Below are 72,089 nucleotides of genomic sequence, written 5' to 3'. Positions count from 1 at the left end.
CTACTAGCCATGATGGCTGTGCTGTGCCACCCTAGTCAGAGGCAGCATGCTTCTGAAAACCAGTTGCTGGAAGCTTCAGGAGGGGAGAGTGTTCTTGCACTCGGGTCCTGCTTGTGGGCTTCCCCCAGGCACCTGGTTGGCCACTGTGAGAACAGGATGCTGGACTAGATGGGCCACTGGCCTGATCCAGCAGGCTCTTATGTTCTTATGCCTACTCTGAAGTAAATTCTATTCAATTCACTAGGACTTACTCCTAGGTAAGAAGGGTTAGGAATCCAGCAGGGGTGTAGTGACGGGGGGGGGGAATGAGAGCATTGCCTAGGAAATGATAATTCTGCCCCTCCCAAGTGAATTTTTCCTTCAGTCCCCAAATTTCTAGTACTGCAGTAACTTAAGACTTCAGTTTGCTATTAGAAATAAAGTTTAGGTATCCAAAGAGAGGGGCAGGGCAAAGTTACCAAGGGAATGCAAACACAGTAAATAGAAGAGTTAAATGTGTGAATGAAGTGAACACAAGTCTTGATGCATGTGGGAGGGACAGTGCCGTAACTAGGAAGGTACAACAGGTGCACAGGCCCAGGGCCCAGGACGAAGGGCCCCCTGAAATGGAACTGACAAAAAAATTGTCAAATATAATAATATTTTCAAATTTTAAATTTCGCTGCCGTGCTCTGCTGTGCAGTTCAGATGTCGGTGAACTGAGTGCGTTGAGTGGGCCCAGGCAGCCCATTGCGTTGTTTAGCGGTTTAGCGATTGGTCATTGCGTCGCTTAGTCCCTGGACGCCCTCGACGCACTCTGCTCACCAACATCTGAATGACTGAATTGCAGGACTGATCGACGCGCCACGTGTGCGACGGGAGCGAATGTTTATGTTTATGTCGTGGTTTATGCCGCTTTTTACCCAACGACCACAGCTGAAAATATTGTTGACGCTCTTTGTTAACTAGTCTTACTTCGACTTGTGATTTGATAACGAACGAATTACTTTGTTTTCGCGTTTATATGTTATTGTGAAAACAGGTAGGTAAGCTTTATTAAATAATAAAAATCTCAAAAATACGTTCGTATATTTTAAGGTTAAGGTGGTGAACCATCTATTTGAATTTAGCGATGTAGTTTTTTGAAGTTTTCTTCAATAATAATTATAATTAGTATATTACATTATTTTGCTACAATTCTATACCGGGGTAGATACTTTAATTTATTAAATTTATATTGTACTTAAATTAAATTAAATTAAAAATTAAATACGTATGTGATTGTGAAATGTAATTTATAAGGCACACAAAAACTTAGCTCATATTTATCAGTAAAGATAACGTTGAATGCAAATAATTATAAATATAGGAACATATTTATATAAAAGATTGTCATTGTAATACTTAAGCTCTTAAATTTTCAGAAGATTTGATGATTTTAACTTTTTTGAGATTTTTTATCGATTTAATTTTTTTAATATTTTTACCAATACTCATGCAGTGTGAAAAATAGTATTTTTGGTTTTTTTTTCTAGTCCAAAAATGTCCAAGCAACTGTCGGGTGCACAAAAGAGAAAAATAAACAAGTGAAAATTAGAAGAATGCGAATCAGTGTCGCAGCAATTTGTTAAATGGCTGAGAAAAGAAACACCAGAAGGTGAAGGGCCTGCGCAAATCTAGTACGGCTTCACAAGATGATAATACCGTACTACAATTGCACTCTACTATTTCAAAGGACGATGATACACCGGAAGGCAAGCCTGTGCAAGAGGACAAATCTACTGCTTCACAAGATACAAGATCAGGAAACACACTCGATTATTTAGTTAATTCACTTAAGGAAAAAATGATATGGCGTGAAATATTGAAAATAATAGTAGATGCTATTCTATTCTGCACCAAAAATAATATTGCTCTTAGAGGTTCAAATGAAATAATGGGAGATCCAAATTGCGGAATTTTTTAAAATTTAATTGAATTTGCTAGCCATTATAATACTACTTTAAAATAACATATTGAAAAACATACGTTTCACCCATTATTCAAAATGAAATAATAAAATTGATTGGTGATAAAACTAGAAATGAAATCATAAGCAGAATTAAGAAAGCAAACTACTACGCAGTTTTATTCGACTGCACTCCTGATGTCTCAAGGAAAGAACAAATGAGTCAAATGATAAGATACGTCCATGTTGACTCTAATGGTAAGGTGATGATTGAAGAAAGCTTCGACTTCATTCAATCACATGAAAAAACAGGAGAAGGTTTAACGACGGAAATTTTAAATAAACTAGAAGCTGATAAATTAGATATTCATGATGCCAGAGGACAAGGATATGACAACGATGCCAATATGACTGGCAGATACAAGGGAGTAAGAGCACGTATTTTGGAAATTAATAATTTGGCTCTATTTGTACCTTGCGCAGCTCATAATCTAAATTTAGCTGGTGTCCACGCTGCATCTACAACGTCAGAAATGATCACTTTTTTTGGTACTGTGCAGAGATTATTTAATTTTTTCTCGTCAACAACACGATGGGAAATTTTAATGAAGTCTTTAAAATTGTCAGTTAAAAGTTTATCTGATACAAGGTGGTCATCAAATGCCAATGCAATAAAGTTGCTATGTTTACAATTATCCAAAATAAAGAAAGGATTGGAAACAATTGCAAATGATTTATCAAATCCGGAAGCTGTATCAAATGCAAAAAGTTTGCTGTTACAAATTAATTATAGATTTATCTGTACTCTTTCTGTGTGGCATAAAATTCTACAATGCATTGAACGAACAAATAAAGCACTACAATGAAAAGATGTATCGATAGACCATGCAACAAAATTAATTGATGGACTACGTGGTACTTTACAAGGACTATGAGAAACAGGTTTCGAACAAAATTTCCTGGAAGCAAAAAATTTGGCTGAAACAATGGATATAGAGATTGGATTTCCTAATAAACGGAAGAGAAGAGTTAAGAAAATGGAAATAGATGAAACACCGGATGAAGGAAGTAGTATGACACCCAAAGAATTATTTAAAATGCAAATTTACAGCGTTTTTGATACTCTGTTGTCTCAAATAGATCGGCGTTATGAACAACTGAGAACTATCTGTGACGATTTTTGCTTTCTCTATGGTTCATCTTTAGAATCGATGAGCGTTGCTGATTTACAAAAATCGGCTGCAGATCTCGCTATTAAGTATAGCAAAGATTTAAATATGTACGAGCTCACATGTGAAATTCAAAGCTTTAAGTTTGAAGCCTCGACACTAATACAAAACATTAAAACTGCAACTCTGCTTGATATTCTACAGGCTCTTCATGACTTTGGATTGAGTCATATCCAAATATCAATGTTGCTCTCCGAATATTTCTCACTCTTCCATTTCTACTGCTTCGTGTGAGAGAAGTTTTAGCAAGTTAAAATTAATTAAGAATGATTTAAGATCGACTATCGGACAAGAACGATTATCCAATCTTTCCATAATTTTGATTGAATATAATATCGTTAAAGATATTAATTATGATGATGTAATCAATGAATTTGCTGAAATGAAAGCCAGAAAAGTGCAATTAAAATAATTATTTTCATTTATAAATACATGTAAACGATCTTGTATATTTCTTGTGTACACAAATTATTTATAAACAATTGTTATATCGTATTTGTTTTATTATTTTTCAAAAAAAAATTAAGGGGCCCAAAAATAAGACCTTGCACAGGGCACATGAAAAGCTAGTTATGGCACTGGGGAGGGAATTGGCAAATCTAGGGGTTTGTGATTGGAGGAGGAAAAGGTGGGAAGGACAGCATTGTGATGCACTGCAGACCATCTCCCTCTCTTCCTTAGTTTGTTTAAAAAGTTGAAAAATAACACACCTTATTTAACATTTCTCATGCAAACTTATTTACTACCAAAACAGGGTGTGTGAGATTTCCTGGTAGAGCCATCAGAAGAAGTGTTAGCTGGCCCAGAGCCTTTTTGTACAACAGACTGTGTGCTTGTACAGTTGAGAGAGCTTCGGCTATGGGGCAGTATACAAATGCAATAAATAAATAAATAATTCTAGCACCTGTAGTTCAGAGAGACGTATGGTTTCTGTGTGACATGCTGTCAAACACTTCCTTATGAAAAGTGATGCTCATAGGTATTAATTTAATTTTTAAGTGAAACTTCTCTTAATTGCTTTTCTGGCATGGCAAAGGGGACCAGGGTACTTACTTCTAGGAAGCAGCTGCCTCAGCAGAACTGAATTCACAGTTCACGAGCTTACTACAATATTGTACCTGTACAAGCAAGCCTTTCCATGCATGCACACTTTGTATGCTGTAGGACTTACCTTTGGTGCATCTACAGCTGTGTGTGAAAATTCATTCTCAACTTTGACATGTGTTGACACCATACACACATTCAGTTGTTCATCAGAGAAATCACCAGAATCAGAATAGTAGAGTTGAAAGGGGCATATAAGACCATGGAGTCCAACCCCCTACTCAATGCAAGAATCCAAATTAAAGCATACCCATAGGTGGCTGTCCAGCTGCTGTCGAGAATAATTAAGGTTGAGCTAAAATGGTTCAGCCAGAGATAATTATAGGGAATATTCTGCATAGGTTCCTGGGATGCTCTGTGCTGAGAGAAATTAGGGTGTCTCTGTCAGGACCCTTCCTGTCAGGATCCCACCTCAGGCGCCACCTGCTAGGACCCCGCCTGTGGTCACTGCCTTGTCACGGTCCCACCTCAGGGTCCTGGTCTTTTAAACAGTTCTCTCACCGGCTCTAGCAAAGATCTCTCAAGATCCCACTGCTAGGCAGCACCACCAGTCACTCCCTGTAATTCAATATTGCCTTGAGACTGTGCCTTAGTCTCCTCCTGGCCTATTGATACTTCGTGTCTGGGTGCACTTGCAGGCCACAACCCCCCTGTATCTTTGTGCCTATAAAGAATACAGCCCTGGGTTGCTCTGGATACCTGATGATGTTACACTATCACTTCACCGCTGCTACCATTGATACTGTTTCCCAACTTTGGTATAAGCCCCGCCCACCCTTCTGGTCTGTAAACCCAGCCAAGGATCAGGCATTAGGTAAACCAAGAAATATTTATTTATATACACAGGAATAACAAGATTACTTAAATGTATAGTCAACAAGTGCATGGTTTCATCATATGCTTTTCTCTTTATGTTTCTAGTCAATAACCTGCCTCACTACCAGCCTAATCCAATCCAACCCACAAAACCAACTCCAACCTCCCTCAGAACTCCCACCAACAGAACTCCCTCTCAACTGTCATCCTCTCATTTATACCTTCAGACACTCAAACACTCAGCCAATCATAATACAACATTCTCCAGCATTCCAGCCCATGTACTCCCCCCTCTCACTCAGTCTACTTACCATATATACTCTAATAAACCCACACTTACCATATTTACAGTATTATAAATACAGGGGCATCACAGTCTCCTACCAGCTAGCTGCAGATTGATATTCTAAAGGGAGGCAGCTGAACCTTATCTATCAGCCTGGTACCAAGGTCAGGGGGCCTGAGTTGTCATAAATTAGTAGTCCTGCCCTTGCTATGAACTTTCTTGGTGATTCCATCATCAAGAGGTGTGAGGATTGGATAACTGGTTCTCTTGCTGTTGCCAGGCAAAACCCCATAAAAAAGGGTGATTCTTCAGTTAGTTGTTCTTGTTTTATGCCATCTTGACTCGCCTATGGGATGTTTTGTGGTATATGGAGTCAAAGGGAACCAGGCTCTTATACTTTCTGAAGTGAGTATTAGCTTCGGTTACTAAGCTTTGTTGTGTTTTGTCTGTTTGAATCTCTCACTGTGTTTTAGGTAAGTGTTGACTATGCCTACCCCTGCTAAGGGTGTTTGGGCTTAAGGGAATTTGCTCTTTTTATATGCACTTTTATATATTTAATAAACTACCTCATATTACTTGGTGTGTGTTACTTTGGACCTGTGGCTCTGAATCCAGTTCCTTGACCACAACACTACTGACTACTGATTATTATTTTAGGTTTGGCTAAAGGCTCCAGGGCAAAGAGTGTATCAATAGCTCTTGCTCTTGGGAATATCTGTCATTCAAATTGGTGCTCTGGGTTCCCCTTACTCAGAGTGGAAAGCCAGGTTAAGGGGTGGTGGCAGTCTACCTACCTTACAGGATTGGTGTTGGTTGGCCTGTAGGGGCAGCCTTTGACTCAGTGCTTCCATTATGTCTGTAGAATCATACCATCATAGAATAGTAGAGATGGAAGGAACCTATAAGGCCATTGAGTCCAACCCCCTACTCAATGCAGGAATCCAAGTTAAAGCATATCCAACAGGTGGCTGTCCAGCTGCCTCTTGAATGCCTCCAGTGTTGGAGAGCCAACCACCTCCCTAAGCAATTGGTTCCATTGTCATACTGCTCTAACAGGAAGTTTTTCCTGATGTTAAGTTGAAATCCGGCTTCCTGTAACTTGAGCTATTTTTCCATGTCCAGCACTTTGGGACGATTGAGAGGAGATCCTGGCTATCCTCTGTGTGACAACCTTTCAAGGACTTAAAGAGTGCTATCATATCTCCCCTCAGTCTTCTCAAGGCTAAACCTGCCCAGTTCTTTTAGTCTCTCCTCATACGACCTTTTTCCCAGTCCCCTGATCATCCTAGTTGCCCTCCTCTGAACATGTTCCAGTTTGTCTGCATCTTTCTTAAAGTGTGGTATCCAGAACTGGACACAGTACTCAAGATGAGGCCTAACCAGTGCTGAATAGAGGGGAACTAGTACTTCATGCAATTTGGAAACTATACGTCCATTAATGCAGGATAAAATAGTATTTGCCTTTTTTGCAGCCACATTACACTGTTGGCTCACTTTTATGTTGTGATCAACAATTCCAAGATCCTTCTTGCATGTAGTATTGCTGAGCCAAGTATCCCCCATCTTATGACTGTGCATTTGGTTTCTTTTTCCTAGGTGTAGAACTTTGTGCTTATCCCTGTTAAATTTCATTCTGTTGTTTTCAGCCCAATGCTCCAGCCTATCAAGATCCCTTTGAATTTTGTTTCTGTTCTCCAGGGTATTAGCTATTCCTCCCAATTTTGTATCATTTGCAGATTTGATAAGTGTTCCCTCTACCTCCTCATCCAAGTCTTTAATAAAAATGTTGAACAGTACTGGGTCCAGAACTGAGTCCTGCAGTACTCGTTACCTCCCCCTACTTTGAGAAGAAACCATTGGTAAGCACTCTTTGAGTACGATTCTGTAGCCAGTTGCAGATCTACCTGATAGTTGTTCCATCCAGCCCACATTTAGCTGGCTTGCTAATCAAGAATGTCATGGGGCACTTTGTCAAAAGGTTTGCTGAAGTAGAAAGAGATGTCCGCAGTATTCCCACAGTCTACCAGGGAGGTTACCCAATCAAAATGAGACAAGATTAGTCTGGCAGGGTTTGTTCTTGACAAATCCATGTTGGTTTCTAGTAATCACTGCATTGTTTCAAGATGCTTACAGATTGACAGCTTTATAATCTGCTCCAGATGTTTCCCAGGGATTGATGTCAGGCTGACTGGTCTGTAGTTCCCAGGTTCCTCCTTTTTGCCCGTTTTGAAGATAGGCACAACATTATTCCTCCTCCAGTCATCTGGCCCTTCACCCATTCTCCATGATTTTGCAAAGATAAACAACAGTGGTCCCAAGAGTTTTTCAGCCAGTTCCTTCATTACTCCAGGATGCAGTTTATTGGGCCCTTGAGATTTGAACTCATTTAAAGTAATTAGGTATTCCTTGACCATTGGTCTGTTAACCTGAAATCCTGCCCCTTCAACTTGTACTTCACATTTGCCAGGAGGGTTGTAGACCCTCTTTTGGGAGAACACTGAATCAAAGTAGGAACTCAGCACTTCTGCCTTTTCTATATCTTCTGTTATTATTTTGCCATCCTGAGCCACCATTATATTTCTCTGTCTTTTACTATGGATGTACCTGAAGAAAGCATTTTTGTTGCTTTTAGCATCCCTCGCTAACCTCAGCTCATTCTCAGCTTTAGCCTACCTGACACCATCTCTGCAATGCTGTGCTACCTGTTTATAGTCTTCCTTTGTGTCCGTTTCTTGCGGCGGTGGGAGCGAGGTGACGGGGGCGTGTCTCCAACAGCTCATCGGAAGACACGTGCTCCTGAGTAACGGATTCTAGGTCAGGGGGCTGCGTCATGCTGGTGGCATCCTGGGAACTGCTTGGTAAGGGAGGAGTTGGCACTTTTGCTGGAGCTTCCCCCAACAGGTCCTCAGCAGCAACTGGGGGCGGCGAGCTCTCCTCCTCGGAGATCCTGCCTTCCGTGGGAACTGGCTGGAATTCAGGCTCGCTTCCCCCCCCCAAGGTCTCGCTCAGACTCAGCAACTCCAGAGTCTTCTGTATCTTCTGGCAGCGGAGGCGCCTGAAACTCATGCCTCCCCCCTTCCTGCCCCTTCTGGGGGAGCTGAGGCTCAACATCGTGTCCTTTTTGTTTTCAAGTCATCTCTATAAACTCTTTGTGGAGCCACATAGGCTTCTTCTGCTGTCTTCACCCTTTTTTCCTTGTTGAAATTGTGCCTTTAGAATTTCCTTTTTTAGAAACTCCCACCTGTCTTGGACTCCTTTTCTCATTAGGGTTGCTTGCCATGGAACCTTATTTATCATTGTTTTCCTTAAGTCCAGGATACGTGTAGAGCTATACTCAGCTTTTGCTTCCTTTAAAATCAAGAACTCTGAAACATGGTCACTTTCCCCCAGAGTTCCCATAACTGCCACTTCATCTGCTAAGTCATCTCTATTGGTTAAAATCAAGTCAAGGATAGCTGATCCTCTAGTTCCTTCTTCCACTTTATGTAGGAGAAAGTTGTCTCCAACACCAGTCAGGAATTGCTTGGAGGGGCCTTGTTTGGCAGAATTTGTCCTCCACCAGATATCAGGGTAATCAAAGTCCCCCATACTACTACATCATGCCTCTTTGAAACATTGGCAATTTGCTTTGCAAAAGTTTTATCCTCCTTGATTGGGTGGTTGGTAGTAGACTCCAACCACCATGTTCCGTTTATTCCTTGCCCCTTTATTTTAATCTAAATACTCCCGGTAGGGCTACCAATCTTATCCTCCTGTATTCCTGTGCAGGGATATATATATATTTACCAGTCATGGGAGTTATCCCACCAAGTTTCAGTTATACCTGTCAAGTTGTATTCCTGTATTAAGAGTTCAAGTTTGTCTTGTTTGTTTCTCATACTTTGGGCATTAGTAAACAGATATTGAAGACAATGTGATTTATGGTCTGGCTTCCTTCCTACATGTTCATGAAGACTAATTGGGTCCCAATAGAGCTCAGCTCCCATTAATGTGCATAAGCCTTCGTCAATTGTTGCTTCCAAGTGTATGTCTCCCTACCACTTAGGATTCAGTTTAAAGCCCTCCTGATGAAGTTTTCCATGCTGTGGCCAAACACATTCTTCCTGGTCCTTGTAAGGTGCAACCCATCACTTGTCAGCAGTCCATCTTATAGGAAGTGTAGCCATTGGTCCCAGAATCCAAATCTCTTTGGCACCACCTTCATAGCCAGTCATTCAGCTGGTGTACTTTTCTTTCCCTTTCTATTCTTCTTCTAATTAGGGAGGATGGATGAGAAAACTATCTGGGCCCCAAAGCCATTGAGTTTCCTTCTGAGAGCTTTAAAGTCTGGCATGATTTCTTTGTAGCTCTGCTTGGCAGTAATATGTTCCCACATGGATGAGAAGAAAGGGAAACGTGTCAGTGGACTTTGAGTGTTGGCAACACTTCCAACACATCTTTAATCTGTCCTCCAGGGAGACAGCATATCTGGTGAGTCCATGGGCCTTCTCGACATACTAGGGTTTCACTCCCACTCAGTAGGGTGTCTTCCACTACTACTACTACTACTTGTAGTAGTAGTAGTAGTTATAGGGCGTGCTTTCATTGCCTCTGCTTGACTCAGCTTCAACCTCTTGTTCATTGTCTCATGAGGTCTCTTGTAATACTTCCTGTACAGATTGCCCTCCAGTCTCACCCTCAAATACCTGAAACTTATTCCATAGTTCCACCGTACAGAGTGTCTCATAGCTCTTCTGCTCCTGTTATATTTTTTCACAGAGTTTCCTTCACTTTGCTGTTTCTCTCCTCAACACTCTCTTCTTCTGCTTCAACTTGCTGTTGTTCTTTCACTTACTGTACTCCTTTTTGCTGCTGCTGTTCCAGAATTCTGTCTAAGAACTCTTTTTCCTCTCTTATATTCTTGAGTGTGGCCACCCGCTGCTCCAGGCCTCCCACTTTTTCTTCCAACAGTGCAACCAGCTTGCACTTGTTGAACATGTACACCATGTTGTTCTCAGGCAAGAACACAAACATTACACACCTCTTGCAGGTCATCACCACTGGAGTGTCCTTTTCTTCCATAGTCTTTTACCTTTTGATTCTTATTTTTCTCATTGTATTGGAATGGCATGTGCTTTGTCCTATCCTCCGTGAAGGTTAACAGGAGACTCCCACGGGTATATGATGTGGGCTACAAGACAATTTTTTGTTAGGGATCTCTCCCATTAACCTCTGCTGCCAAACTCCTGTGAGATGGCTCGCTTGTATATCCACTAGACCAGCTGAGGCAGCTTCCTCTGCTCCATTAGAAGCCAGGAAACAGAATAAACCTCCCAGCACACACAGATGCTGATAGTTGCACTCAGCAACTCTTTAAGGGTTACAAGTGGATCTGGTGGTTCCCAAAAAGGAAGTGTGCCTGAGTTTTTTTTTTAAACTATTGGAAGAGATTCTAGCTGCTGCCCAAACTCTTAGGAAAGGGCAAGCAACCACTTTCAGAGCCTCAGAACAAAAAGGGGGAAGGAGCAGTGATTGACTCTTTACTCCCTGGAGCTATATCAATGAGATATTGGTGTAGGAATTCCCAGGTGCAGGTGATGAAGGCAGAGGGAGGAGAATTCTGATGACCAACCTCTGCCCAGAGCTTGGAAGTAACTCGTTAGAAATAATGAGTTACTTGTAATTCATTACTTTTTTGCATAATGAGGGGGTAACTTCGTTACATTTTGCTTGTAACAGAACATGTGGTAATTTCATTACTTTTCAGCTGTAACTGTAACTTTTCCTCCATTACATTTGGATGTTACGGGGGGGGGAGCAGGGGAAGTCTGCTGCTGTGATTGGTGGACGAAAGACATGTGCCTTATACTGGGCTTCTGTGCAGAGCTGCTCTTCCCTCGTGCTCTGTGTTAGAGGCACAAGGGAGGAAGTGGAGAGAAAGAGAAAAAATGCTTTAAGAATGGATGGTTGTGGAGAAGAAAGGACCGGAGGGAGAAAGCCTGAGGGCAAGGACAGAGGAGGCAGCAGCAGAATGGAGGTGAGGAGCTCTCTGTGTGTGAGGGTTACAGTAACGTCCCTACCCCCACTCTCTTGCCTGTGCTCGCTCAGCCATCCCCTCTTGCACACTCCATCACTCATCCTAACACCCCCACCCTGATTCTCTTGCCTGCGGTCGCTCAGCCATCCCCTCTTGCACACTCCCTCACTTGTCCTAACGTCCCTACCCCCATTCTCTTGCCTACGCTTGCTCAGCCATCCCCTCTTGCACACTCCATCACTCGTCCTAACACCCTGTGACGATCCCACCAGCTGGCTCTGCCTGTGATTTGATACTGTTTCCCTCCAGCCTTGGTAATTACCCTGCCCTCCCTTCTGGTCTGTGAATCTCCAGCCAAGGATCAGGCTTTTGGTAAACCAATAAAAGTATTTATTTGATAACACCAGGTAATAACAAGGTTACTTTAGGAATGTTCAACAAGCGTATGGTTTCATATAGTCTCACTCTTCATGTTTCCAGTCTTATATATTCTGCCTAAATACCAGCCAAATATAATCCAACCCTCCCTCAGAACTCTGCCAACCAACTCATCCAAATAACTCTCCACTCATGACTCTCACAACTCCCCCCGACTCAACTGTCATCCTCTCATTTATACTTTCAGCCATTCAAACACTCAGCCAATCATCATCCAACATTCTCCAGCATTCTAGCCCATGAACTCCTTCCTCTCACTCAGTCACTTACCATATATTGCTTAATAAACCCGCACTTACCATATTTACAGATATTAAAATACAGGGACATCACACACCCCTACCCCATTCTCTTGCCCGTGCTCGCTCAGCCATCCCCTCTCGCACACTCCCTCACTTGTCCTAAAGTCCCTACCCCCATTCTCTTGCCCGTGCTTGCTCAGCCACCCCCTCTTGCACACTCTGTCACTCGTCCTAACGTTTACCCCCATTCTCTTGCCCACTCTCACTCAGCCACCCCCTCTTGCACACTCTGTCACTCATCCTAACACCCCACCCCCACTCTCTTGCCCCCCTCACCCCCCTTGCTAACTCCCTCACTCGCTCTACCACCCCCCACTCCCCCCGCTCGCTCACTTTATATATATATTTTTTTAAAAATGTGGTCTTTTGTTGTGGTTGCATTGCAAGAGTGCTTAGAGGGCTGCTGTTGCAAACTCAGGGAAGTAATTTTCATATCTATCTCACCCTTTTTAGTGTGTTGCATAGATCATCAAATGTATGTCAACATTTATTTGGCTGCCATAGAGATGGGGTGGCTGGAAATGGAACGAGACGAACAGTACCCTTTATGGTACTAATTTGAAGGGTCAGATCTCTTTGAGAGACTGTAATTACAAAGAGCTTTGTTTGATCTTGCATCAGAAGCGAAGCTGACCACTTAACAAAGTGAGAGAACTGTAGCCAGAGCTGGTCAGTTTTAGATTTAGTTGGCTTGATCTTATACGCAGAGCTGGCTTCTTTTGCTTTAATTTCCACTTCTTCTCTAATCATTTCTTTCCCTTCTTGGAAAGTGTTGATGCTCCTGTGTTTTCTGCACATTTTTGTTTAACTTAAAAAAGAACATTGTTTGTTTTGTTCTACAAGGATGTAATGATGCTGTATAAGCTCCCTTTAAGAAGGAAAGATTTTTTTTGTGTGTAGAATAACTGGGCAGTTATCAGTCTTGTTGTAGAGGAATGAAAGATAGCATCATACCCCAAATCATAATTTGTCCTTGGCAGCAAACTCTTGAATTACAGAAATTTTATTTCTTTATTATTTGATTTTTATCCTGCCCTTCCTCCCAGCAGGAGCCCAAATGGCAGAGACAGGTTTTTTTTCTCTCTGTTTTTATATCATGGTGGCATAAACCTCCCTGGCAAAACATTCATGGATTGTAGGCCTTGAAATGACTTTTTCTGGCTTTTTTATGACTTCATATAACATGAAAAACAATAACTCCTGAAAGACTGCATGTGTATTTCCTTTTGTCCTCCTTTATATCCATCCCTCTTCAGAGACCTGTGGTGAATGCTTTTATAATTATGTTAAATGGACAAAAATAACTGATGATGTACTAATTTCAAGTTTTTGGAAACACAGTTCAGTTTAAACAGGATTACTTTTATCTAACATTAATTTAAAGTGTTTTCTCATCTGAAATATTTAACATGAAATTATTAAATTTTGTTCATATAGCTTATTAGTTTATCATTAGATGGGAATAAGGCTACTTCACATAGCTAGGCTATCACTAAATAGCAACTGTCATAGGCAGAGCGTGAACAGATGTACTCATCAATGAAACTTTTCAAGGTTTAAACTGGCAGCATGGGCCTGTAGGTAGTAAAACAGATCCAGATCTTCAGGGGATGCTGCCTTATGATAAGTCAGGTTATTAGTCAACTATCATATGACATTGACTATCAGTGTATCTCCAGGATCTTAGGCAGGGGTCTTTCTCAATCCTACCTGGAGATGCTAGGTATTGAACCTAGGACCTTTCATATGCAAAACATGTGCTTGACTACTGAGCTATAGCCTAGACAGTGCTCTTGTTAGAGAGCTTCAGAAGTCATTACCCAAGATTTAACAGACAAAGTAGTTCCTAAGTACAAAGAACATATTCTCTCTGTGTCACATTTGAATTGTACAGTAGGGCCCCGCTTATACGATAGGTTAGGGACCAGACCCCCACCATAAAGCGAAAATCGCTGGAAAGTGGAACATCGATCAGCGGTAGTGCGGAGAGCTTCCCCCCAACAGCTGATCGATGTTCTGCTTTTCTCCGCTGCCTCCCTTGCTTGCCTGTTTGCCGCCTGTTCGCTTAAGCGCTCGCTTGCCCTCCGACGCCTCTCTCTCTTCCCCCCTGCCCACTCACCCTCCCACCTGCCTGTTCGTGCGCTCGATCGCTTGCCCTCTGACGCCTCCCTTGCTTGCTTGTTCGCCGCCTGCCCTCTGATGCCTCTCTCGCTTTCCCCCCTGCCCACTCACCCTCCCACCTGCCTGTTTGTGCGCTTGATCGCTTGCCCTCCGCCACCTCCCTCACTTGCCTGTTTGCCGCCTGCCCTCCGATGCCTCTCTCACTCCCTCCTGCCCACTCACCCTCCCGCCTGCCTGTTCGTGCGCTCGATTGCCAGAACACAGAGACGCTGAATGCACAAACACTGAATCAGACTGCACTGACAATAGAGTAGTACACTGTAAAATGGCGTCCAACACTCTTCTCGGACTCAGAGCTTGGAAACGTTACTTGCTTCAACTACAATTCCCATCAGCCCAACTGTAGGAGGAACGTTTCCAATTTTCAAGCTCTGACGATGCACTCAGAGCGACGGGCACCATCAATTGCATCATACTGCAAAATCGCCGCAAAGACAGAACAAGCGCCGCACATATGGGACAGGGACCTAATTCAAAACTGTCGCATTAGCAAAGCGCTATAAAGCGAATCGCCGTAAAGTGGGGCCCTACTGTATAGGTACATATAGTTCAACCACCTTTCTCTGGGCTGGTAGTGGTTGTGGTAATCAACATCTGCTACACCTCAAGAGGAGCAGCCTGTTTTTACTGGTAAGTCTGGCTAATTCACATTCTGCTGCCCTTCTCCAATCTCTCAGCTAGGCGCAAATTCATCCACAGCCAATGATCCATATGAGGTTCCCTCACTCTCATCACACCTTCAAGGAACAAATCAAAGGAGTGACGCTCTCCTCTGGTGTTTCCCTGGGCTGGGTCTGACCTGCTGGCTACTGCCAAATAGGCTTGCCCCTTGGAAACCAGCTATAGCTGTGGCAACAGGTTGCTGTTCTTGAGGTGCAGCAGAAAAAGGTTAGGGAGGTTACAGTTGGTGTCTACCTCCCAGCCAGCAGTAGTCCTATTGCTGTTTATGTTGTGGGTGACATTGTTAGGTCCTGCAACAGTGTTGCTAGATAAAACAGCACTGAGGTCAGAACTGGCATCTGGGTCTGCCAAAGGATCTGGTCCCTCCATTTGTGTATCTGTTATATGGCCTGTTGTTGCTGGTAAGTAGCTGTTTAAGGTTACAGGGCTGTTTCTAAGCAAGGACAGGTGTAGCACTCAGGGCCTGCGGGAGGGGTGTATTGTTGTCCAGAATAGGCTGTAAATAATTGATGATATGTAGAAGTGGTTTTATGGTCGTGCTGACTTCTAGCTGCCTGTAGTAAGAGGGGAACATTTTACTGTGAAGTGCTGAAGGGATCACATTCACTACTCTTCTAATTTTCTGACTGATGAGCTGTATATAAAAGCAATTATAATGAAAATAATGTTCTGAAAGTAAATATTTGTCTGTTGTTCTAGCTTGTGTTTAAAGAGGTTTGATCCTAACTAAGGTTGTGTGTGCCTCCACATTCTTTGTAACATTTTGAATTAATTGGAAGAGCACACTGAGCAATGCAAATTCATATGTGTATAGTATAGAGCTCTGAAGTTAGGTCAGGAATGGATTCCATAGCTGAGATTAATTGGCTATTTTTTGCTTAGCATCTTAGTTATTATCCCTGAACTACTGATAAGTTAATATAGGACACTGTCGTAATTAATAGGCTTTGTTCTGCATTTGGGCAGTAAAGACATAGTAGCTGCCTAAAAACTTTAAGAGTTTTTAGAGTCATCTTCTTCCTGAATATAACCTTTGCACAAGGTCATACAGTTCTGTTAGACTGTGACAAAGTTACCTTCATTAATTGTCAGCTTAAGCTTAGACTTGCCAGCACTAATACTTTGGGCCTGGTTTAGAATAAAATGGGAGCTGCAAATGTTCTAGGATACCATGAAATTGAGTTTTGAAGAATCTGTAGAAGTATTATTCTACTACCTTCTCTGTGTGTGTTTATTTTTAATGTTGTCTTAGGCTACTTAGATGTGCAGCAGCCAAGGCCAGCACCTTGCAGGCATTTTTTTTTAAAAAAGTAACTGAAATGTAACTGTAGTGATTACTTTTGAGAAAACGTGTAGTACTCAGTTACTTTGAGAGCAATTGTAATTGTAACAGTAATTACTACTTTTTTAGGCCATGCAACTGTAATTTATTACTTTTTAAAAGTAATCTTCCAAGCTCTGCCTCTGCCCTTGGTATACAAATTTGATTGCCCAGGCACGCAGGCAGACAGACAGACAGACAGACAGAAATTGTCCAGAGAAACCGGGACAATGAGTGAAATGTGCCCTGGTTCAGAGCAGGAGAAATGTCCTGAATTAGGCTCCCATGAGTTAGAAGGAATTTCCACTATCTTCCTTCCAGAGTTGATTGAGTGAGCAAGCTTCCCCATTTGCTTGTGAACCAGGAGAGGACCATCCACCTTCTCTCCAAAGGGCAGCCCACCTGTTCAAGAAAAAAAAATAGGGTTGGGGATGAGATTAAAATTGAGTTGGAAGCGGAGATGGAGCAAACCTAGCCCCCTCCCCAGTCCCATCCCATAGGAAAAGACACAGCAAAGCCTGCAGGGGGTGAAAAATTATTGCCTGTTTACCAGAAGTGTAAATGTTTATGAACAAAATAATTAAGCTTAAATTAGTCTTGAATGAAGCATGCTTGTCTTTTTAATTGTTTTGAACTGTTTCTCAAGTGAATAGGTATTCTGCTTTGTGTGAAATAAAATGGCTGTAAAACTGTGGCTGTAAAAATAGCAATGGAGAACCCTGCTGTTTGTCATGGAGAGATCATTGCCCTAATCCATTTGTTGCTCCCCTGCTTTTGCACTAGACCCTGGAAGCTATTTTGTTAAAATTTCAGTTTGTTAAAATTTCATGGTTCGTAATATCAGCAGTGGCAAAATGTCCCTGATATGCTGAGTTTACTTGGCTCCTGCAAATGTGGTTTTCCAAAGTTTAGTTTTTCAGTATGTTTTTAACTCTCATGCAGACCCAGAAAAAAAAATCACGCTGGGTGACTCTGGGATATGTCTTTGACACACAGACACACACAGACACACACAGACACACACAGACACACACAGACACACACAGACACACACAGACACACACAGACACACACAGACACACACAGACACACACAGACACACACAGACACACACAGACACACACAGACACACACAGACACACACAGACACACACAGACACACACAGACACACACAGACACATGCTTTTCCCTTCAAAACCAATTTTGCTTAAATTCAGATTTAATTGATTGATAAACTGAAACTCATACAATTAAAGGGCTACAGTTGCCATTCTATACTTACTGTTACGGAGCAAAACCAGCCTTGTGGAAGCTTCATCATACGATGAAGTGGACTCTAGTTCACAAAGGTTTATGCCTAGGGTTGGCAACATGGCCCACAGCCCTGTCCTTTGGTGTCCATCAAAGTGCTCCTGCCCATTCCATTTTTTTATTTTCGTGTGTGTGTGTGTGTGTGTATAGATATAGATATAAAAAATACCCCTCGCTGGATCGTCACCTTGCACTGGTGAGTGGGCTTGAGTGTTCCAATGAACCCTGTGAGTGATGCCGTCGGGAGTCATGTACTCCCAGCAGGGTCACCCATGGCGGTAAGGTCAAGGGAGAGGAACCAGACAAAGAACGATCCAAGAAAGTCCTCAATGGCAGAACAGGCAGAGGATAACAATGTGTATGGTACAACGGCTGTGAAGGTGGATGAAGGCTGCAGCAGATAAAAGACTTCCAATCATCATGGTATCCATGCCATTGGATCAAATCCTTTTTCTGTCAAGATTGTGTGTTGATCGTCATGCAACAATCCCCCGACATAAAACAAATTCACGCACAGGTGTCTTCCAAGCAAACCAAACCAAACCAAAAGTTCAATGGCGATTGGCAAATGGCAACTGGGACAGGACTGTGAAATCCGGAAGCCCCTAGTCATGGACTGGCACATGGGCAGTAGATACAGACTCAGTTGTCCTGGCTCAAGGACCAAGTCAGTTGAGTAGTTCAGCAGCTATATCCACGACTGAGCAGTCCTGTTCAGGATCCACTCTGCTCACCCCGTATGGGGAGGGGGCTAGAAAAGGTGCCCTAAACATAGTCTGCCTCATCTCTCTCCCTGACTGGATCACCACGTCCAGTGGGGTCACCACTTAGCGGTCGCAAAAGACAAATGAACTTTGGAACGTGGAATATATGGACATTGCTGGGCAATACAGATAGTCAACGTCCTGAATGCAGGACTGCCATCATTGCAAGGGAGTTGAAATGTTTTAATATTGACATAGCAGCACTCCAAGAAACTCAAAGAGCAGGAGAGGGACAATTGAAGGACGAAAAAGAAGGTTATACCTTCTTCTGGAAAGGACTGCCTGAACAAGAACAAGAAATACATGGAGTAGACTTTGGTATTAAAAATGATCCTGTGAAGCTCTTGTCAGAAGTTCCTAGGCATTAATGAACGACTCTCAACTCTCCAATTAAAACTTACCAAAAACCAGCAGGCAACTATTCTAAGTGCTTATGCATCAACATTAGATGCTGATGAAGACATCAAGGAATTTTTATACCCAGCTGGACACCATCTTATCAGAGATATCTAAGGAGGCCTGGGAGATTTCAATGCAAGAGTTGGGCGTGATTTTGATTTATGACCAGAAACCATTGGGAAAGAAGGAATTGGCAATAGCGACCTGAATGGCATTCTACTTCTGACTAAATGTGCAGACCATAATCTTGTTATTACAAACACACTCTTTCGCCAGAAAGATAAATTTAAGACATCATGGAAGCACCCTCAGTCGAAGCACTGGCATGTCCTGGATTACATAATTGTCTGTGCCAGAGATCGTTGTGATGTACTCCTCACCAGGGCCATGACGAGCGCTGTTGAGGAACACTGGATTAAACTGAAGACTTCCATTATTGCAGCATGTGAACAAACTATTGGATACCAAACTAAGAAACACCAGGACTGGTTTGATGAGAATGACAGTGAGATTGAACATATCATTGACAAGAAAAGGAAAGCTTTCCAGATATGGCAAAAAGACATTAACTGTGCTGCTAAGAAAAAAATCTATGCCAGTGCAAAGGCTGAGGTCCAAAGAAGAACTAGAGAACTTAAGAACGCCTGGTGGATAAAGAAAGCTCAAGAAATGCAGCATTTTGCAGATGCTCATGATGCACGGGGCTTTTTTAATGCCACAAAGGCCATCTACGGACCAACAAAGTATGTGTCCCATCCAGAGTCGATACCAGGAGACTGAGATGCTGGTGCAAGTAAATCTCGTTTTATTAGAGTAATGGATACATCAAAAGCAGTGCGCTTCATAGAAAACCCTACATTAACTCACTAGGAATCCCTAACTACACTGCTGACATGCTCTGCGACATAAGAAGAAAGTTGACTCAACACCCCCCTCAATACTCAGCAGACGTATATAGGGAAAGTTTTTCAGCGCAATCTCTCACTCCTTCGCACACCTGCCCTCTGCCTGGTACGCTTTTCCCACCGCCGAGAGCGAGGTGAGGGGGGGCGAGCATCCATGGGCTCATCAGACGAAACAGGGTCCTTATCAACAGTCCAAGAAGTAGAGGGCTGAGAAGCGTCAGGCGTCTCTAAGTTACTGCAGGACGAAGGGGGGGTTACTGCTAATTCACGGCTTGGTGAAGGAGGAGTTACTGCTCTTTCGGAATCCTCCCCTAACTGATCCGTTGGGATGGTTGAAGGCTGAGTGCTGTCCCCAACGGGGGCTGGGTCACCCGTGGGAATTGGTGGAGCATCTAACACATTTCTTTTCCTAATGTCTGGAGTAGACACAACAACAGCTGGATCTTCTGCACCTCCTGGCAGTTGAGGCATCTGCAACTCATGCCTTCCCCCTCCCTGCCCTTCCAGAGAGAGCTGGGGCTCGACAGTATGGTACAAATCCCTTACGTTCAATAGATGGTACCAAACTTCTAAAGGACAAAGAGCCTATTGCACTGCGTTGGGAAGAGCATTACTACAACCTCCTTAATCATAACTCTGTTGTGGCTGATGAGGTCTTCTCACAAATTCCACAACAACAAATTAGAGATGAGTTTGCACTATCCCCTAATTTGGATGAAGTCAGTAAAGCCATTAATCAAATGAAGAACAACAAAGCGAGTGGACCTGATGGGATTCCTGCTGAAGTCTTTAAAGAAGGTGGGCCTGAACTTACACAACAACTTCATAAGCTCATCAAAAAATTCTGGATGAGGGAGGAGATCCCAGAAGGCTTTAGGGATGCCATAATTATCACACTTTTCAAGAAGGGTGATAGAATAGATTGTGGGAACTACCGAGGCATCTCTCTTCTTGCTACCACAGGTAAAATCCTTGCAAGGATCCTCGCAAATCGCCTCCTACCTATCTCAGAAGACATCCTCCCTGAATCCCAATTTAGGGAATTGTAGTTGAAGCAAGTAACGTTTCCAAGCTCTGAGTCCGAGAAGAGTGTTGGACGCCATTTTACAGTGTACTACTCTATTGTCAGTGCAGTCTGATTCAGTGTTTGTGCATTCAGTGTCTCTGTGTTCTGGCAATCGAGCGCACGAACAGGCAGGCGGGAGGGTGAGTGGGCAGGGGGGGAGTGAGAGAGGCGTCGGAGGGTAGGCGGCAAACAGGCAAGTGAGGGAGGTGGCGGAGGGCAAGCGATCAAGCGCACAAACAGGCAGGGGGGAGGGTGAGTGGGCAGGGGGGAAAGCAAGAGAGGCATCGGAGGGCAGGCGGCGAACAAGCAAGCAAGGGAGGTGTCAGGGCAAGCGATCGAGCGCACAAACAGGCAGGTGGGAGGGTGAGTGGGCAGGGGGGAAGAGAGAGAGGCGTCGGAGGGCAAGCGAGGGCTTAAGCGAACAGGCGGCAAACAGGCAAGCAAGGGAGGCAGCGGAGAAAAGCAGAACATCAATCAGCTGTTGGGGGGAAGCTCTCCGCACTACCGCTGATCGATGTTCCGCTTTCCAGCGATTTTCGCTTTATGATGGGGGTCTGGTCCCTAACCTACCGTATAAGCGGGGCCCTACTGTACAATTCAAATGTGACACAGAGAGAATATGTTCTTTGTACTTAGGAACTACTTTGTCTGTTAAATCTTGGGTAATGACTTCTGAAGCTCTCTAACAAGAGCACTGTCTGGGCTATAACTCAGTGGTCAAGCACATGTTTTGCATATGAAAGGTCCTAGGTTCAATACCCAGCATCTCCAGGTAGGATTGAGAGAGACCCCTGCCTAAGATCCTGGAGATACACTGATAGTCAATGTCATATGATAGTTGGTCATATGATGGTTTGCAGATTCAAGATGGCTAACTAGACGGACGTTATGTTTGGAGCTCCGTAAACAACCTAATTAAAGACTGTCATTCTAAGGTCAAAATCTGGCATTCATCTCATTATACAACAACTGTATTTCTCTGTGGTGTTTGCTGAACTAATAGGCTGGATTACTCCTGTTTCTGTATGATACAGCTTCAAATTCTAGTGAACCTCAGAATTGACGGAGACGACGAATCTCAGCTGTATATTAATCTTCCAAGTGTAAGTAACTCAAGGACGGGATGCTAATCCACTGAATTCCACCATCCTATTTCATAAGGACTTTAAGTCAAACAAAAGATAAATAAAACCCTCTCCCAGAAGAACTTTAAGATATGCACAAATGGTTCTCACTAGAAGTGCTTGCAACAGGCTGGGAATTTCCCCTGCGCTTGAATCAACGATACCTTCATCCAGAAGGCCCCGTCTCAGGCATAGACAAACAGAAATTACCCAATACTATCAAGGAAAAGGAAAAGAAAGGGGGAAAGAAAGAGGGAAAAGTAATGAAGCAGCAACATTAGACTTACATTCCATCGCCCCACCGGAGCTAGAAAGTGATGTCTTTGATGTTTCTTTAAGCACCACAGAAATGCTGGCTCAGAAGTGGGAGGAATTCCATTGTCCAAATTTAGCTGAAGAATTAAAGCAAGCAGAGCAGAGTATTGCTCCCACTGGCCCTGCCGCTTCACACACAAAAGAACCAGCAGTTAATTTATCTATATCCAGCTCTATGCCTTCCTTAGAATCCTCCCACAGAGAGACAACATCGGAGCCATTGACCCCAAGAAGCACCGAAACCTTAATATCATCTCTGCCCCAGTCATTAAGAAGGAATATTTTGGAAGATGACGATCTTAGTATCTGCGATTTTAAAGACTTTATTGATGCCATATATAATGAGGAGCGAAAAGCAGACAATAACGAGTCACACAATTTGCCCGAAAGAAATACTATCTATATGACTCAGAGCAAAATGGGAGACATAGGATTAAACGCAGAATGGATTTCAACGTTACACAATACTTCTCACAAATTGCTGCATATGTTGCTGAATCAAATTCCTTATTAACAACACTAATAGAGCTTACGACAAAAATAGACTCACAAACCAACTTTCTCAAAGGCAAACCAACGCAAAGATCACAAGCTTCCCAAACTATGACTAAGGAACGGATTCCTGCCATAAAGAATAAACCTAGCTCGAAATCACAAGCACTGCAACAACCCAAAAAAAGCAAAAATATAAAAAAATCCCAAATTTTTCCGAAAGTCAAATATGAACTTTGGAAATTTATATGTTATTAGATCCCCCACGGTGTGCTACAAAAATAAAAAAAAAGGAAAAGGAGAGCTAAGGAAAAGAAGGAACTTAAGAACCCCCAAGAGATTGAATCTCCACACGATTATGACATTGACACACTGACACAACATATATCTCAAGGGACTATAGTTCAGGGGACAGAAAAGCGAAATTATACTATGTCAAATCAGATCCAATTGGAATGCAAAAACAATAATCAGATGACAGTAAACCAACCGAGGAGTCCACATTGGGAATTGATTTTAAACCAAAAGAAACTGGTAATTCTAAATTTTCCCAAACCTTAGGGCTGGCTTACATTTACTGATAGAAAACATCATCTATGGGAACTACTTGAGAGAATAACCCCAGGCCTCATCAACATAAACTCAATTACAGCGGTGCAATACCTTTTCTATAATTACACCTCGGCCAGAGCAGTTGTTACATTTCAAGATATCAGATCCACCAATTTGTTATATAAGAACAAAGACAAATTTTCGTACCATCAATTATGGGTAACAAGATATTTTGAAGATCATGCTTCGCCACAAAGTTTGTTGAACTCTCCACCATCAAATTTGAACCTACTTATGCAATTAAAATCAATAAAGAACACTAAAAGGGAAGTGAGGGATAACGAATCACCCATAATACTAGAAGAACAACAACTACTGATGGAAATTACCAATCCAGATTTGCCAAAAAGGCAGGATAAATCTAAGACACTGGATTTTTCACCTGAAGAATTGCTGCTTCTGGATTCATACCCCAACTTCAACTCCATAGAACAGCGGGAGACTATTAGCAGACTAAAAAATCTAATACAGACCTTGGAAAATGTAAGGAAGGTATCCAACTTACCAGATACGCACAAATCTCTAATTGCCCCTAATCCTTGGGACGATATAAATCCAATACAAGATTCCACTATGATACATTCAATATGCGCCAGCTGCCCAAACTCACCTTTAAAAGCTACTCCTTTTATTGTGTGTATGTATTGTGTGTATGTTTATTGCATTGTATTATTGATTAAGTGTGTGTATGTGTGTGAATTCTTTGTGTGTTTTGCTGTAAATGTGTATCATTTGGTGTGAATGTGATCAGGTGTGTGTGTGTATTGGTGTTTTTATCTCTTTTAATATGTGCCTGGGAGAGTGTATTATACATCAACCGGGGAGACCTTCGGGGGCCCCAATTAGCGTAGTGACGGGTAATGGGAGGTATGGTGTTGTGAGGAGAACATGCCAGGTAAGGGGAACCCGTCCCAGACAAGTAGTGTCTGTGACCCGTTCCGGTTCTCCTCACATCCCCAGGACTGCTGGTTGTCCTATCAGTCAGCCTTCGGATCTCCATATGCTGTTGTTAAACACCAGGTCGGTACAGCATAAGATCTCCCTTGTTCATGATTTAATTGTGGAGGAGGAGGCTGACCTGGCGTGCATAACCGAGACCTGGGTGGGTGATATGGGAGGAGTTGCTCTTACCCAGCTTTGCCCACCTGGGTATGCGGTTCAGCATCATGGTAGAGCCGAAGGTCGGGGAGGCAGGGTTGCCGTGGTCTATAGGAGTTCTTTCTCACTCACCGAGCACCCTGTACAGGTGATGACTGGTTTGGAGTGTCTCCACCTTGTGCTGGGCCAGAGAGACAGGCTGGGAATTTTGTTGGTGTACCACCCGCCCTGCTGCTCAACAAATTCCCTAACTGAGCTGACAGAGGTAGTCTCGGAGGTATTGTTGCAGTCCCCTAGACTGTTGGTACTGGGGGACTTCAACGTCCATGCCGAGACTGCTTTATCTGGGGCGGCTCAGGACTTTATGGCGTCCATGACAACCATGGGGCTGTCTCAGTTTGTTACTGGCCCGACGCATGTGTCGGGACATACCCTTGATTTGATCTTCACCACTGGACAGGGAGATGGTGATCTGGAGGTTGGGGTTTTTTCATCTACCCCATTGTCATGGACAGATCACCGCTTGCTGAGATTTAGGCTTACGGTGACCCTTTCCCTCTGCAAGGGTGGGGGACCTATTAAATTGGTCTGCCCTCGGAGATTAATGGATCCTGAGGGTTTCCAAAAGGCTCTGGGGAATTTTCTGACTGAGAAGACTGGCGCTCCTGTTGAAGCCCTGGTTGAACTGTGGAATACGGAGATGACCCGGGCGGTTGACACGATCGCTCCCATGCGCCCCCTCCTATGTAGAGCTCATACAACTCCATGGTATACCTCGGAGCTGAGAGCGATGAAGCAAGAGAGGAGGAGGCTTGAGTGCAGATGGAGGCAGACTCCCGACGAATGCAATTATGCCTTGGTAAGTGCCTGCTCTAAGTGATATATAGCAGCGGTGAGGGCAGCAAAAAAGAGATATTTTGCTGTCAGTATTAAGGCATCACTCTCCCGCCCAGCGGAGCTTTTTAAAACTGTACGAGGGCTTTTACATCTTGGCCCTCGGGATACTATAGATTCATCTGTAGCCCGCTGTGAAGAGTTCGCTGGACACTTCCAAGGTAAGATCGCTTGCATTCGTCGGAACTTAGACTCCAATATTATAGCAGTTGGATTCAATGAAGCATCCAGATCACGGTCTTGTCCACATTTATTGGATAAGTTTCAGTTGGTGCAGCTTGAGGATGTTGACAAGATCCTTGGACTGGTGCGGGCGACCACGTCTGTGCTGGATCCTTGCCCCTCTTGGCTGGTGAAAGCTGGCAGGACTGGAACCGCCGGCTGGGCCAAGGAGGTAATCAATGCCTCTTTAAGAGAGGGAGTGGTCCCTTACTGCCTAAAAGCGGCGGTAGTGATACCACTCCTGAAGAAACCCTCCTTGGACCCAGATAACTTGAACAACTATAGACCTGTGGCGAATGTTCCGTTCCTGGGCAAGGTTCTGGAACGGGTGGTGGCTGGGCAGCTCCAGGGGCTCTTGGATGACACTGATTATCTCGATCCGTTTCAATCCGGTTTTAGGCCTGGGTTTGGTACCGAAACAGCCTTGGTCGCCCTGTATGATGACCTTTGTAGGGAGAGGGACAGGGGGAGTGTGACCCTGTTGATTCTTCTTGATCTCTCAGCTGCTTTTGATACTATCGACCATGGTATCCTTCTGGGAAGGCTCACGGAGTTGGGAGTTGGGGGTAATGCTTGGCACTGGCTCCGCTCCTACTTGGTGGGTCGTCAACAGAAGATAGTGCTTGGGGAACACTGCTCGACACCCTGGACTCTCCATTGTGGAGTCCCACAGGGATCGGTACTGTCCCTCATGCTTTTTAACATCTATATGAAGCCGCTGGGTGCGGTCATCAGGAGTTTTGGAGTGCGTTGTCACCAGTACGCTGATGACACGCAACTTTATTTCTCCTTTTCATCTTCTTCAGGTGAGGCTGTTAACGTACTAAACCGTTGCCTGGCCGTGATAATGGATTGGATGGGAGCTAACAGACTGAAGCTTAATCCAGACAAGACCGAGACGTTAATGAGTGCCTTCTCTGCCCAGATGGTGGATGTTCACCCTGTTCTGGATGGGGTTACACTCCCCTTGAAAGAACAGGTTCGTAGCTTGGGAGTTCTTTTCGACCCTTCCCTGTCTCTTGAGGCTCAGGTAGCCTCAGTGGCACGGAATGCTTTCTACCATCTTCGATTGGTAGCCCAGCTACGTCCCTATCTGGACAGTGACGACCTCGCCTCAGTCGTTCATGCTCTGGTAACTTCTAGATTGGACTACTGCAATGCGCTCTACGTTGGGCTGCCCTTGAAGACAGTTCAGAAACTACAGTTTGTCCAGAATGCAGCGGCCAGATTGTTGATGTGGACCAGAAGGTCCGCTCATATAACACCTGTTCTGGCCCGTCTGCACTGGCTTCCTATTTGTTTCCGGGCTAAATTCAAAGTGCTGGTTTTGACCTATAAAGCCTTACATGGCATGGGACCGCAATACCTGGTGGAGCGCCTCTCCCAATATGAACCTACCCGTACACTGCGCTCAACATCTAAGGCCCTCCTCCGAGTACCATCCCATCGAGAAGCTCGGAGGGTGGTGACTAGAAATAGGGCCTTTTCGGTTGTGGCCCCCGAACTGTGGAATGGTCTTCCCGATGAGGTGCGCCTGGCGCCAACGCTGCTATCTTTTCGGTGCCAGGTGAAAACCTTTTTACATTCCCAGGCATTTTAACGTGTACTACTAATATTTATTGATGTATCTTGCTGCTGCTTTGATTATTTTTGTTTACGTCTGTTTGGTTTGATTCCATTGTATTATTGTATTTATATATTTTCTGATTGTTTTATTGTTATGTACACCGCCCAGAGTGCCCTTGGGCTTAGGGCGGTATATAAATAAAATAAATAAATAAATAAATAAATTCTTGCTGTCCTTACCTCAGATGATATGTTTGAAAGTCATCAATGTCACAGAACTACGGGAAGTGAACACAGAGAAATGGTTTTACAATGACACACAACTACGCATCACTCACCTAACTGACTAAACCCCAATCCAAAAATGAAAGAACTTAAAATACTATCATGGAATATAGCTGGATGGAATAGCAAATCTACGAATCAGGACATAAAAGATTTCCTGACCTCTTACGATATAATATCACTCCAAGAAACTTGGACTATAAACGAACCAACTCTTGACGGTTACATACCGTTCCATCTTCAAGCTATACCCAGTAAAAGGGGAGGTCGGGCTAAAGGTGGGGTATGCACCTTCATCTCAACTTCCTTGAAAGTTAAAATTGTACTTTCTGGAAATTTACAAGATTTGGCTATTGCTCTTACCCTGAATTTCAATCAATTTTCAATAATACTTATTAATGTATATTTACCACTGGCACGAAGCAATAAAATAGCCAATAAAAGAATTTCCCTCCTTGAGACTTTCATATCCAAGCTGACGACTGAAAACCCGGAGAAAAAATTGATCATGCATGGTGATTTTAATGCTAGGATTGGTGTTTCAGATACGGAATTATATTGAAAATACCACCAATTACCTCTAATCACATGGAGATTACAAATATACCTTCTTGATGCTCTAAAGATAGCGATACTAATTACGCTGGATTATCGCTAATGAAGAAGTGCACAGGGGCGAACCTAATCTTATTAAATGGTCGAGCTCCTGGTGACACCAAAGGCGATCTTACTTACCATTCATCTAATGGATCGTCGCTCATCGACCTAGTCTTTGTTTCAATTGAACTTTTTTCAATAAACAAATTTTATATTAAAAACCGCCCAGAAAGTGACCATCTGCCAGTTATTACAGAAATCAACTTCAACTCAGCGGATATTCACCTATCTCATAGGACATTTACCAACAACGAAATAGAAATATGTCCAACTAGAGTTAAATGGATTCCCAAACTTGATATTGAGATTTCTAATATACTGAGCTCTTCACCCATTACTAAAATCAAAGAGGAATTGTTAGAACCCACCCGTTACTAACCCGCTTTTTATTTTTCAAAAACTTATGACAAGCTTACAAGCAGTCATCATAAAAAATACACGCTTTTGTACTACTCCTTATCGTTTAAAATCTAAGACGTGGTTTGATAGCGAATGCGTTGAGATTAAAAGACAAATGATGGATGCTTACCAAAGAACTATTGCTTCGGGGTCTCGGGAAAACCTAAACCAATACTGTGAGGTAAAGAGAAAATACAAGGCTCTAATAAAGAACAAGAAACAACAAGAAAGAAACTCCACCTGGCAAAAATTACTTAACGCCGCCAAATTAAAAAATACCAATACCTTTTGGCGTCTTGTTACACACCACTGGCCAAAATCTCAATGCCAAAATGCTGCAAATGTTCCAGCACACATCTGGGAAAGTTATTTTTCTAATCTTTTCCTGGATCAATCTGGCCTAAGACCAGAGCCCTATTCACTAAATGAGAGTACACAGGAGTGGCCCCCAGTCAACAAACAGGAAATTATTTATTTACTCTCTAAATTGAAAGCCAACAAAGCACCTGGGCCAGATAATATCCCCCCAGAAGTTTTCAAAGTCAATGTAAACTGGTGGGCCCCCATCCTAGCCTCACTGTTTACGTATATCGACTCATCCTTAGAAATACCAAAGGACTGGGGAATGTCCATAATTGTACCTATTTATAAAAAAGGCTCTGCAAACGACCCGATGAATTACAGGCCAATTAGTTTACTAAATATAATTAGTAAATTGTATGCAGCCCATTTACACATAAAACTAATTGATTGGCTTAATCAGAATGATATCATAGCGATCGAGCAAGCAGGTTTTCGACCAAAAAGATCAATATTTGATCATATACTAGTACTTCATCACTTAATTGACAAATATGCGGGCAGAAAAGGAGGAACCTTTTATACGGCATTCATAGATCTAAAATCTGCATTCGATTTAATATCGCGCCCTCGCTTATGGTCAAAATTAAATTACCTCGGTGTGGACAGGCGTCTTATAGCCTTAATACAAGGCCTTTATAATAACACCTCATTGCAAATAAGATGCGGTACCAATGGTCACTTATCTAACCCTGTCCTAACATCAAGAGGTGTCAAGCAAGGCTGTGTGTTAGCGCCTATACTATTTATTATCTATATTAATGACATAGTTCATGAACTAACACCAGTCTCTGCTCATCCACCTATTTTGGCCAAGAAACCGAGAAATATCTTATATGCGGATGATGTAGCCTTGCTCTCAAGAACTCCAATTGATCTGAAACGCCTTCTAGCCAAATTCGCGAATTTCTGCTCTACTGAATTATTGACAATAAACTATCAGAAAACTAAAATAATAGCTTTTACCCCAAAAAAAACTAACCATTACTGGCAGATACACGGTCATAAAATTGAACAAGTCAATTCCTTAAAGTATTTGGGCTATGTATTTCAAGCTTCAGGCAGTCATCAGATCCACAGTAAACTCATGATTCTTAATGCACGGAGAACGATGAAAACATTACTGGCGTTCTACTACACCAAAGGAGGACAAGCTTTTCTCCCAGCCATTAAAATCCTCAATGCCAAAATAATACCACAGCTGACTCGTGGGTCTCAAGTCAATAAGAACTTGAATTTTAAGCAGTTTGAAGCAATTCAAACCACTTTTCTAAGATCTATCATGGCAATCCCCACATGTGTTTCTAATAATATTCTTAGATTGGAAGCTGGAGTCCAATCAGTAGAAACTAAGATATGGCAGTTGAGGATTAACATCTGGCTAAAACTTACCTTTAATCCTATTGGTCTTGCTCCTGATATTTTAAAAGATAATTTTCACTCTGCTTGGGCGGGACTAGTGTCAGATAAACTTTTAAAGACTGGCTTTTCCTCCCAATTTATTTCTCTAATGGGACCTGAAACAGCTTCAGTAAATATACGTCAGCGTCGGAAAGACATAGACTATCAACATCAGTTACTGTTAATCAAAAACCAAAGGCATAACTCTAAATTTTTCATTCCAATGCCATACTTACTGAAATTAGAAATTCCTAAGTACCGTAAAGCCTTCTCACAGATCCGATTGGACGTGTTACCATCTGCTGTTATGGAAGGCAGATTAACTAAAACACCGTACGAAGACCGTTTGTGTCTCTGCAGTGAAGACGCTGTGGAGAATAATACACATGTATTACTGTATTGTCCCTTTTATAAGTCCTTAAGACAACAACTAATTATTCCTCTATTGGCTCCTCTTTTACATAAATCAGAAAATTATTGGCTGGAATATCTCTTAGGTGATACATTTTCGAAAACAACTATACAAGTAGCAAAGTTTAGTCTTGCTGTTCAAAATTTAAGACGCATAATTCTAAAAAGTTCTTTTAATTGACAATCTAAAAATCCAAACCATATCTGGTTGATATGATACCATCCTAATTTTATCTTGTTGAACAATACCTGAATCCGAAACCTATGATCGAGCCACAAGAAACTGAACTAAAAACATATAATTTTATGGTTTTATATTTATTTTAAATTTAAATCTATTTCTGATATTGTACTAAGTTGCTATATAACATTATTTGTTATGTATAAACCTTGTTTATTATGTCTTTTATGCTGACCAGTTGGTCGAATAAAATGATTGATTGATTGATTTAAAGAAGGTGGGCCTGAACTTACACAACAACTTCATAAGCTCATCAAAAAATTCTGGATGAGGGAGGAGATCCCAGAAGGCTTTAGGGATGCCATAATTATCACTCTTTTCAAGAAGGGTGATAGAACAGATTGTGGGAACTACCGAGGCATCTCTCTTCTTGCTACCACAGGTAAAATCCTTGCAAGGATCCTCGCAAATCGCCTCCTACCTATCTCAGAAGACATCCTCCCTGAATCCCAAAATGGTTTCCGCCCTTCCAGGGGGACAGTGGACATGATCTTCACTGCACGACAGCTTCAAGAAAAATGCAGGGAGCAAAACCGACCTCTGTATATGGCGTTTATTGATCTAAGGCCTTTGATACTGTAAATCGAACCACTCTCTGGACCATCCTTCTGAAAATTGGATGCCCTGATAAATTTGTGAATATTTTGCGACTCCTCCATGACAACATGACGGTGACAATTTTGGATAACAATGGCTCTCAAAGTGATCCATTCAAAGTGGGATCAGGTGTCAAACAGGGATGTGTCATTGCTCCGACCTTATTTGCTATTTTCATCGCCATGATTCTACACCTTGTTGAGGGGAAACTTCCCACTGGCATGGAAATCACATATCGAACAGATGGAAAGCTTTTTAATCTCAGTAGGCTGAAAGCAAAAAGTAAGGTAATTACAACCTCTGTCGTAGAACTTCAATATGCCGATGATAATGTAGTCTCTGCACATTCAGAGGAAGATCTTCAAACTATCCTAAATGTCTTTGCAGAAGCATATGAAAATCTTGGCCTCTCGCTTAATATCAAAAAACCCAAAGTGCCTCATCAGCAAGTGCGAACCAATCCCTCTGTAGCGCCATCAATCCAGCTTAAAGGTGCAACGCTGGAGAATGTCGATCACTTTTCTTATCTTGGCAGCCATCTCTCCGTAAAAGCTGACATTGATGCTGAAATTCAGTATCATCTGAGCTCTGCGAGTGCCGCATTCTCCCGAATGAAGCGTAGAGTGTTTGAGGATAGGGATATTCGTAGAGAGACCAAAATGCTTATTTACAAAGCCATTGTACTACTGACCTTGCGGTACTCCTGTGAAACATGGACCATCTATAAATGCCACTCCCAGCTTCTTGAAAGATTCCACCAATGCTGCCTCCGGAAAATTCTGCAAATTACTTGGGAAGATAGGCGGACTAATGTTAGCATATTGGAAGAAGCAAAGACCACCAGTGTTGAAACAATGACCCTCCAACATCAACTTCGCTGGACCAGCCATGTTGTTCGAATGCCTAATCACCATCTTCCAAAGCAGCTTCTTTACGCCCAACTTAAGGATGGAAAATGGAATGTTGGTGGACAGCAAAAGAGGTTTAAAGATGTTCTCAAAGCTAATTAAAAAAAAAAGTAACGTGAGCATCGAGAACTGGGAAGCTCTGGCCCATGAGCATCCCAATTGGAGGTCGGCCATTATCAAAGGTGCTATGGACTTTGAAGAAGCACAAGTACAGGGCGAAAGGGACAAATGAGTGGAAGGCACGTCAAGCGAATCCTCATTGTGACCATCCTCCATCTGGAAACCTATGTCCTCACTGTGGGAGGCTGTGTGGATCCAGAATTGGCCTCCACAGTCACTTATGGACCCACTGTTAAAGACCTTACCCTGGAAGACAATCTTACTTGGCCATGAGTAATTGCCAAAATTAATGATATATATAATTTTTAGTTTTATTTTTTAATCTTTGGTTGTTGCCTCAAGTGGTCCCCTCACTTTCCTTCCTTTTCCCAAGTTGCCTCTGGGCTCCATGCTGGAGGGCTGGGCTTTGTTTTCCAGGATGCTGGCAGCCCAAATAAGCTTTAAAATGTTGTGGGTTTTTTTTACAAAAACAAGGAAAGAAGAGGGGCTAAAAGAGACAAGGGATGGGGTGGGGCATTTTCAACAAATTGCCATTTTAAGTATGCCTACATTTCTTCTGCAGTCCCTTTACTCTTTCCTCTTACCTCGGTAAAAGGTTACAGATTCTGGCTTTTCCTTTTCAACTGTTCATGTTTTCTATTTAGCTTGTCATATGAAAACTATTAAAATATTACCAGAATGGTGAAAGGGGCAATGGCTGGAGGGACAAGAGAGGAAAAAGTCAGGTGCTTAAGAATGTTTGGCTGGGCTGATGCCCATGGCCTGCCTATTGAGGAACAAAAAACTAGGTAATAAACATCATACCTTTAGCTTGCATCCAGTACAGTTATATAGAAACAAAAGTGAGGAATAAGACCAAACTTCTTTCTTTCTTTGTAAGAACACACTCAAATATCATTGACTCCAATTTCTGCCAGCCAAAAATCTTCAGGATTTGCATATCTTACTGCAATGTCACAGAAGTGTGTAGTTGAGCAGCCTAAGCAACCTGAACCCTGCCCATAGCTTCTGTGTTCATTAGTGTCTACTGTTGCTCCTTGCATATTATTTATTTATTACATTTATACCCCACCTTTCTTTTCATGGTAGAAACGCAAGGCGGCTTACATATGGTTCCCAGGCGGTCTCCCATCCAGGCACTGACCAGACCTGACCCTGCTTAGGGAGCTAGCCTTATGTGCCTTCAGACCATAGCCATAGCATGCTAACAAAAGTAGCAGCAACCTTCTGGTTGAGCCTCTAACAGAAAGCAATCGTTTTATTATAATAAAGAACAGAGCATGAAATGGTGGAACAGTTTCATTCCTTCCTTCATCATCCATATTAAAGGGCTGTGTCAAAAAAGCCTGATTTGGCCTGAAAACATGGCTCTGCCATGAAGGAACCATCTTGACCTAGGGAGAGGAGAAGAAGCTGAGGAGCTGTCACCATCCAGCTGCCATAATGGCGCCTCCCTCCTTCCCCCAGCTGTCACCACAGGGGCATCTGCAGTAGAACCATCTTGACCCAAGGGGAGATGAGAAGAAGCAGTAATAGATTCTTCTTAAATAAGCTGTCTTTTCTATTTTATTGTAACTAAAAAAAATTACTTATTGTTGTAGTAATCTTATGTAAACAGATTTGTGAGGTCTGCCTGAAAAGCGGTATATAAATGCCTTAAATGAATAAATAAGGATTCTGGGAAACAATCTTGTGTGAGTCTGAAGGGAAAAATCTGAGCTGTAAGCTGGTCTGTGAGAAAGAAGCTATCTTTCCACAAGTTTCTTCAGTTAATTGGCAGTATGTGATCATTTCTTGCAGCTGTGTTCTTTCTGATAAGCCAAGGCTCTGACTGTTTCTGCTAATTGGATTCACATGCCTGAATTGAGGTTTTCACATGAGTTCTAGGCCTAGAAACTTCTGTCCAAGTTGCCCCTCTGATTGGTCAGGACCCAGAAGATTCTATTCATTTTGCCCCTTCATAGAACAGTAGAGTTGGAAGGGGCCTACAAGGCCATCAAGTCCAACCCCCTGCTCAATGCAGGAATCCGAATCAAAACATTCCTGACAGATTGCTGTCCAGCTGCCTCTTGAATGCCTCCAGTGTCGGAGAGCCCACTACCTCTCTAGGTAATTGGTTCTATTGTATTGCTCTAACAGTTAGGAAGTTTTTCCTTGATTGGTCCCGTATGCCTAGGTCCAGAATGTTTTGTCCTTTTCTCTTATTGATCTAAGGATCTGCCCTGCTGTTGTTATGCTGGTTCTATAAAAGTATTTTGAAATGCTTTATTCATGCCTCTTATTTTCCTGTCCTGGCTTGTTGTGTTTCTGAGAGGGTCAAATATTTTTGCTTTCCTGAAACTCCATTGGTATGCATAGGTGTTAGGAGTAGCTGGGGTTTGTTATTTTAGTCCTGTGGTTATTTCTTGGCAGTCTTTTTGATATTTGATGTTTTGAACTGAACCTTTTTGGGTGAGCCAGGTTAAAGGATTTTAATGCTGCTTTTCTGTATTTTTGTATTTTGTTGCACTTATTGGATATATTTTCTTATGCACTTTTAATATTATCAAGTTAATTCACATTTACTTTGTGTGTTCTTTCAGGAGCTCAGGTGTAGGTCCAGCACCTTGGCCCCTTTTGGCTGCAACGCTACTGAGGAATCTTTTTGGCTTAAAGCTTGGTATGTATGTATGAAAAGCATTTCAGCTAAACTAAATAAGGTTTGCACTATACCATCATATAGTTTGCTCTGTATATAGATGAAATTTAGGTAACAAAAGTCTGAAACAAAATGGAAGTATGTAGAAAATATATCACAAATAGGCTCTATTAGCTCTATTAGTAACGGGCTAGGGAGATGTGGAGCAGTGGATTTGCTACTACTTCTGAGGACCTGCTGGCTCTTGCCAACCAGGGCAGAAAGTGGGGTAGGATGTGTTTTCCTCCTCCCCTTGTGCTAGTTCCAGAGCTGGTGCAGCAGAGAGGCCAAGGATTTTGGGGATCCAAAGCCTCCAGAGACCCATCCTAAAATGGCCCATTTTGGAGCTTTGCAATATCTACTGCCAGCAGGGAAACCAACCAGGTGCAGCTGCAGCTTTCACCATGGTGCAGCTGCCGCCACCACCAGAACTCTGCACAGTGGAGGCTGGTGGGGAACTGAAGAAGTGCCATCCTAACCCCACCAGCACCAACCAATATGAAGGTAGATTGCAGCATAAGGCTAAGTACTTGTAACACTACCTTCCCTAACCTGCTGTTTTCCAGGTATTGATTGACTACAACTCCAAGCAGCCCAAGCAAGTATGGCCAATGGTCTAAACATCTGGAGGACACCTGGTTGGAAAAGGCTGATGCCACTGAAAAGAATACATGATCTTCACCTGTTTAAATATCGTTCTGTTACCTCCCCTGTATTGAATTTGAGATTGTAAGCTCCTCAGGGTAGGGATCTGATCTCTTAAATTTTGTAAAGCACCATGTATACTGATGGTGCTGTATAAATAAATGATATATTATCAGAGATAGCTGTGATTTTAAATTATGTGAAAATGATCCTCTCAAAAGGAAATTTAACAGGAAATCAAGTGCACCCCTATTCTGCACCAACTTACCAGGTTGTGTTTATGAAGATCATATCTAATGTAGAGTTTTCTCTTCAGTCAATGTTAAGCAAATATGGAAAACTAAACAATGGCCCACAGACTGGAAGCGTTCCATATACATCCCAATTCCAAAGAAAGGGGATCCCAGGGAATGCAATAATCAAACTATTGCCTTAATATCCCATGCAATTAAAGTAATGCTCAAGATTCTACAACAAAGCCTCTTACCAAATATGGAGCAATAAGTGCCAGACATCCTAGCTGGATTTAGAAAGGGAAGAGGCACCAGGGATCATATCACCAACATACGTTGGATAATGGAACGGACAAAGGAATTTCAGAAGGAAATCACCCTGTGCTTTATAGATTATAGCAAAGCCTTTGAGTGAGTAGATCATGAAGAAACTATGGAATGCTTAAAAAAAAATGGGGGTGCCACAGCATCTGATTGTCCTGATGTGCAACCTATACTCTGGACAAGAGGCTACTGTAAAGACATAATATGGAGAAACCGATTGGTTCCCAATCGGAAATGGTGTGAGATGGGTATATTTTATCACCCTATTTGTTTAATCTATATGCAGAACATATCATACGGAAAACGGGATTGGACCAAGATGAAGGAAATGTGAAAATTGGAGGGAGAAATATCAATAATTTAAGTTATGCAGATGATACCATACTACTAGCAGAAACCAGTAATAATTTGAAATGAATGCTGATGAAAGTTAAAGAGGAAAGCACAAAAGCAGGACTATAGCTGAACGTCAAGAAGACTAAAGTAATGACAACAGAAGAGTTGTGTAACTTTAAAGTTGACAATGAGGACATTGAACTTGTCAGGAATTACCAATACCTTGGCACAGTCGTTAACCAAAATGGAGACAATAGTCAAGAAATCAGAAGAAGGCTAGGACTGGGGAGAGCAGCTATGAGAAAACTAGAAAGGGTCCTCAAATGCAAAGATGTATCACTGAATACTAAAGTCAGGATCATTCACACCATGGTATTCCCTATCTCTATATATGGATGTGAAAGTTGGACAGTGAAAAAAGCAGGTAAGAGGAAAATCGACTCATTTGAAATGTGATGTTGGAGGAGAGCTTTGCACATACCATGGACTGTGAAAAAGACAAATAATCGGGTGTTAGAACCAGAACTATCATTAGAAGCTAAAATGATGAAACTGATGTTATCATACTTTGGACACATCATGAGAAGACATGATTCACTAGAAAAGACAATAATGCTGGGAAAAACAGAAGGGAGCAGAAAAAGAGGAAGACCAAATGTGAGATGGATTGATTCCATAAAGGAAGCCACAGATCTGAACTTACAAGATCTGAACAGGGTGGTTCATGACAGATGCTATTGGAGGTCAGTGGTTCATAGGGTCGCCATAAGTCATAATCAACCTGAAGGCACATAACAACAACAACAACAACAACAACAGTGCCTTCCTCAGTTGTGCTGAACTCAACCCTTCCATCTCCTCCTTTTTGCTCCTTCCTGTGCATGCATGTTGACTGTGTGTGTCAATTTAGTTATTAGGTTTATTTAGCTAATTCCCTCACACATAATGTTCCTGAGCTATCCCCATTGATGTAAATAGTTATGCATTTACTGAGCTATCCCCATTGATATGCCCCGCATTGATGTATATATTTTGATTCTTTGTGGGCACGCTCAAATATCCACACGTTTACAGCCTGTATGTATGTAAGTTACTGGGTAAATCTTCCAGGATGCACTATTGCAAATATCTAAAGATCCTAATTCACAAAGCTCCTAGAATGTGTGAATGTGGAACACGTATGGGTATTTACTTGCTTCCTGTTCTTTTCTCTCTTGCCACACAAGCAATTTTAATGGGAAAAGGTTGTGTTTATAAAGCAAAACATTTTACCATCATTTGCCGCAAAAATATATAAAAGCAGTTTTTGAGAAATTACAATAGACTGAAGCTAATTTCAATATATCACTCTACAAAAATAACTAAGGATGTAATGCTGATCTGGGATTGATTCTTACAATGATAATAGCAAGATGAAAGGTGAGTTGTATGAATATGGACTGGCATTTGAGTATATGGTAAAATGGTCATGTGATTGTTCCACTGCACACCAAAGGCCTGAGCTTTTAGGCTTACCACCTAGTGGTTCCCAACCTGTGGCCCATGAAGTAATCCAGAGGGGGCCACAAACAGTAAAGAAATGAATTATTTATTGAGTTTTTAAAAAAATAATAATAAATAATTCAACTCCCTGGATGCTGTCTGCTCCACTGCCACTGCAGACGACACCCCCTTGCTCCAAACAAGAGGGGAGGAGTTTTGCTGAAGTGCCACAGCATCTTTCAAGTGCTCCGAGGACTGGCATCTGCCTATAACACATGTAGCAGACACTGAAGGATGCTCAGATGGGAGCTACCAGGAAGAAGAGGGGGTTACTATCACCAACTCCTGTCTCCTTGCACTGCTGCTGCTGCTGATGTCCTTACTCTGAATGAGAGGAGAAGGCTTTTCATGAAGCAAAAAGAAGCAACGCTGTAAGCAAATACAGTTTTCCCCCTTCCTTCCTTCCTTCCTTCCTGGCAGCTAGCCTCCCTGCCTTTCTTGGTTCCTCTTTCACTCCCACCGCCTTTTAAAAATTATTCTTATTTGAGAGGCTGCCCAGATGGAGCCAAGGAGCAGTGAGGAAGCTCAGGACTTGCTCGCCCCCCCCCCATATCTGAGGCTAAGTGTGTATGTACCAGTGTCCCACCTTTCTTCCACCTACGCTCCACCCTCCCAATTTCTCTCTCCAAGATGCTGAGGCAGTTGAGGGCTTCCCCCCTCCCATGTGCCCAGATGTATGCATGGCTGCAGATGCTTGCAAGAGGGGCAGGTGTGTTTGTGTTCCGGCACTGATCTGTCTTTTGCTGCACTATCATTCCCCAAGTGCGCGCTAGCCAAGTCATCAGTTCTGATGATAATCACAAGGCCTAAAAACACTAACCCCCCTCCTTAATCTATCCATCCTTTTGTCTTCACAATCCAGCATCCCTACCACTACCACATTGCTGCTTTTTGATTATCATTATTTTTAAAAACGTCAGCAGGTTGGCTGAGGCTGGAGTCCACATGCTGTGGCTGAAATGTATTTTATTTAATTATTATTGCAGTTATATCTCACCTTTCCTCCAAGTTGCTCAAGGTGGTGCACATGGTTTCTCCCTCTCTTTCCATTTTATCCTTCCACTGACCCTGTGAGATAGGTCAGGCTGAGAGACTGTGTCTAGTCCAAGGTCATCCAGTGGGTTTCATGGCTGGGTGAACCTGGATCTTAGACCAACACTGTAACCCACTGGTGTTGGGAGACAGGACTGTACACCTTCAGATGGGGGGGATACCAATTTAATTGGACCTTTGCATTAACAAAAAGCAATCCCTCCCTGTCTGCAGGGAGTTTTTTATGGAAAGGGATATTTGGAGATGTGATTTTGCCACACATCATATTTTCAATTAACAGAGACTAAAATTACAATTAGCGTGGGGTGGGTGTCACAACAAATTTTGAGCTTACAAAGGGGTCTCATACTCAAAGGTCGGGAACCACTGACCCTAGTATCTTTGGGCACTTCCCAGGGCCCCACAGTCCACCGCTAATGTTTGCCCTGGGCTCCTCTTAATTTTTTCCTCTAGCCTAACACTGAGCAAATACAGACAGCTAGATCTAATCATCCTTTTCACATTTTTACAATAGTTTATTTTCCTTTTCAAGAAATGCAGTAAAATATCCAGTAATATTTATGGCAACCTAAGATTTTTTGTTCTCTGGCCAGGGACAGATAGTATGCATCTCATGAACACATTGTATTTGACTTTAATAGATCCACAACAGTTTGAAATTAGGGACGTGATTCCAGCTTATGATTCTTTTTGTACTATTACATTTGGTAAATTTCTCTGTTTTTGGACAGTTAATGTACTTTCTGGCATTTAGGTTTTATAAACAGAATGCTGGTTGATGTTTGAAACTGCCAATATTTTAAAAGATGTGCTCTGTTCTCTCAGAGCATATGCAACACACACAGCTCAGAAAGAGGATTCATGCTTAAGGCTTCCCCTACAGTGGATTCTCCACAACATGTGGCAGTCAGCTTCCAGGTTGGGAAGAAAGCTGGGCAGTTGCTGCGATAATCTCATGGCATTGCAAGGATGGGGGCAGGTGGTTGGTGTTCCATCACTCCCTTCATTTACCTGGAGGGGCGGCCTATTTATATATAAGTTCAGATAAGTAATCAAGATTGCTACCAGCTGTGCTCAGTAAACTATTTTATTAAGCTAACACAGATTATGATTCTACAGAGCAGATAATACATTACCGCACAATTATTGGGGGAGGCTGTGACGATCCCTCCTTTGGCTCCACCTGTCAGGTTCCCACCTGCTTGTGGCTACCGCCTTTCTCTAGGCACCACCTCAGGACACCACCAGTCAGGATCGTCATTTTTATTTTTTCTCACTCCGCTCTAGCACAGATCTCTCAAGATCCCACTGCTAGGCAGCACCACCAGCCACTCCCTGTAAACAATACTGCTAGAGACTTCGCCTAGTCTCCCTATGGCTTGTTACTTTGTGTCTGGGTGCCCTTGCTGTCCACAACCCCCCTGTATCTTTGTCTATAAAGCATACAATCCTGGGCTGCTCTGGATACTTGACGATGTTACATTTCTTCCTTCACCACTGCCACCATTAGATACAGTTTCACTTCAGCCTTGGTAATTACCCTGCCCTCCCTTCTAGTCTGTATATCACCAGCCAAGGATCAGGCTTTTGGTAACCCAATAAAAGTATTTATTTGATAACACCAGGAAATAACAAGATTACTTTAGGAATGTTTAACAAGCATATGGTTTCATATAGTGTCACTCTTTATGTTTCTGGTCATATATATACTGTCTAAATATCAGCCAAATATAATCCAACCCTCCCTCAGAACTCTGCCAACCAACCCATCCAAATAACTCTCCACTAACGACTCTCCAACAACTCTCACCAGCCGACCCCCTCTCAACTGTCATCCTCCCATTTATACCTTCAGCCATTCAAACACTTAGCCAATCATCATCCAGCATTCTCCAGCTTTCCAACCCATGCTCTCCCCCCTCTCATTCAATTCACTTACCATATATCCCTTAATAAACCCACACTTACCATATTTACAGGTTTTAACATATAAGGACATCACAGAGGCCACCTTCCCTTATAGTACTATAAGGAAAGGAGTCTCCTGTGGGGCAGGTTGACAGCCTTCCCTAAGCCTACAGGCACTTCTATTGAAATTCAGTTGTTGATGTCTGCTGTTGATGTGCCTCTTTGTCTCTCTGTTTCCCTTTATAATAGGCAGAGAAATGACTGTAATAAGTCATTTCCAGTATTGTAAGTGGCCAGTAGGTGACACTGCCACAACAAGGGACATACTCACTGAATGTTTATTCTGCTCCCACAGTCGCCCATGATCTCATCCTTTGTAGTCATAACATCACCAATAAGACACCTTCTGTCTGTTAGCTCATCCCTTGTCTACTTCAAAGGAAACTCATGCTTTCTGGATGAGTCATCTCTTGCCTAGGCAGTGAACTATGCCTGCATCTTACAGTCTGTTCTAGCTAGGCTGCCTTTCATTCTTATATAGCCCCAAGCCTCCATTCTCTGCTATGGCATACAGGTATATCAAGAAGCAGTTTCAGACCCCAAAACAGGCCCCAGAGGAGAGGATTAAAGGAGTAATTGCAGGTTTCCACATAACTAAAGATCCCTTGATGAAACAGTTGGTAGCAGCTGCACACTTTTGTGTCCCCCCCCCGGGGGGAACCTTTTAAAGATTGCAGACATAGAGAGCTCAGATAGTTAGCATGTTCCTGCAGTTATTTCAACATTAGGTTTCTGTTACTATGTGTTACGTTCACTTCTTATAACCTTGGTGCTTTTATGTTTATTGTGAAAGGTAAAAATGGGTTTTTGCACATTTTTATCATGAAGTCAATACTGCAATTTTTTGTTAACTTAAAAATGAGCTGGAAAGCACAGTACAGTAAATTACTAATACAATTACTAATGCAGATTGAAAATCTAGTGCATGCACTAGATTATTACAGTGATTTTTAAAAAGTATCCGTATCCTCCATGAATTTGTCTAATCCTCTTTTCAAGCCATTCAAGTTGGTGGTCATCACTGTCTCTTGTGGGAGTGAATTCCATAGTTTAACGATGAGCTGTGTGTGTAGAAGTACTTTCTTTTGTCTATCCTGAATCTTCCAACGTTTAGCTTCATTGGATGTCCACATGTTCTAGTGTTATGAGAGAGGGAGAAAAAGACTTGGTAGCAGTTCCAATCCTGAAGTCAAGGGTCAGTAAGTAAACCCACTATTCATAATCCTGTTTTGTATCATGAACAAGCTATAAAGAAAAGCATGCCTAACTATAGATCACATGAAAAGCTCAATTTCCCTTGAGTTTAGGTCACCCCCCCAAAAAATCTCTTTGATACTGCAATACCTGAACATTTTGTTCCCTTTGAAGCAGTACAAGATTAAAGTTGAAACAAATGGGAACTGGCCATTTTGCTGATCATAAAGAACCACCTGAAGTAAATAGGGAGGAGTAACATTCATTTACCAATGTGTCTGTACATATAGACAAAGCCTTGAATAGAGTATGAAAGGGGCAAAAACATGATGATTCATTAGCTAGATATGACAGGACAGGGGAAGAAATTGCCTCTGCTCCCACTGAATTGCTTGTACGTGAGCATCTTATTATTTTTCGGTCCCACCTTTCTTTCATCACAGAATTCAAACCACCATACATGGGGATTCCCAGGGGTCTTCCATCACTGATAATGCCCTGGGACCACTTGAAAGCTTGAAGGTACAGCCATGCAGCTCCTGATTCAGAAAGTCATTGTTTCTCCATTGCACATGATGGATGTAGTGTTTGCATTACAGTTGAAATCTGGAGCATGCATGACTGAATATCTTGATTTCATGGATCAAGACCCATTCTTTATTATGAGGAAGTAAACAGATAGCGGAATTTAAAGTCGTGGTCTTTAATTCCTCATTTTATCTCTATAGCTTTTCAGCTCCTCAATTCAAAGAATGGGCTTAGCACCATGAAACAAAACCTAAAATCATCTGATCTCTTACTGCATAGGATCATCTGATCTCTTACTGATACTTCCTTACTGCATAGGAAAAACTGAAATATTTGCATTTGGTTAGACTTCCTGATCCCACCTGTTTCACATGATGTGTACATAGGTTTGGAGAAGATACACATGTGGTTTCCACACATACAGTAGAATTAGTTCCAGACTGAAGATTTCACACAATTTCATAATTACAGTTAGTTAAAGGAAACAATTTCTCCACAGCTTGTTTCAACATCTTTTTTTTTTTGCTTGCTTGATCGCTTATGAAATCCTTTGTAATAGCTTGCAGATAGAAACTGAAAAGAAGAACTTGAGCACCTGCAAGCAGTGTTTTTAGCAATGAGAGTGTTTTGTCATTTATCTTGAAGGAAGCCATATTGATATAGAGAAGAGGGGAAAGAATGAAGGTGAAGTTTGACAAAGGATTGTTAGGCAAGGGCTAACATTATGGAATGCTTCTCTACAAGAACATTCCTACAAATAGCAAGCTAGCATTTTAAGGAAGAAGGCTAGACTAGATCCTTTTCACTGACCTAGTTCCCAGTTTGAAATTATTTCTTTTGTAGGAAGAAGCAGTTGGTTATTTGAGTCATCATCTGTGGCCTGAAATATTTTATTAATTTTTGTTTATTTATACATTTATATTTCACCTTTCCTCCAAGGAGCTCAAGGTGGTGTACATGGATCTTCCTCTCCACATTTGATTCTCACAACAACCCTGTGAGGTAAGTTAGGCTGAGAGGCAGTGACAGGGTCACCCAAGGTAACCCGGCAAGATTCATGGCTGTTAAGCCTTGTCTCCCAGGTCCTAGTTAAACACGCTAACCACTACATCACACTGGCTTTCTAAGAACTAGGCCTTATAGGAATGCATAAAGGTGCACAGTTAAAATTATGCAAATTCAGCATTGAGTAATAATTTTTTTAAGTCTAAGGCTGAAGTCCCGGGGGGGGGCAGAGATGTCTCTTCACCAAGTTGTTTTGACAAATGTTCTTTTAGGATTCAGAAACACTCTAACTGGGTGAAAGTAAAAGAGTTTATTCAATAATAGGGGGACAACTCTGCAGACATAAATTACAATGCTTATATCCAGTTTTTAGCCAACCCATCCAGGAAAAACCCTTAGAGAAGTTGACAATGGATGGACCCTGTTTGGTACCTGGTGCTGGCCAAAATGCCACACCATCTCAACCTGATATCCATGGTGTCCCCTCAGCAAAGGCTGGCCTCAATTGAGGTTCTTCTCCCACTATGTTGTGATCTTTATATATACTCTTAAGCTATGTGGACAATAGTTGATTGGTGCATTAATCACACCTACTTATACATTTTTGGCCTCAGCAATGTATGTGTAGCCATGCCAAGTTAAATTGCTCAGCAGCCAGTCAAAGGAGATAACCACATCCTTTCCCACTAATAGGAAATTCACTTAATTGCCATGCAAGCAGCCAAAGGCGATAACTATGAAGTCATTCATACATCATTTGTTCTTATATATAATTTTACTTTTTAAAGGATACAGCCTAAAAGGAGGGCCATATTTGCAATGGCACTGCTGTACTTGTAAAGGCATAACAGACATAATAGTAAGCAGATACAGGCTCTTACATAAGCTTTAGATAGGGCATTAAATGGGTGAATGCTGGACTCCACCTATCTCCTTGAAATACTATGGTTTTGCACATTTTTCCAGTACAACAGCTCTGCCAGCATTGGCCTGTGGAGCGATGCCAGTATTACTCTGCTGGTGTGGAGCTTTCCATTCCTCCATCAAACATATGTGGGGGACAGGAGTGCTGCTGGCAAGATCCCTACTGGCAGCAGCCTCTAGAAAGCCCTGAAAGAGGGCATTCTAGGGGCAGGGAGGCCGAGCTGGCCTGGCATCCACTGGATCCCATGCCAGTCCCATTGCTGTCACTTGAAGGCTCTGGACCTAATTATTCACCTGTCGTCTCTGTCTTCCACCTCAACTGGCATGGGAAGCAGGGCTGTGGATGCAATGGTGGGCTCACCACTCAATTAAGCCCCACTGCTGCCTGACCAGGGTTTAGATTGCAGGGTTAGCCTATGATTTCAGGATGCAGGAACATGTGAATATTATTACAGTCTAGTGAGAAAAATGAAACAATATCAAATGTGACAAGTGCATTTGTGGACTGAAGATGCAGCCTCTGCTAATGATTGCCCTGTTGAAATTAATGCTACATGCATTGGCAAAGTGCTTGAGAATCAGAATGGATTCCTTAGGTTAAGTGTTTATATCATGGCTTTTAGAATAGATCTCACATGAAAAATACGCTCACCAATAACGTCATTTAAAAATAACAGTTTGAAGCAGATGAAGAAAATTTGGAGGGCCTGTCATGTCTAAAGATAATATTTTGCAACAGATAATATTCCCATATAGGCAATTTGTCAGTTGTTTCATCTTGAAAATGTTCTCACCACAGAGAAAATGTGTCAGAATTTCAGTGTAGTGATTTACGATTCTGTCATAATGGCAGATGTTCCCTCATGTATCTTTGAATATTACAAAGCTGGAGTCATTGTGTTCTTTTCATATTGATTAATAAAAATAAAGCTGAGATAGCGTCATGGACATGATTAGCTTGCCAATTTCCCCCCTCAAGACTTTTTCAGTGGAGTTTATACAATTGAATCTTACATTGTTCTATATTTTCATTCTCACCATTCACATGAAATCAGTCTGTTACAACTGATTGCCCCCTTTTAAACAAAAACAAAAGTGTATTGTCTCTTATTATACAGCCACAGGAGTGGCTGTATACTATAGCCAGCGTGGATTTTTCACATTCCGCAATGTTAAATTGAAAATACCCCCCATGCCATTCTGGTGCTTTCTATAAGCTCATTTGAAAACAAAACCTTACAAAACGTATAGTTCTGAACTCAGAAACGCTTGCTTAACAACACTTTCAATTTTTATGGTGATATACAAAACAGTCAGAGAGAATCGAGAGTTCAAAGTCTAAAAAGAGGGAAAAAACCCAGAGCCCTTTTGGACTTTTTTCTCTCAGAGTTCTCATAATCAGTTGAAATTCATTAAAAATCAGCCATGTTCACAGAGTACCTGTAATGCTAATACTGACCTTGCCCCATACCCTGACCTTCATCTTCTGCAGTTTAAAAGTTAAAAAATGCCTGGCTGATTTTTAATTAATTTAAGAAATGTGAGCTGGCACCCTCTGATAACGCAGGGCATGCTCAGTAAGAACCAACTGCCAGTGTTCTAAAATCCAGACTCACAGCTGCTGGGCTTGCCTAATCAGGGGGCCACACCCACACCAGACTTTGATTTCACTTGAGGCAGTCATGGCTTCCCTCAGAGAATCCTGGGAAGTGTAGTTTGTGAAATGTGCTGAGGGGAGACTCCTATTCCCCTGACAGAGCTCCAGTGGCCAGAGTGGTTTAATACTCAGCCACTCTGACTGAAGCTCTGTGAGGGGAATATGACATCTCCTAGCAACCCTCAGCACCCTTCACTAACTACATTTCCCAAGATTCTTTGAAAGAAGCCATGACTGTTCAAAGTAAAATAAATGCCTGGTGTGGATGTGGCCAGGGACAGCTTTGGTTTAAATTTGGATGGGAGGCTACATGTGCCTGCTGTAGAATAAAACGGTGGGGGGAACGCTGAAAAGCAATGATACTGTTGACAATGTTTTCCTTTGGAAAGGAAAGGGGCTTCCCTCTGCCCAGTGCCCACCCACCCAATCTCCTCCCCCCTCCTCCTACTCTCCCTGCCCCTCCCCCAGGTCAGTGTTGAACTATGACCTGGGAGACCAGGGTTCGAATCCCCACACAGCCATGAAGGTCACTGGGTGACCTTGGGCAAGTCACTGCCTCTCAGCCTCAGAGGAAGGCAATGGTAAAACCACCACTGAATACTGTTTACCATGAAAACCCTATTCATAGGGTTGCCAGGAGTTGGGATCGACTTGAAGGCGGTCCATTTCCATTTTCAAACATGATTGCAGATAAATAAATCCCATTGAACAAAAAGTATGCAACTGATCAAACCCACCTTCCCTTCTCCTCCCTCCTATCCCTTCCCTCTTGCCACTTCCCTCACCCTCCAATCCCCCCTCCCCATAGTCAGTTTTACCTATCTTAAGCATGATTGCACAGGAGTAAATACCATTGAACTCAATAAGCATGCAAATGATCAAACCTGTCCTCCCCTGCCCCTTCCTTTGCCCCTCCCTCTCCAATCCCCTCCTTCCCCCTCTCCCTCCTTCCACTCCCCTCTCCCCTCCCTTTCTCCTTCCCTCTCCTCTCCCCTCCCCCTGCTCAAATTCTTCCCAGCTACACAGCAAGTGGATTGGACTGTGAAAGACCAACCCAAATTGTGTTTGCATTTTGACAAATTTGTAGGGCAGTACAATATCTCAGAGAGGAGGTCAGGTTTCCTGCTCCTCTGGTGCATTCACTATAGCTGGCCAATTTCCTTGCTTTTTAAAGTTTGATAGAAATATCTGTTGGCTATAGGTACGTTCTTAAACTGCGAGGTTTTTTACCTATTAGTGAATGTAAATACACCTTCCGGGGTCCAAAATTTCAGCTTCCCTATTGTTGTTGCTGTTTAATAGAACTGACACGTAAATTCTGCAAGTGATTATTAATTGTATGTTATCACTAATGTATAGCACTACATCCTACTTAAATAATTTTTAATTGATTCAATCAGCATCTTCCCATTTATCAATTCAATGTGTACAAATGTGCATGTGGGTGAAAACCAGTATGCAGATGACACCCAGCTCTATCTCCCATTTCTATCAGACACAGGTGAGACTATGTACATCCTGAACTGGGGACTGGGCACAGTAATGGACTGGATGTGGGTGAACAAACTGAGACTAAAAGACAGAGATATATTGTGAGTGATTGGTTGGTTCATCACCACCCAAGGGAAAGGCATTCAATTTATTCTAAAAGGGATTGCTCTCAATCTAAAGCGATGATAGGGAACCTGTGGCCCTCCAGATGTTGCTGGACTACAATTCCCATCATTTCTGACAGTTGGCCATACTGTCTAACAACATCTAGAGGACCACAGATCCTCAGACCCATAGCCAGGATGGGATAGGGGCCCCCACCCCCCTAAAAAATTTATGTCCCCTAATTTTTAAACAATAAATAAATCATTTTATTACAGAAAAAAAATTCTTCCCATACTTCCCCCCCCCAACTTTTAGGCTGACTACAAACCTACAGGTTTTCCATCCTTAATCTAAAGTATCAGGTTTGCAGTTGGGTGGGCTTTTGGATCCAACATCATTATTAGAAGTTTAAGTAGCTCCAGGTAAGTACCTGATTGGAGATATAGTAGCTTAGAGACAGCTATCCATGCTGTGGTAACCTCCCATCATGCACTGTCATCATGTAGGGCTGCCTTAAAAAACTTATCTCGAAACTGCAGTTGGTTCAAAATAGGGCCATAGGTCTATTAACTGGGACTGGGCATTTTGATCATATTTTGCCAGTACTTTACAGCTAAAACCCAGATGGGACCAGATCACATGAAAAATTGCTTTCCTCTGCATATGCCTTCCTTGAACCATGGGAACCTCCTCAGGTGGTGTTCTGGGCACTCCTTCAAAGAGAAGTGAGGCAAATGGCTACCAAGGAGAGAACCTTCAAGTAGGTAGTAGCTTCCCAGAGAGGCTTGCCTGGCACCTTCTGTATGACTTTTTTTGGCTCCAGGTAAATAAATTTTTACTCATCCAAGCTGTTGTGGCTTAGGGTGGGACTATAAACTCTTTATACTGTCTCATTTGATGGGCAACAATACAAATCTCAAAAACGATATTACTCAGGCAAAAATGCTTTCTTTGTTTTTAGATAGTGTGCATGTATAAATATATTTAATTAAATATGCATATACATTGCATATAATACTTGGGCTCCCATTCAGCGCAAGTGTTTACAGGTACAGACGTACCCATCTATACCGTAACTATTTCCATGCTTGCTCATTCATGCCTAAAAATGCACCCTGCCCTGTGTTAGACTACATTCACACTATACATTCCACTATTATTCCACTTTAAATAGTCGTGGCTTCCCCCAAGAATCTTGGGAAGTGTAGTTTGTGAAAGTTGCTGAGAGATGTTAGGAGACCCCTATTCCCTTCATAGAGCTACAATTCCCAGAATTCTCTGGGAAGAGGAACTGGCTGTTAAACCATTCTGGCAACTGTAACTCCATGAGGAGAATAGGAGTCTCCTAACAGCTCTCATCACCCTCCACAAACTACACTTCCCAGGATTCTTTTCAGAAGCCATAACTATTTAAAGTGGAACAATAGTGGAATAAATGTATGATGTGAATGTGGCCTCAATATTTTAAGACTAACGGTGCAATCCCAGGCGTGTCTACTGAGAAGTAAGTCTGATTAAGTTCAGTTGGACTTACTCTGAGGTGAAAGTGTATAGGATTGTAACCTCAGACAGCTTTGGGAACCCTGAGTTGTATCTAAGGGGGCTTCCAGACTTATCACTATTTTAGAGTAGGATTCAATCACATACCAGCAAATTCAGGTTGTGCTATTGCAGTTGATTGGGAGGTCTTGTGGAATAAACCCACTTCCTCAAAAGTTCAGACTGTGCGATAAGAAAAGCAAGGGAAAACTACACTGGAAAGTATGGAATAATGCTTGATTCAATGTTGTCTAACCTCCCCACAAGCCTATCAGGATGAATGTTTATTAAATAACCAATGTTGCCTAGCTTCCTTGCAAACAAGTCAGGATGAAAGCTCAATGAACAGGTCATCTGGAACCCTACAATTTACTCAGAATAGACCCATTAAAATTAATGGACCTAAATGAGTCATAGAATAGTAGAGTTAGAAGGGGTCTGGACATAAGGCCATCAAGTCCAACCCTCTGCTCAATGCAGGAATCCAAGTTAAAACATACCCGACAGTCATGTCTACTAATTTCAATGGGTCTACCCTGAGTATGACTATTATTATTTATTATTTGTTGCTTTCCTCACAAAAGTGACTTACAACAATTCAACTTTAGATATTTTTGTTTTTCCTTGTAATATGTAGTTTCACAGTCATTTATTTTCCCTATGAAGGAAGCAAATTATGTGCATATTTAGGCATGTGGGCTTGCTGCCTCCTACATTGGTTGCTGATGAACCAAAGATGGTCCTGTAAATTTGCTTCCCCAAAATACTTGGCTTATTGTTTCTGAATGAGCTGTGTGGTTATTGGAGAAATTGCTAGTTCACCCCATAAAAGCTATGTAAGATATTGTCATATGAAATTTGAAGCTAAAAGGCAACCGGAAATAGTTCAGAAGAAGTAATTTCAAAATGTATTTTATATGTATTATTATTTAAATTTGTATCCCACCACTCCTCCCAAAGTAGTGACTGTATTAAGGGAAGACATAAAGCAAGTTCATTATGTGTTTTGGTTAACTTGAATAAACAAAAGGAGAGTAATTAACAAGGTCAAAGGGTTTACTTAAAGAATATTGGATGGTAAAATTCAAGGTCAAAGGTTTAATCAACGTTTTGCTTTGCTAATGACTCATAAATAATATTGTGGTAGGAAATGTTTAGAAACTGTTGGATCCTTGTTATAGGATTGGGGGAGTTGGTCTGGATGATGTCTTTGGATCCACTCTAAGCCTTATTTATTTATTTATTATTTGATTTATATCCCACCCTTTCTCCCAGTAGGAGCCCAGGGCGGCAAACAAAAGCACTAAAAACACTTTAAAACATCATAAAAACATTAAAATATATTAAAACAAATCTTTAACAAACATTTTTTAAAAAGCTTAAAAAATATATTTTAAAGAAAGGTGTAAAAATATTTTTTTAAAAAAAGAAGAGTTAAAAACATATTAAAAAGCAATTCCAACACAGATGCAGACTGGGATAAGGTCTCAACTTAAAATGCTTGTTGAAAGAGGAAGGTCTTCAGTAGGCACTGAAAAGATAACAGAGATGGCACCTGTCTAATATTTAAGGGGAGGGAATTCCACAGGGTAGGTGCTGCCACACTAAAGGTCTATTTCCTATGTTGTGCGGAACAGACCACCTGATAAGATGGTATCTGCAGGAGACCCTCATCTGCAGAGCGCAGTGATCGACTGGGTATATAAGGGATGATGGTTTTCCAGGTATCCTGGTCCCTGATTAGCCCTGGTAGGGCTTTGTTCACCAAAACTAGAACTTTGAGCTTGGTCTGGTAGCAAATGGGCAGCCAGTGCAATTCTTTCAGCAGTGGGGTGACATGTTGGTGATAGCCTGCCCCAGTGAGGAGTCTTGCTGCCGTATTTTGCACCAGCTGCAGCTTCTGAATCAACCTCAAGGGCAGCCCCACATAGAGAGCATCACATTAATCCAACCTGGAGGTTACCAGTGCATGGACCACAGTGGTCATGCTATCCCGGTCCAGAAACGGCCGCAGCTGTCTTACCAGCCGAAGCTGGTAAAAGGCACTCCTAGCCACGGAGGTCACCTGGGCCTCTAGCAACAAAGATGGATCCAGGAGCACCCCCAGACTATGGACCTGCTCTTTCAAAGGGAGTGTGACCCCACCCAAAGCAGGCAACTGACCAATTATCTGAACTTGGGAACCACCAACCCACAGCACCTCCATCTTGCTAGGGTTCAGACTCAGTTTATTGGCCCTCATCCAGCCCGCCACTGAGTCCAGGCAGTGGTCCAGGGCTTGCATGGCCTCTCCCCATTCAGATGTTACAGAGAAATAGAGCTGAATAGAAATAGAATTCAGTTTACTGCTGACACCTCACCCCAAATCCCCTGATGACTGCTCCCAAGGACTTCATATAGATGTTAAACAGGCTGTGCTTTTAAAAACCATATTATGTAACTTGGCAAAGAGTGTGTTTCTTATACCCTTCTCCTGAGGAGCAATGTACTAGCTACCCATTCAGCCAGAAAGAACCCTAATGGTGGAGTTTGTTTTGCTACTTGTAAAAGGCCAGCCCATATCAGAGATCTCATTGCGCAGAAAACTGGGACAGACATCCTATAACTGGACGCAGATAGCCCAGGTTCGTTCATTAGCACACAAATTAGGGAATAGAGCTGACACTAAAAGTACACTTACAGCATTTGAGAAAATGTGTACAAGCTCAGCTGCAGAGACAAAAGGTGTAGCAGCTTCAATATATAAAGTTCTTATAGCAGCCACAATGGGTAACACTTTAGGTCTTAAGATGAAATGGGAGGAAGAGCTAGGTATAGGCATGGATGAGTAGCAGTGGAATCAACTATGGTCTAAGCCTATAAGAACTGCCTCAGCTAAAATCCAAGAAACAGCTCTCAAAATACTTCTCCAATGGCATTGGATGCCTTTAAAATTATACCATATCAATAAATCTCCATCCCCTCTATGTTGGAGAGGGTGTGAAGTTGTGGACTCATTTTGCCACATGTGGTGGAACTGTAAACCACTAATGAAGTTCTGGAATGTGGTTTTCGGGAAAATCTCGGATATTACAGGGCAATTGCTAGCTCCGGACGTGGCCTTGGCCTTGGTGTCCTACACAGGACATTTGAATGTACCCATTGTGCACAAAGACCTGGTTATTCTGTTGCTAGCAGCAGCCTGCATGGAAATCTCACTTCAATGGAAATTAGCAGACAACCTTTCAACTGAACGATGGATGGGCAGAGTGTGGGAAATAGCACTTTCTGAAAAACTAATACGACACAATAGAAAAGTTTGCGGCATAGCAAAAACAGACAAATTTGACAATGTGTGGTACCCGTTCATAGTTTACATTAACAAAACTCTACCAGTTTTCTCTCCCCCATTATCCCAGGTCTCGCTATGGAGAGGGTCTATCTTTCACACCAACACAGAGATACATATAGAAGGGTACAGAGAATAAAGTCAATGGGTGAAAAGTAATTGTAAAACGCCATTCTTTTTATTAAGGTTTGGATACAAGATTGGATTGTCAACATCATTTGTATATGCAATGTACTCCATGTTTGTTGATTAACTGTTCATTTTTCTGTATATCCTGAAAAAAAACACAAAAGATAATTACAAAACAAAACAATGCTGAACCATTCTGAAATATCAGAAGCTAAATTATTGAATGAGCATACGGTCATTCCCAATGGAGATGTGAAGATTCCTATCAACAGGTAAAATTACTGCTGAACACGGCTCTTTGTTCTGCCTGGCCTGTGTATAATAAAATCAGAGTGCCCAGGAATCTGGTGGAGTTACCTTTCCTTGGAAAGAAGATTTTCAGTGCTTCTGGCACCTGTCTGTTTAGGATGTGAAGCTGAAGAACATCTGCCTGTTCACTACCTCTCCCTGGAAAGGCAGAAACAATGAAGCAATCGGGCTGCAGAGTGACAGCCTTTGAACAGGAGTTGATGTAGGTATTTCTGCTGTGGGAAAAGCGCTCTCTCCCTCCCCCCTTCTTGTAAAGATACATGTACAGCCTCTCAATCAAATGTTTTCAGCTTCTAGGAATGGACAAAATGGCCTTAATCCAGTTGGTGTCCCTTGCGCATCAGTAGACGCCCATTCTGTTGAATGTTGGTGCAAATTTTTTTAAGGTAAAATCTCCCCAAATTGTTTTATATTTTACAATATAAAATATATATATAAAAGGGGAAAGATTTTTGGTTCACTCTGCAGTTTGGAGTGAACCTTCCCAGTCCACATCCAACAGATCCTGCTCTGATCAGAACATAAGACATGCAGATTATATTGCATCTCTACAAACCCTTTTCCGGCATGATTTGTCCCTATTAAAAAAAAGAGATGATCCAAGGGTTTTTTGGCCCCTTTTTTTCTTTTAAAGAACAATTTTAGCTTCTTGGAGCAAGTAGAAAGCACAATGCTAATTGTCAGTAAAAAGCCCCTGGAAGCAGCAGCATGCTTTGATGCACCACCTCTTCCTGGGTAGCTGTTCTGCACAATTATCTAGAAAGGGGTGGCATGCCATAATGTACTGCCACTTCCATCAGCTTCTTACTAAAAACTTCAATGAATGTAGCAAGCACCAAGCTGCTCCAAGGTGGTCTAAGGTCTACTTGCTCCAAGCATCTAGAAATGGTTTTTTAAAAAGAAATGAAGAGCCTTTGCAGACATTCAATATGAGCATAATCTGTTGGATGTGGATTGGGGATGTTTGCTCCAAATTTTGTGGAATGTACCAAAATTATCCCCAATGCCTATCATTTTCACACCTCCTCTGATGTTCTGGTGGACTATGTACATTCTTACATACACAAACAAATTGTTTTGATCTGCTCACACATTTGGTGCTTTATTTTTTAGATGTTTTTCTTTGCACTTTTAAAACAATTCATAAACCACTGTTAAGAAGCTGGAGAACGGATTCGTGACTGACAGAAGAGCAAGCCACTCAGTGCTCTGCACAGCTTTGCTCCAAGAAAGAGCAGTGGCATTTTTGATTGACACAAAAGCTGGTCAATCAGCTCTGTGGAAATTCAGGTTTTGTTGAAAATAGTAGTATTCTTAGCAATCTGAACCAGAGAAGGAGTTTCATGGTGTGCGTAAAATGTGGTGAGAGTTGAGTGTGCTTCAACAGTAGATTCATTACTAAAGTTCTGTATACCCCATGCACCTTCAGAAGCTTTTGTGTGTGTGTGTATGTGTATACTTTACAATATTTTTAATGTCATTTTATCTCCCTGCCACACTGCTTTTGCTGTTCTATGTGGCTGGTTCTTAGGACATGTGTCCTAGCGCTCTGATGATAAAACAGTTCCTGCCTCCCCTTTTGAGCCTAACTCAAGATGAAGTATGAACTACTTAGAGTCAGCCACATGCTGCTGATTGCAAACCATCCCATCCCCAAAACCTACACAGAATCCCCCCCATTTGCAAGTCCACCCCAGATCCAAATGTCAAGCCAAAAGTTCTCTTAAAATAACTTTTTGCTCAGCAGTAAATGGTGCATCTTGCCTAAGAAAGAGTTCTATGTGTGTGTCAGAGTACACACAGGACTACATGGTGGTTTACTGTTTGTTTACTGCTACTCACACCTCCATTAACTTTGCATGGTCCACAGAAGCTATCATGCAGTTTCCCCCCTGTAAATCCGTACTAACCCAATCTGCTGATAATACAAGAAGTGGAGAAAAAAAGTCTCCACTCAATTTCTCTAGTGGTTGCAGATGATTTGCTCCACTGCTTTTAGGTGGGTGTCTCAGTCATTCCCCTCTCCACGCCCACTATCTCCTCCTCCCTTCTTTCATTTTGTTTCCTGTTGGCTGACAAGCAACTTCCGGCTGTTCTCCTCTGTTCTGCTGGCCTTTTTTATGTTGCTGTAAATGGTGCCTTTATTTCCCCCCCAACTTGTGCACAAAAGTGTAACACTGCTCAAACAATGATTTGTATTTCAGCTGTATCCTACCAACTATGGGCAGGGAAAATACAGATATTAGCACTTCAGGGTTTTTTTTTTTAAGGAACCTGCTGCATCTGGTAGAACAGGTTGAGCATGCTCGGTCCCCTAGCAACCAGAGGAGTGGAAATGTATAATTAGAGGGTGGGACCATGAGACTAATCCTTCCCAGAGGAATGCCTACTTGTTTGAATGGCAAAGAACCATTTGCAGCTACCATTGAGCAGGAACTGTGGATGGTGCAAATCCATAACGAAGGTAAAAGCAGTATTTGCTACAAAGAAATGCTCCATGTAGATGTGCCCTCTGGCTCCAGGTTATTTAAATTGTTATTTAAATGAGGAAATCATATTCACCGGTAACAGCCATTTACTTACAATTATTCCTCCCTCCCACCATCATTCAACAGCCATGGCTACAAATTAGCTGGCTTGCTTATCATTGGTTCACTTTAAAAGAGTAAAAAATGCCATACCCCAATGAAGATATTTTGCAGATATTCAGGTTTTTCTTGGTTAAGTAATGCAAAACAATTTATTCTTTGGAAAATTAATCTGAAGCACATTACTTGCATTTTATATTCATTGCCTGCAGTGCCATCAGCATCAACACTTCTTGCCAAGGATGAGGTCTGATTAACTGAAGTTCAATTAGCAATCCATATTTCTAATCTGTGATGAGTGCATTGACTCATTCATCATACTAATTAATTAATTCATGCTTTCAGACATATCTGAACAGGCAGTTTGCAGCTTTGACATAAGTTTACAGTGGTGCAAATAGTAGTTACTTGGCAAGTGGTCCAGAGGTGTTCTGTTCTGCACTAATTGCATCCTTCTGTTGTTCCTGGCTCCTGGACAGACCATCTTATAAGATGGAGTTTAAGGCTCTCTTATGGCCCCCCAGACTGCCATCTAACTCCCCTTGCCCTGTCCAAAATAAGCACCTGTGACAGAACAGCCATGCCATTCAGGAGAAGATGACTGGCAGTGGCACAGTAGTGCCAATAGTTGCAATGTTGTTACTACCCATAAGTGCATATGGTGCAAACCATATATTGTAAGCCCCCCTTGCCCTGTATTGCTATTTTTATAAACTATAAACAATCATCAAATGCAAAGATGTATCACTGAACACTAAAGTCAGGATCATTGAGACTATGGTATTTCCGATCTCTATGTATGGATGTGAAAGTGAAAAAAGCAGATAAGAGAAAAATCAACTCATTTGAAATGTGGTGTTGGAGGAGAGCTTTGCACATACCATGGACTGTGAAAAAAACAAATAATTGGGTGTTAGAACAAATTAAACCAGAACTATCACTAGAAGCTAAAATGATGAAACTGTGGTTATCATACTTTGGACACATGATGAGAAGACATGATTCATTAGAAAAGATGATAATGCTGGGAAAAACAGAAGGGAGTAGAAAAAGAGGAAGGCCAAACAAGAGATGGATTGATTCCATCAAGGAAGCCACAGACCTGAACTTACAAGATCTGAACAGGGTGGTTCATGACATATGCTCTTGGAGGTCGTTGATTCATAGGGTCACCACAAGTTGCAGTCGACTTGGAGGCACATAACAGCATAAACAATCAAATACAAAATGTAATTTGCAGAACAGTCTTTTTTTGTTGGTAATCATAATAATAAGCTCCTAAAATACATATTCCCCTCTAGGATGCACACCTTAACGTGGTGAGGGAGTTTGAGAGCACTGAAGAAGCTGAGAGCAATGCCGTTAGGAGTCTAGACCAAGAGGCTAGACTCCTAGCAGGGGCACCCAAGGCAGAATGGTCAAAGCTGAGACACCAGACTAAGATGCATCCAGACTCGGAGGAAGGCAATGGTAAACCATCTCTGAATACCTCTTACCATGCCCTATGAATAGACTATCCAAAATGCAACACGAGATAGTGCTGGAAGATGAGACCCCCAGGTCAGAAGGCGCTCACTGAGCTACTGGGGAAGAACAAAGAACAAGTATGAGTAGAGCTGTGACTAATGACGCAGTTGGGTCAAAGCCAAAAGGAAGTCCAAAGGCTGATGCGCACAGATGCGAAAGGAGAGTCCGGAGTTGTATGACATACACAACAGGAACATGGAATGTGAGAGCATGAACCAGGGGAAGTTAGAAATCAGTAATGTTTAGTTACATATTGTGACATCATCAAGTTGTATGCCATCTCTAATGACAACAGCCACTGATGTGAGTTAAGGTCAGGGCAATGCATCAAACAGTGTCATGTACTCTGTTTGTATAGCACCTAGGTGTTTTAGGTGCCTTCTAAATAACAATAAATAATAATAGTGTCAAACTAGTCATTATGAGAAGGGAAGAGAAACATGAAGTGGTATCTCTTTTAAAGTCTAGTTTTGATCTATATATTTCTATAGAGCTATCAGATGTTTTGAAAAATGTATTTAATCTTCATTTGGACAAATTAGTTCCAGAAAGAAATATATATATATATATATACACTAGATCTAACACCTACCTCATTCTCTTTTGTCCTTTTTATGATCTCTCCAATATACATAAGATATGTGCCTGCTAGGGTGTAACAATGAGAGTAAATTTAACCAGTCACTTTCCATGTTGGCTTATTCTGTGAGACGACTTGCTTTTGATCAACAGCAAACTTTGTCCTATGTTTTGCAGAAATGATAACCATCAGAAGCCTAATCAGATCTGTAGGCACCTCTTAGAGAATTATGATATGATACAAGAGAACCCTGAGAAATGGGTGGGAAGGGAGGATAGGAGGTTGGGTGGGTAGACAGTGGTATATATGTGCTATTAAAAATGCACAAAACATGCTTGATTTGTGTTTTTTGGTAATGACTTGAAATGGTTGAATATACCATACATTTTTGTAAAATCAATGGCAATCTTTTTTACAACTAAAATAAATCTGTAAATTGGTGCTATTATTTCTCCCCATTCCTAGCCTCTTTTTAGATAGATGCCTTCATGCCTCCTCCACTCCAAGTACTTGGCCTTACTTTACTACATTCCGTCTGTCCCACATCAAACTGCCTTTGCACCTGCCTGCCATTACCTACAATTCACTTCCCTTTGGAAGGTGCCCTTATATATTACCTTAGCAACCTTTTTTTTTGTATGCATGACACATCTCAGCATGAAGTCCTAAGCTCTCTTTGTGCCCCCTTTTCTCTCATCTTTTGTTGAAGCATGCATTCATTTTCAAAGAATGCCCTACACAGCCTTTTATGTAGAACACTTTAAACTCTTTCATTCCTCCCTGCATTCTCAGCCATCTATTTTCTCCCTTATTGGGAGGCAGATCTTCCCCGAACTCATTAGGCAGCAAAGGAAGACTAGGGCCCATTATTTGTGGACTCTGTGTTTGATTTCACATGCCATTTAGATTAATGGAATGATATGTGCAACTGGCGAATTCTCATCAATACAACTAAATTCAATCATGTCCTTTAGTGGTAAAAAAAAGACGCAGATGGGTGAAAGGGAAGAGAGCCAGTCCTTGGGAAACATGCTGTATTTCTGAATAAATATTACATGACAGCATAAAATCTATATCTGCAGCGGTGGTATTTCACCTTAGTCCATCATAGCTTATCATTATTTTTATGATAAAAGACAGAAGAATAAAAGATTAAGCTGTGAATCTAAAGACATAATTTTTATTTAAGTGGGGAATCTTTGTCAGACCAATGGCCACATTCCCATTTAGACAATCTCCTGGGGGCCACATGCCAGTGGTGGGCAGGACTAGAGGCAAAAGTGGGCAAAGTAGCTATTGTAAATTTTAGCATTGCACAGTAGGCTAGTTTTTACACACACACATATATCGTTCTCTATCCTCCATCCAGCCAACCAAGAGGCATTATCGAAATGTGGGGGGGGCATTTTCCTCCACTCTCAGTAGATTCAATTTCACACAAAGTCTCCATTCTCTTGTCTCTTGTATGCTGATTATACGAGCCTACTATTCCAGTGGTTCTCACATTTCTTTTCCTTACAGGCCAATATTCCCTAGCTTAATAAACTTACAAATGAAAAAGCACATACGTAGTTTATATTTTAATAACTCTTTCCCCCTTCAGCAACATATTATGAAAAACAAGCCCTAGACCAGAGGTTTGTCAGCCTGTTTGAAAATTGAGCCCTGGTCAAAACAGCCTAGATCGCTGAGGTCGGGGGGGGGGAATAAAGTGCAGAGCTAAGGACAGATATTCTCAACTGTTCCACAACCTTTTTGCGGATGACCTCCATGGAGCTCATGGACCACCAATGTTCATTGGACCACAGTTTGATAACCTCTGTACTATCCTATATGAGTGCAGCCCTAAATATGATGTTATATAAATTCTCCATGGGGGCAGATGAGTGAAGATGGAGGGTAATTTTGGCAATCTTTTAGTGTCAAAGTCTCTATTTTTCTTTTTGCACTAAAAATCCCCATTTTACGTTCATCTCCATATAGCCTCTCCCTCCCTGGAGGGAAAAATAAAAAAAAATAGGTATAGGTATTTGCTCATAGGTGCGTGGATCAAATTAGTGGTGGGGTTGCTGTCAGATTAAACCATTCTAGACAGAGTTCCTGAGGATTATCTATCCAGTGACTGGCCATTTGTTACCCGATGCTCCATAAGTCTAATTAAGTAACATCCAGACAATTATAACTGTTAGAGGAAAACATGGTACATAATCTGTTAATGGCTGCAGCAAAAAAATTATTAGTCAAAAACAGAAAGATCCAGTAGTCCTTTTAATTAAAAGTTGGTTATTGAAGCACTTGGATATTGCTGTGATGGATAAGGTGACATAATATATTCAGATATAAGAAGTGAGAACACATGCCGATGAGTTGCAGGCTGGAGATTTATAATGTTTTGGAAGCTACAGAGATGGATTTGAATCAGCGTTTGGAAGTTTGTTGATACATTGTCATGTAATGAATTGTGTGTGTGTGTCGTAGACAGATACTGTACGTGCATGATTAATCCGGATGGGTTCAGGACCATTAATGGGTTTACCTTAAAACAATGCCTGATCAGAGTCTGGGATTTGACAAAACAATGTTGATGTTTCTTAATGACCCAGGATGGCTAGTGGTTGTCTCTTCACTGGAGCTAATTGAAATGGGAAAGCCATTAGAATTTGGGGAAGGTAACTAATAAGGGGAGGGGGCTGAAGTTTGTGTGATGTTTGTGAGAGAGAGAGAGAAAAAGTAGCAGTTTCCTCCCTCAGTTCAGCAGCCCATCTTCTCTACATTGCTTTCCCACTCCAAATTGGCTTTTTGGGGGGAGGGCAGGTAGCTTCAGGGGTGAGGGAAGTGATGGGAAGCTTTCCCTTTTGAACTCACTTTTTTGGGGTGGTAGGTACATCTTTTTAGTGCAAAATATTACCAACAAAATATTACCAACATATAAAACATGCCATTATCTATACATTTCAACATTTAAAAGATTAAATATTTACATTTTAAAAAAAATATGTTTATCATAATGTAACCATCAAAAGAAAGAAAAAAGGAAATTGAAGGGAAAAGGAAGGAGGAAAAGGCAAACAGGAAAACAAACAAACAATATAATAAGAAATGAAACAAGCAAATGAAGAAACAAAAATTTACAACACAACACAACAATCACACACCAATGAACAGAAAACCTTTTTGGTTTGACATGTTAAGATTTCCACATTTACTCAAGCTCCAAAACGCCAGGAAATTACAGCTGTTGAGGGTCACATATTAGTTATGCAATACTGATATGGTATGGTAGCCTATCCTGTGGTTAGTTCCAGCTTCATCATTACCTCAGGGCTGGATGGCAGTCTATGTGGATGGCACTGGTTGCCAGTCCTATACTTACACTATGGAATGGGAGCCACAGTTGTATAGATTCCATGTACTGTAACTATTCCAGTGAACAGACAAATCTGGGACATAGGTTCACCACTTCGTCATGACAGCCATCCATCTCCAAGGTAGAGTTGAAACTGGGACTAACAACTGGATAAGACACCTGTTGCCTTTAACAGCTGAAGTTTCCCAATATTTTGTAGCTTGTGTGAACATGGAAAGCCCTAACAACATTAGGTTTTTTGCAGAGCTTTGAAAAGTTACTTTTTAAAACTACAACTCCCATCAGCCCCAGCCAGCATGGCCACTGGATTGGGCTGATGGGAGTTGTAGTTCAAAAAAGTAACTTTTCCAAGCTCTGTTTTTTTGTTAACTGCATTTGACTACATTTTGAGAAGACTATGCCTACAACTCTCTGACTGGCAAGCTTGAAATTGAAAATGAGAAACTCAATGGAAAGATACAAAGAAATTTCCTCATTAATAAGAAATCACACACCATTTAGAAGGGAAAGTTCAAATGCAACTTATCTCATGCGTATTAGGTTGCTGATTTATTATGTGAATTAAACTTTGAAATAAGGATTACCAACTTTTTTTCTAACCAGGCCCCTGTGTCTTCATTTGGGCTCTCAACTTCTACTGGCTGCCAGTGTTTCTTTGCCAGTAACAACTGGTTCATTGGGTGACAGGGGGTTCAGTTCAATTGGTAAGTCTAGCCTTTAAAGATTGCAATGGAAAAAGAGGAAATAAGCAGGAAAAGCACACAAGCATACAGTTGCCTTCAAATCTCTCTGCCTCCTCCCCCCCCCCCCAAAGGCTCTCCTGTGACTCCTATGTCTTTAATGAAGTTGCCAACTTTTCCTGGCTGCTCCTTGTCCTTCTCTACCTACAGCAACTTGTTCATTTTTTAAAAAACATAGGGTGAAGAGGTCAGAAATAAAGTTTGCCAACTGTTGTCCCTAACAAGGCTGTTATTGCTTTAATAGGGTTGCCACCTTCTACTGGTGACCACTGCTTCTTTGCATGTAACAACTAGCTCATTTGGCGACATTAGCAGAGGATCATGTTGGTTTCCATGCCCTACAATTTACCCTAGCTATTATTTGCACATTGTATGGTTATTAAAGGCACAGGAGCAGGCCCGGCTGGGGGGTTTCAAGTCAATTGGTGAGTCTAGCCTTTAAAGGCTGTGATAAAAAAGAGGAAATTCAGCAGATAAAGTGCATACAATCACACAGTTGCCCACTAAACCTCCCTTCCCCTTTTTTCTGAACGCTGTCCTGTGCCTTTCAAAGCTGCCCATCAGAAATCCAGCCACTGTTCACCTCAGAGATATTTTCCACTTCCTCAAGCTATTTTTATTAATTTACTGTGATTTTTTCTCCCCATCTCCTTTCACATCTAATTTCTAATCTCTTGATCTACCTGAATTGTAAACCCCTAAGGCTGAGGGCTGGTCTGGGAATATTTTCATACCTTTCTCAGTCCCTTTCTGTCCATTACTCAGCCATACGTTGCCATTTTCCAACTGGCCCTCTTGAACTAATACTCATGCCACCCAATATTCAGCCCCCCACCTAATTTAACCTTCTCTCATGCATTGATACAGAGCATGTGTGGTGGGGGCCTGACAACTTTATGAAATCCCACTGGACTAACAGTAGCATAAAACTACAAATGAGTTATGCAACATATGAGTAATGGCACATACTAGGCCAGATATGGGGCAACTTTCACCTTCCAGTTGTTGCTGAACTACAGCTCCCACCATCCCTGGCCAGTGGCCATGCTTTCTACGGTTGATGAGAGTTGTAGTTCAGCAACATCTGAAGGGTCATAGTTTTCCCACTCCTGTACTAGATATTCTTTTTGACGTGACACAACAAGCTAGTTCCCAAAAGTTTCAGTACAAATAGAGAAATCTTTCCTGGAAAACCTCTCTAGTAAGCTTGATGGAGAGAACATGCCAAAGTCTCTCATCAAACATATAACTCATTTACAATAAGTAATTTCTTATCCTTTCTACCCCACATTTGGTGTGGGCCAACTTCAAACTTACCTGTCCTATACTGCCAAGTTTCAAGTCAGTCAAATGAATCATTTTCTGATTATAAGGCATACAACCAGAGCTTGGAAAAAAGTTACTTTTTTAAACTACAACTCCCATCAGCCCCAGCCAGCATGGCCACTGGATTGGGCTGATGGGAGTTGTATTTCAAAAAAGTAACTTTTCCAAGCTCTGCATACAACCTATTCCCCCCCCCAAAAAACTTCTTATTATAATGGAGGGATAAATAAAGCAGGTGTGGAGAAACTTTGCCCCTCCAGATGTTGTTCTCATAATCACTGATCATTGGTCATGCTTGCTGAGGCTGTTGGGAGTTGTAGTTCAGCAATATCTGGAGAGCCAAAGGTTTCCCACACTGGCAAAGGGAAAGGGTTATGCCCCAACCCCACCCAGCTTTGCATTTGAAAAGTTCCTAAACAGTTCCCACACTTGGTCAAATTGCTTTATTCTTTCCTTGTTTTACCCAGATAATCAATGTTCTTTTACTTAGGGTTGCCAATTCCCATAATTTCATTATCTTAATAAAGGACTTGCTTTTCCACTATTTAGCACAAAGCATCCTTGCTGTTAATATCCTATTTAAAAAGCAGTTTTATTTTGAGGACAGGGTACATTTTTTGAAAAGGTTAGTAAATAGAATAATTCCTCTGACTCAAAATAACATCTTATCTATGTTAAATGAAATTTCTTACCAAAACCTTCATGCCTTTGGGCTTTCCACCAGCAGTGTGTACAATTTGACCTTTCCTTGCTGTACGTCCAATAATTCAATTCCATTTATGAATTGCTTCAGAAAGAAATAGTGGTTTATAACAACATACAATATATTATATACACAATAAAATCCATTAAAGCAAAGCAAATATACTTAACGTGTTCATCTGCAAAAATCACCCAATGACATAAAAATAACCACCGTGATCATATAAGGATGAACATCAAACATAAATGACCCAAAGCCAGACTATTCAAGCTATCCAAATACCCAGGAGAATAAAAATACATTTGATTGGCACTAGAAAGATTAGAGCAGTATGACTATGGAACAGAGCTTGGAAGATTACTTTTAAAAAGTAATAAATTACAGTTACAGTTACATGGCACAAAAAAAGTAGTAGTAATTACCGTTACAATTACAATTGCTCTGAAAGTAACTGATTACTTTACTTTTCCTCCAAAGTAATCACTACAATTACATTTCTGTTGCTTTAAAAAGAACACCTACAAGGTGCTAGCCTTGGCTGCTGCACATCTAAGTAGCCTTAAACAACATTAAAAATAAACAAACACATACAGAGGTAGTAGAATAATTATTTTTATTCATAAGATAGCAATGGTGGTCACTCTGCTGGTAAGGGTGGTGGGGAGGGCCACTACTCAGATTTTTGCACGCCAAACCAAGTGCAACCCCCCCACTTAGCCAGCCAGCATAATCTCTCTCACTTAATCACCTCCCAGACCCTGCCCTGCCACCAACTAAGGGACACTCACTCAAGCAAACATTTTCCCCTGAGATGCAAAAAAGTTAAAATAATGCAAATGCAGCACAGTAGCCAGAGAGGGTGGTGGAGGCCATTTTGTGTGCCAAGTGTAAACACGTATTCACACACACACACACACACACACACACACACACACACACGTTGTCATCTTTTACCTTCACAGTTCGTTATCTCCATTCTGCTGCTGCCTCCTTCTCCTCCTTTACCCATGTTCTTGACCTCCGGATCCTTTTCCCCTCCCCTCCATTCTTTACCACCACTATCTGTTTTTTAAAAAAATTGTTTTCTCCACTCCACCCGTCTCACTCTCCGCCTCCTCCCTCATTGCCTCCTGCCAATCCACAGAGCATGAGGAAGGAGCGACACTGCACAGAAGCCCAGTTTGAGGCACATGATTTTCATCCATAAATCAGAGGAGCAGAAGACTTCCCCTGCTCCCCCCCCAAGTAATGCCCAAAAGTAATTCTGGAAACGTTACAGTTACTCCACAAAAGTAGTAAAATTACACCTAGTTCTATTACAATCAAAATGTAAAGGAATTACCCACTCGTTATTCAAAAAAGTAATGAATTACAAGTAATCCGTTACTTGTAACTAGTTACTTCCAAGCTCTGCTATGGAACCAAGGGAGGTGGTTCACTCCCCAACACTGGAAGCTTGCAAGAGGCAGCTGGACAGCTATCTGTTGGGTATGCTTTAACAGGGCCGGTTCCAAAGGGCGGCCAGGTTGGCACTGGCTCGAGGGCCCTGCAGCTCTAGGAGCCCCTGGGGGGCCTCCGCTCCCCTTCCACGATCCCATGGATCACAAGACGAGCTTCCGAGCCGCCCGCCATCCCCCGCGCTTCACCTACCTTTCTCTGCTGTTCGCGCAGGGTTGCCATCTATAAAGATGGCGGCCGAGGTTTCCGTAAGGGACTGAAGCCTCTGCCGCCATCTTGGTTGATGGCAGCAATGCGCGCGCTGCATGCCATCAACCAAGATGGCGGCAAAGGCTTCAGTCCCTTACAGAAACCTCGGCTGCCATCTTTATTGAGGGCAACCCTGTGCAAACAGCAGAGAAATGTAGGTGATGCACTGGGGATGGCGGGGGATGGCGGGCGGTTTGGAAGCTCGTTTTGTGATCTGCGGGATTGCGAAAGGGAAGCAGAGGGGCCCGGGGCAGGCTAATGCCCAAGGGCCCCCTCATTCCTGGAGTCGGCCCTGTGCTTTAATTTTGATTCCTGCACTGAGCAGGGGATTGGAATTGATGGCCTTATAGGCCCCTTCCAACTCTACTATTCTGTGATTCTATGCCAGGTGAGTCTCCCTGGGGAGGGCATTCTATAACTGGGGGGTTACAGAAAATCCCTGTTTGCTGGGGCACACAGAAAATAGCCTCAGATGTTGATCTCAGGTTCCAAGTAGGTACATACAGAGAAAGGTGGTCTTTGAGGTACTGGGGTCCTCAGCCATGAAAGGTTTTATGGGTCAAAACTTTTGAACTGGCCTTGGAAACAAACTGTAACAATGATAATTATAGTTTAGGTTCATTTTAGATTATATTAATTTTGTCATATACTATTACATCATCCATTGTTGACTTTTCTATCCCACTTTCCGTATATGTTCTGTGTATAGATTAAACAAATAGGGTGATAAAATACACCCCTGTCTCACACCCTTTCTGATGGGGAACCAATTGGTTTCTCCATATTCTGGCCTTACAGTAGTTTCTTGTCCAGAGTATAGATTGCTCATCAGGAGAACCAGATGCTGTGGCACCCCCATTTCTTTTAAAGAATTCCATAGTTTTTCATGATCTATACAGTCAAGGGCTTATAAAGCCCTATAAAGTCTATAAAGCACAGTGTGATTTCCTTCTGAAATGCCTTGGTCCGTTCCATTATCCAACGTATGTTTCCGATATGATCTCTGGTGCCTCTTCCCTTTCTAAATCCAGCTTGGACATCTGGCATTTCTCGCTCCATATATGGTAACAGCCTTTGTCGTAGAATCTTGAGCATTACTTTACTTGCATGGGACATTAAGGAAATTGTTTGATAATTACTGCATTCCCTGGGATCCCCATTCTTTGGAATTGGGATGTATATGAAACGCTTCTAGTCTGTGGGCCATTGTTTAGTTTTCCATATTTGTTGACAATTTTTTGTCAAAATTTGGACAGATTCAATCTCAGTAGCTTGTAGTAACTCTATTGGTATGCCATCTGTTCCTGGTGATTTGTTTCTTCCAGATATTTTAAGAGCAGCTTTCACCTCACATTCTGAAATTTCTGGTTCTTCATCATACTGTTCCTCTGTGAATGAATCTATCATCCTTGCATTTCTTTTATAGAGTTCTCCAGTGTATTGCTTCCATCTCCCTTTTATTTTATCTCAGTCAGTCAGTGTGTTCCCCAGTTGATTATTCAATATCCCTATTCTTGGTTTAAATTTCCCTTTAATTTCTCTAATCTTTTGGAAAAGGGCTCTTGTTCTATCCTTTTTGTTGTCCTCTTCTATTTCTATACAGTAACCTCTTTGTCCCTGCGTACTAGTTGATGTATAGTTGCATTTAGGTTTCTGATCGTGTTTCTATCTCCTTTTGCTTTTGCTTTCCTTCTCTCTTTAACCATTTTAAGAGTTTCTTCAGTCATCCATTGAAGTCTTTCTCTTTTTAACTAGAGGTATTGTCTTTTTGCATTCTTCCCTGATAATGTATCTGACTTCAATCCATAGTTCTTCTGGGTCTCTATCAACTAAGTTTAACGCCTCAAATCTGTTCCTTATTTGATCTTTATATTCTTCTGGAATATTATTTAAATTGTATTTTGGCATTATGATTGCTTTGTTGTTCTTCTTTAGCTTTACTCTGATTTCAATATTACCAGTTCATCTGTACCGCAGTCTGCTCCTGGTCTTGTTTTCACAGAAAGTATGGAACTTCATCTTCTGCTACCAATTATATAATCAATTTGATTCCTATATTGATAGGATATATTGACCATTTGGTGATGTCCACGTGGATACATATATTTCCAGATATAATTCCATATCACCTCCGGTACTATTTTGCCTAGAATTTTGTTCCATATTTAAACATAGTCTAGTCCTCTCCATTTTCTCTAGGACAGAATCTTTGCTTTATCTCACAATAGTCTCTCAAATTTATTTAATGGCCTTAACCCCCTTCCTGATTTCATAACCAACTGTTCAGAATATCGCTAATGTGAAAATATTTAATTAATATTGGCATTATATCTGTTATCCAAAAGTCTGTATATCTGTGAATTTATTTTAGTTCTTATATTTTCTAATATGAGAATGACTACACAAATTTCTGTTTTCTGTCATATGGTTGGTATTAGAAGCAGGGAAACAATGCTGTCTCAACATTACAAAATGCACAATTTCTCAAACACCAGTGTGGACTTATGTGGAGGGAAGTGGGAAGTTTACTTACATACTAATAAAACCCCATTCCCACACCAATGGTTCTCCTAAACCTCTGCCATGATTTAGTTTCACTTATTCCCCCTGAACCCTTAACTTGCCAATAACCTAGCAACTGTGGGGTACAGGTATGGTACAAAGCCAGTCAGATATATTCATTATATTTAACAAAGATATCTTACATGTATTTATTACAAAATTATTAAGTGCATGAGTTTCTCTGATTACTTTAAAATAGTGGTGTATCTTTATACCCTTGCTTACTCGCTACGGTCACTTTAAACACCAACAGCTTATATTCAGCTGTGAATGTTATACTAAGACAGCTTTAAGGAAGCAGTTAGTTACCCTATTAAAGCCCTTTAGCCAAATTGTCCTTTTATTTTCTCCATCCCAGTTAAGCGCCATCAACACTATAACTTATTTTGATGTAGATTTTGTATGTTTTTAATTATATGTATTTTTTATCTGGAAGCCGCCATGAGTTCCAGTTTTGGGAAATTGGCGGGGTATAAATAAAGACAATAATAATAATAATAACTGAGGACTCTGCTGGAAGCCTCTTTTTTCAACCATTTACTAGCCTATTGAAAAGAAGGTTTGTCTAACTGTACTGCCCTGGAAATCTTATCAGTGGTACCCTGCAGTCACCAGAGACCAACATTCTAAGCTGCTTCTTGTTAGGATTTTTGTAATCAGGGATTTTGTAAGGATTAGCAGAAAGGTTGATCTCTGTCCTTTTAGTGTTGTTAGGACTTCTACAAGACTTCAGACAAATGTTTTCAGGCAAATGTATGTTTTCGAGTGGATGTCTGTGACAGGAGGAAATGAGGGTACAGCAGATACCATCTACAACAGATCCAAAAATAAAAAGAATTGTGGCTGAAAACAAGTGCAGGAGGCATACATAACCACAGTATCTTTGGAGGTTACACCCAAATGTAACAAGTGACTGCTAGAATATGTTGTGGCCAAAGGACATGTGTCAGACCCTACGGTGGGGTACAGACACAAGAAAACAGGAGGTTGTGATGATTCTGGGAGTCTTCGCATTACCTTTTATGGAACAGAGATATCATTTAACCAATTAGCCAGTTAGCTTACCTTTTTTGGGACAGAGATAGTTTAATAGGATATGACACTTTTTAGGACATGAAATGTCATTTAGCCAATTAGATTAATAGATGTGACATAATTAATAATCATAAGATGAAGTGAGAAGGGTATAAAATCAAAGTCTGGGGTTTGTTGAACACCTTCTTCGGAGCAGGTTCGCCTGCTATCTGAGCAGAGGGGTCCACCAGTGAAATCTTTGCTTGTATACTCTTACTTCTGTGTATGTAAGTATAGTGCTTAATGCTTACTGTGTGAAAGTGTGTGTGTCTATTTTTCTCTTCCAATTCTCTTGCTAATCAATAACATAATTTTCTGTTAATATTATCTATATTTGTGTCACTTGATCTGGTAATAAGGTTTGCTCTGTTTCTACCCCTACTCCTTGTGAGTGAGTGCTGGGAACTTGGGGTCATGCCCCCTTCATTGGATTCTAAGTTTTTAGCAACTCATTTAACCCTAACATTCTCACTTCTCCCCTCAGCTCTGTAGACAGATTCTCCCTTGTCTCTTCAGCCTAAGGCTAAACCAATTGATTCAGCTACTTATCCCTAGCAAGTCTTTAGCCACCAAGCCACTCCACCTACTTTTCAGGTCTTCCTTGTTCTTCTCTGATCTTCTTCCTCTGCTGTCATCTTCTTCTGGCTGACACCACAAGCACCAACAGCTCCAATCAACCTATCGCTGCTGGCCAGCAACCAGTCATATAGATACTTCTGGCCCCTCTAGTTCAGCCCCAGCCAATCACACTGTCTAGCTGAACATTCTAAACCTGCACCCAACAATCAAAATATGCATACCTTCTATCATTTTTTTGCATACTGAGAATTCCAACTCAAAGTTATCAGTTAAGGCCTCCACGCAACACTTTCACTGGACCAAACAGAAACCTTTCCACATCAAATGCATTACCATGTAGATTACAATACAAATGTCAGAACACATTCCACAATAGCCATTTAAACAATTCATACAAACAGGATTTCTTCAGAACCTACATTTATTTATGTAAGTTTTTTTTTTATTGTTTATTAAAGAAGTTTTAATACATTACAGGATAATTACTGCTAAAAATATGCCGACAAAGTCATAAATACTGTTGTTATATCTAAAGAATATCTACATAATATATAAATACATAGAGTTTTATATCTATCTATCTATCTATCTATCTATCTATCTATCTATCTATCTATCTATCTATCTATCTATCTATCTATCTATCTATCTATCTATCTATCTATCTATCTATCATTTCAGATATATAGGAGAGTCCATCTTGGCTGTAAGACCCTCTCCCTGCTTGCTGGCATCTTTCCACCTGGCCTGGAAGGAGGGGGCTTTGACTGACTGCAACTGTAAAGGCTCAGCAATGGCAGCAAAGATACTACCCTTGGTGCAATTTGTCGACAGCCAAAGAAGTCCTGCGCCACTTTGGCGTGCGGGAGAGCTGCAGCAGAGCTGCGCCTCAGTATGGAGCAGGTGCGGTGGCTCCGGGAGAAGTATGGAGCCAACAGAAACGAACACCTTCAAAAACCATATTGAAGCAAGCGTCTCTTCTCCACCCCCACACCTTTAACAGTGGTATTAAAAAGGGGGTTGAGGTTGCAATTTTATCAACATGGCAAGTTCTCTGGAAGATGATGGGACATCTGAGCTACCATGCATAAAATCATGAACGTGGTGTTTCCAGCTACCCCACTACCTCCGGCCTTTGGAGGGCTTGCAAGAAGCGGCTGCAGGAGTGAGACTGCGAGTAACATCATAGGTGGGGTGTTTCTAGGAGCAAAGCTGAAACTGTCTTAAGTTCCTTTTATTTTTGCCGTATTGCCAAGAGGTGTAATGTGGCCTGCTAAAGAATGTAATGTTATATTTATAGTATTGAAAAGGTTTTTGTGTTTATTACTGCTGTTGTATTATTTTATTATGAAATTGTTTTTGTAATTGTTGTTTGCTTTTGTTGTAAGCCACTTTGAGCACTATTTTTTTTGTAAGTCGCTTTGAGTTCCATTTTGGGGGGAAAGCGACTGATAAATATAATCAATCATCAATCATCATCATTTCATCATTTCATCAATGATATCACCAATTACTTCATCAATTAATCATTAACTAGAATTAAATAATACTTCCCCAAGAGAAAAAAAATAAAGAAATATATAAACAAAAAAAATTACTCATCAGTGATCTTGCCCCAACTTATTTATTCTTTTTTCCTCTCCACCCTTAGGTTTTAAATTTCTTCAAATAACAAATATGCGCTTGTGGAATCTCGTGTCTTGTTATTCCAATTTGAAATAAACAAGCTCCATCTCTCTAGAAAGGTTGTATTGTGTGGGGGTTTTTTTGTGTGTGTGCTATTTACCCTCTCTTACCTTGACTAAATATGTTAGTTTAACCATGGATGCTAAATCCCATATTTTAACTAGCCAAGAATCTATAGAAGAAGTGGTGGCAATCTTCCAATTCTAGCATATCA

General features: G+C 41.6%; 1 long non-coding RNA gene across 1 annotated transcript; it reads left to right on the top strand.

Annotated features, from left to right (window-relative positions):
• Positions 1-34,286: 34,286 nt before the first annotated feature.
• Positions 34,287-35,948, top strand: LOC133390361 (uncharacterized). Its single transcript, XR_009764379.1, has 3 exons — positions 34,287-34,558; positions 35,032-35,108; positions 35,693-35,948. It is a non-coding gene; the product is annotated as an uncharacterized LOC133390361 (long non-coding RNA).
• The last annotated feature ends 36,141 nt before the right edge of the window (positions 35,949-72,089 follow it).

Source organism: Rhineura floridana, chromosome 8 (genome assembly GCF_030035675.1).
Source record: "Rhineura floridana isolate rRhiFlo1 chromosome 8, rRhiFlo1.hap2, whole genome shotgun sequence".
Lineage (NCBI taxonomy): Eukaryota > Metazoa > Chordata > Lepidosauria > Squamata > Rhineuridae > Rhineura > Rhineura floridana.
The sequence above is the reverse complement of the archived record's forward strand: the minus strand, read 5'-3'. Positions and strand labels throughout refer to the sequence as shown.